The sequence below is a fragment of the Gavia stellata genome, chromosome 13, assembly GCF_030936135.1.
Source record: "Gavia stellata isolate bGavSte3 chromosome 13, bGavSte3.hap2, whole genome shotgun sequence".
Classification (NCBI taxonomy): Eukaryota; Metazoa; Chordata; class Aves; order Gaviiformes; family Gaviidae; genus Gavia; species Gavia stellata.
The window spans coordinates 2,901,303-2,967,547 of NC_082606.1; the positions used below are offsets into that span (position 1 = coordinate 2,901,303).

The 66,245-nt window shown below is 60.4% G+C and overlaps 8 protein-coding genes across 15 annotated transcripts in view; 4 read left to right on the forward strand and 4 right to left on the reverse strand.

Moving 5' to 3' along the window:
- LOXL1 (lysyl oxidase like 1) overlaps window positions 1-8,749 on the forward strand; it is a 10,535-nt gene extending 1,786 nt beyond the window's left edge. Inside the window, exons 2-6 of the mRNA XM_059823728.1 lie at window positions 6,337-6,445; window positions 7,577-7,714; window positions 8,035-8,191; window positions 8,304-8,399; window positions 8,630-8,749. Coding sequence (XP_059679711.1) covers window positions 6,337-6,445; window positions 7,577-7,714; window positions 8,035-8,191; window positions 8,304-8,399; window positions 8,630-8,749 — 620 coding nt within the window. The remainder of the gene's footprint in view (window positions 1-6,336; window positions 6,446-7,576; window positions 7,715-8,034; window positions 8,192-8,303; window positions 8,400-8,629) is intronic.
- A 5,737-nt stretch (window positions 8,750-14,486) lies between these two features.
- LOC132318000 (zona pellucida sperm-binding protein 3-like) lies at window positions 14,487-17,075 on the reverse strand. Its single transcript, XM_059823906.1, has 9 exons — window positions 16,707-17,075; window positions 16,123-16,241; window positions 15,930-16,033; window positions 15,542-15,719; window positions 15,333-15,453; window positions 15,147-15,238; window positions 14,848-14,989; window positions 14,686-14,767; window positions 14,487-14,611 (listed from the first exon to the last, which is right to left on the reverse strand). The coding sequence occupies exons 1-9, from the start codon at window positions 17,073-17,075 to the stop codon at window positions 14,487-14,489; spliced, it is 1,332 nt and encodes a 443-aa protein (XP_059679889.1).
- A 3,871-nt stretch (window positions 17,076-20,946) lies between these two features.
- On the reverse strand, window positions 20,947-24,240 carry LOC104256792 (zona pellucida sperm-binding protein 3). The gene is made up of 9 exons (XM_059823960.1): window positions 23,839-24,240; window positions 23,008-23,126; window positions 22,827-22,930; window positions 22,423-22,600; window positions 22,215-22,335; window positions 21,732-21,823; window positions 21,406-21,548; window positions 21,149-21,238; window positions 20,947-21,062 (listed from the first exon to the last, which is right to left on the reverse strand). The coding sequence occupies exons 1-9, from the start codon at window positions 24,238-24,240 to the stop codon at window positions 20,947-20,949; spliced, it is 1,365 nt and encodes a 454-aa protein (XP_059679943.1).
- Window positions 24,241-26,661: 2,421 nt separating this feature from the next.
- Window positions 26,662-34,676, reverse strand: LOC104257426 (PML nuclear body scaffold). The gene is given in 7 exon segments (XM_059824105.1): window positions 26,662-27,338; window positions 27,341-27,397; window positions 28,107-28,242; window positions 29,345-29,382; window positions 31,974-32,551; window positions 33,535-34,013; window positions 34,650-34,676. Coding segments are annotated over 7 exon segments (1,986 nt in total). The 5' UTR covers window positions 34,671-34,676.
- Window positions 34,677-36,187: 1,511 nt separating this feature from the next.
- On the reverse strand, window positions 36,188-41,717 carry STOML1 (stomatin like 1). Of its 7 annotated transcripts, none has more exons than XM_059823886.1 (7): window positions 41,395-41,717; window positions 41,088-41,194; window positions 40,793-40,942; window positions 40,098-40,301; window positions 39,023-39,251; window positions 38,161-38,376; window positions 36,188-37,099 (listed from the first exon to the last, which is right to left on the reverse strand). In XM_059823886.1, the coding sequence occupies exons 1-7, from the start codon at window positions 41,540-41,542 to the stop codon at window positions 36,897-36,899; spliced, it is 1,257 nt and encodes a 418-aa protein (XP_059679869.1). In that variant the 5' UTR covers window positions 41,543-41,717; the 3' UTR covers window positions 36,188-36,896. The 7 variants fall into 7 exon arrangements, with proteins under 7 accessions (XP_059679869.1, XP_059679870.1, XP_059679864.1 ...); XM_059823887.1 differs by having other exon boundaries at window positions 38,161-38,379; XM_059823881.1 differs by having other exon boundaries at window positions 41,088-41,241; window positions 41,424-41,570.
- A 2,139-nt stretch (window positions 41,718-43,856) lies between these two features.
- LOC132318022 (protein PML-like) lies at window positions 43,857-50,948 on the forward strand. The gene is made up of 8 exons (XM_059824106.1): window positions 43,857-44,405; window positions 44,812-45,389; window positions 45,743-45,882; window positions 46,297-46,377; window positions 46,468-46,684; window positions 47,357-47,409; window positions 50,100-50,256; window positions 50,359-50,948. Exons 1-8 carry the CDS (start codon window positions 43,861-43,863, stop codon window positions 50,931-50,933), a joined length of 2,346 nt encoding a protein of 781 aa, XP_059680089.1. The 5' UTR covers window positions 43,857-43,860; the 3' UTR covers window positions 50,934-50,948.
- Window positions 50,949-57,416: 6,468 nt separating this feature from the next.
- Window positions 57,417-59,517, forward strand: ISLR2 (immunoglobulin superfamily containing leucine rich repeat 2). The gene is given in 2 exon segments (XM_009821248.2): window positions 57,417-57,686; window positions 57,688-59,517. Coding segments are annotated over 2 exon segments (2,100 nt in total).
- Window positions 59,518-65,075: 5,558 nt separating this feature from the next.
- ISLR (immunoglobulin superfamily containing leucine rich repeat) overlaps window positions 65,076-66,245 on the forward strand; it is a 4,117-nt gene continuing 2,947 nt past the window's right edge. Inside the window, exon 1 of one of the 2 annotated variants that reach the window (XM_059824011.1) lies at window positions 65,076-65,133. The gene's annotated coding sequence lies outside the window, so the exon portion shown is untranslated. Of the gene's footprint in view, window positions 65,134-65,325; window positions 65,352-66,245 lie in introns of those variants that run through there. The other variant, XM_059824012.1, reaches the window with a different exon arrangement.

Genomic DNA, 66,245 nt, shown 5'->3' on the forward strand with positions numbered 1-66,245 from the left:
CCGCGCTCATGGGGTGGCTCTGTGCCGTGTCCCAGGTCATCATCCATGCTCGTGGGGTGGGTCTGTACCATGTCCCAGATCATCCCATGCTCGTGGAGTGGCTCTGTGCCATGTCCCAGGTCATCCCATGCTTGTGGAGCAGCTCTGTGCCGTGTCCCAGGTCATCCCATGCTCGTGGAGTGGGTCTGTGCCGTGTCCCAGGTCATTCCGCGCTCGTGGGGTGGCTCTGTGCCGTGTCCCAGGTCATCCATGCTCGTGGAGTGGGTCTGTGCCGTGTCCCAGGTCATTCCGCGCTCGTGGGGTGGCTCTGTGCCATGTCCCAGGTCATCCCGTGCTCGTGGAGCAGCTCTGTGCCGTGTCCCAGGTCATCCCGTGCTCGTGGGGTGGCTCTGTGCTGGGAGATGGGGGGATGCTGTGCTTGAGGCAGGGGTTACGTGCCGTGTTCCAGGTCATCCCGCATTTGTGGGGTGGCTCTGTGCCATATCCCAGGTTGTCCTCCATCCGTGGGGTGGCTGCGTGGCGCGGGTTGGGGGCACGCCATGCTCCTGGGGTAGGACAGTGTCACGTCCCGGGTCACGCTGGCCACGTGCCCTGTGCCGGGACAGACTCGATTCACGGGTGGATCTGTCCTGCCTCGCCCGGGGCCCATCGTGTCCGTCCCCCCCCACCGTGCCGGCCGCATCGGGGTACCACGGTGGCAGCAGGGACGTCGTCGCTTCACGTCCTGCTGACCCCCATCCTGACGAAATCCTGCGGCTTTTGGCTGAGGCTTGCCGAGAGTGTTTTTGCTCGGTGGTGAAATTGGAAGCAAGGCTGGAGGGCGTGAGGAGCGGCAGCCTGGGGGATCTGTTCCCTGCCTGTCCTTTGGGAAATCCATCTCAGCTGGAGCCTCTGACCCGTCTGACCCCATAACCCATCCAGCCCCATCCCAGCTTTCTGAGAAAAAACCCATCCCGGAGGGTTCGTACTGGGGGAAGTGTTCATCCCAGCCCTGCCCCGTTGCGTGCGAGCGAGAGCAGCCTGGCTGGGTCAGCCTGAGGTCCGGCCGGCCCCGCCGAAGATGTGTGGGAAAGAGCTCGGGGACAGGATTTGTGCGGAGAAGGATCTTCCTCCGCATCTCTGCCCACCTCGCCGGGAGCGGCCGCTCCTCCTGAGCGAGGGATGCGGGGGGCGAGGGATGCGGGGGGCGAGGGATGCGGGGGGCGAGGGATGCGGGGGGCGAGGGATGCGGGGGGCGAGGGATGCAGGAGCGAGGGATGCAGGGATGAGGGATGCAGGAGCGAGGGATGCAGGGATGAGGGATGCTGGCAGTCCCGTGTCTCTAGGGAGGGATGCTTGGGGACGGCTGCCCTGCAGATGACCTGAGGTGACGGAGGGAAATGGGAAGATGCCCGCCAAGCTTATCTTCTCCCGGTTGGCAAAGGCGGTGGCCTTCAAGGATCCCTGGAAGCTGGGGCAGGAGGTGACGGTCCCATGGCTCTGCCAGGGGGATCGGGGTGCTTGGACAACCCTCCTTGGCCAATGAGCCCGTCAACGGGATGCCCACCTCTCAGTGCAGGAGCCCCCAGCCTCCTCCTTTGCGTTTTTCCTTAATAAATCCAAAGAAGGGGAAGAAAGATCATCCGACCAGCCCAGGGAAGGTGGCTCTCTGGGGCCACTCCGCTGCCTGGCCTCTCCTCCGGGTCACCTGCTGCTCTTTCCAGCCAAGCTTTGTTGGGGGAAAGCTGTCACCTCCCTGGGGGTCACCAAAAAAACCTCCGAGGCTGTCACCTTCCCGGCCACCCTTCGGGCAGGTTTCTTAATTGCTCCAAACACTTTTTATAAAGCCGAATCAGATGTTAATTACGCGCCTGAGCTCTTTAAGAACCTCCTAATCCCACTCGGCTCCCGGCTCCCGCCAGGAATGTGTGGCATTCCCGGCCCCTCGCTGGGGCACCTGGGGGGTTAATTAAGCAATTAGATCCCACCGGCTTTTATGAGGGGGTTTATTGGGGCTTGCAGTGAGCGTCGCGGGTTGTCCGCCTCCGGTGTGGGTCGTCCGCCTCCCTCCATCCGAACCAGGTGATGAAGACGCCTTGGAAGATGAGAGTTGGAACAGTTTCCAACCCTAAATCTATAGGTGACCAGGCCATGGTGAAGGTGGGAGAGGAGCATCTCACGCGGCTTGGTCAAGGGAGGGGGATAAATGCGGCGGACCAGGCTTCGGCAAGGAGAGACACCAAAAGTCTTCATGCCTCCTGCTCACGACCGCTGCAGAGGACCCAAGTGTCACCCAAGTCTCGCTCAGGGGCTGAACATCTCGTGCAAAGGAGGACCTGGCTGATGAAAGCCGAGCCCACGTGGCACCTAAGCCGTGGGGGCAGATAGCCCACCCCTCCTCGCGGGGTTCAACCGAGGTGCCGGTTCTTACCGGGTGCTCCCCACTCTTGACCGACCCCCAGGAGGCATCTCCGGGGGCTTCCTCGCCCTGACCCCTACCCGGCCCCCTCCCCTTGGCGTTCCTCCATCTCAGCCGGGTTTTTCGCCTCGCCCTCGTGCGAACAGGTCGCCCGGGGTTGGTTTTTGAATAGGAGCGGGTTTGGGAAATCCCATGGGGCGGTGGGGATTTTGGTACCCGGTAAAGCTGGAGAGGCGGTGGCTGCGGTGCCACCTGAGGATGTGGTCGCCCGTGGATGGGGCACCGGGGCCGGGAGGTGACAATCTCGCTGGGAGAGTGTCCCCTTCGTGGGCTCGGGGATGGGTTTGAGTTGATTTTGTTGCTATCCTCAGGGATTTAACGACCAACGGGGGAGCCCGGGAAGATTCGGTGGGGCTGGGGTGGGATGGAGGGGTGCGCCAGGAGGTGCTGGAGGAGGGGTGCGGATGGGATGGGATGGGATGGGATGGGATGGGATGGGATGGGATGGAGGGGTGCGCCAGGAGGTGCTGGAGGAGGGATGCTGCAGGGATGGGATGGGATGGGATGGGATGGGATGGGATGGGATGGGATGGGATGGGATGGGATGGGATGGGATGATATGAAAGGGTGTGCTGGGATGTGCTGGAGGAGGGATGGGATGGGATGGGATGGGATGGGATGGGATGGGATGGGATGGGATGGGATGGGATGGGATGGGATGGGATGGGATGAAAGGGTGTGCCGGGATGTGCTGGAGGAGGGATGCTGCAGGTATGGGATGGGATGGGATGAAGGGGTGCACCAGGAGGTGCTGGAGGAGGGATGGGATGCGATGGGATGCGATGGGATGCGATGGGATGGGGGGGTGTGCCAGGAGGTGCTGGAGGAGGCATGCTGCAGGGATGGGCTGCGATGGGGTGGGATGAAGGGGTGCGCCAGGAGGTGCTGGAGGAGGGATGCTGCAGGGATGGGATGGGATGGGATGGGATGGGATGGGATGGGATGGGATGGGATGGGATGAAGGTGTGTGCCAGGAGGTGCTGGAGAAGAGATGCTGCAGGGATGGGCTGGGATGGGGGGATGAAGGGGTACATCTCAGTCACTTGGGGGATGTCTCCCTGTCCCCACTGCTCACAGCCACCCCCTTCCATGGTCCCTGTTGCCCTGGGTCTGGGACCCAGCACTGCCGAGCACGGGGAGGCGAAGCAACCGCCCCATCGGAAAACTGCTGGAGCCGGGGATTTTTCGGCTAAGCCCGGCACACCTGCACAAACAGCGCAGCAGGGAGCAGGCCTGCCTTTTTTTTTATTATTCTAATTTTCACGGTGAATAAGAAGGAAATCTTCTCTGGCAGCTCCCCGGGGCAGGCTGAGGGGCGGAGGAGGAAAAACAAACATTTTCTTGCTGTGGTTGTCCCTTTTCGGAGGCAATAGCGGGGGGCTGCCAGGCCCCCTGACTTGCAGGAGGTGGAAAAGTGCTGGCTCAGCAAAAAAAGGATCAGGATTTGGCCAGCCCGGGATGGGGACAGTTGGGTGCCCTGCTGTGATAAGGGGACATTTGGAGGGTGGTGAGGCCGGATCCTGCCCATCCTATTAACCCCAGCGGTGCCGGCGCTTGCGCTTCGACTCTTCGCTGCCAGGACTGAAGCAAAACTCAGGCGTGAGACCCTACAATAACAACGGGGCCGTCCAGGGCGAGCTCCGTCGTGGGGGGAAAATAAAACTCCCCGTTGGTAAAGGAGTCGGGTTTCTCTCTGGAGCGTCCAAGAATTTATTATAAACAACAGCGGGGAGGAAAAGCTGGTTTATAAATGATGAGAAACGTTGCTCTCGCAAGCGGGACAGGGCCCTGGAGTCTTTCTCCGTTGTTTTTTTTTATTATTAATTTTTTTTAAGGGGGGGGGGGGGGAAGTCTTCCCAAGCTCTCCCGATTTTCCCCCTGGCGTGCACGGCCCCCCCTGGGTATTACATCAGCAGCGATGACCAAGCAGCGGGGCAGGAAACGAGCTCCAATGGAGTGACGTGATTCCCTCGAGGGAAGGCAGGCCAAGAAACAAGAAGGCATTGTTCTTTTTGCCGGTGGAAAAAAGGGAAAATAGGGATAAAAAAAATAGGAGGGGGGGAAGGAAACGTGGTGGAAAGCGTCTGGGTGCAATGGGAGGAGCTGGGGGGGCTGGAGCCCCCTGGTCCCTGGATGGGGATGGGGATGGAGGACGGGGAAAGGGACAAGGATGGGGATGGGGATGGGGATGGGGATGGGGATGGGGATGGGGATGGGGATGGGGATGGGGATGGGGATGGGGATGACGATGGGAATGCAGACAAGAACAGGGACCAGGGTGGGGACGGGGATGGGGATGGGGATGAAGATGGAGATGACGATGGGAATGCAACAAGGACAGGGACCAGGATGGGGACGAGGACGGGGATGGGGAAGAGGATGAGGATGGGGAAGGGAATGAGGATGGGAATGAGGATGGGGATGGGGATGAGGATGGGGATGGGGATGAAGACGGGAATGCAGACAAGGACAGGGACCAGGATGGAGACGGGGATGGGGAGGGGGGTGCGGAAGAGGATGAGGATGGGGAAGGGGATGAGGATGGGGGTGGGGATGAAGATGAGGATGACGATGGGAATGTAGACAAGGACAGGGACCAGGGTGGGGACAAGGACGGGATGGGGAGGGGAGTGGGAAAGAGGATGAGGATGGGGAGAGGGATGGGGATGAGGACAGGGATGGGGAGGGGGTGGGGATGAGGATGAGGGGTAAGGATGGGGATGAAGATGGGGATGGGAATGAGGATGGGTCTGGGAACAGGGATGCGGACAGGGATGGGGGACGAGGACAGGGATGAGGATGAGAGTGGGGATGGGAATGAGGATGAGGACGGGGATGGGGATGAAGACGGGGACAAGGATGGAGAGGGGGATGGAGATGAGGATGGGGCTGGGGATAGTGATGACGATGGGAATGTGGATGAGGACAGGGATGGGGTATGGGGACAAGGATGGAGACGAGGTTGGGGATGGGAATGAGGATGGGGATGAAGCTGGGGATGAACTTGGGGATGAAGATGGCGATGACGATGGGGATGGGGACAGGCTGGCGAGCTCACAGGAAGGAGAGGTGCTAAGCAGAGGTTGTTGCGGAGCAGGGCTTGGCTTTGCTGAGGGCTGCGAGAAGGGAAACTGAGGCACGGAGCACCTGGGGAGCATCCTTCTGCCATCCTGGTCCTTCTTGAGGGGCAGATGTAAGGATGCTTTCCAGGCCGGTGGTCCCGGAGGAGCCTTTGGGAGGTGTGAAAGGGCGTTGCTGGTGTGTGGGGGGAAGCACCGGCTCCAGCTGGGCTCCATAATGCTTTTGGAAAGCGAGGCAGCCGCCGCCCGTCCCTGCGGCTGTCTGTCTGTCTGTCCATCCGTCCGTCTGCAGCTCACTTCGGCTTGGCCCCAAGCGCAGGGTGACGTCGGGAATTAAAGGAGAGAAGGGATAACGGCACGGCGGGGTTAGCAGAGCCCCCACTTTCACCCCTGGTTTGGGGTGAAAAAGAGGAAACAGGGCAGGAAATAGGGACACCCCCCCCTTTTTGGGGGGTCGTGTCACCCCCCTGTCCCTGGCTGCCGCAGGGGTGGGAGCCGGGGGGGCTTGGGGGAACCCCTCGGCAGCCGTCCAGGGCTGGGTGGAATCGCTTCCAGGAGGACGGGCTGAGCAATCCCGCTGGAGGAAAATGGAGGATTGGGATTTGCCAGCAGGAGCAGGGGGGCGAGAAGGGGAGTGGAAGGGAGGATTTTCCGTCTGTGGCTTAAAATTAAAAAACGTGGCGGTGACCAAAGCAAAACTTCCCCACGAGGTCAGGGCTGGCTGCTTCGAGCCCTGTCCCCAAACCTTGTCCCCAAGCCCTGTCCCCGTCCTCAGGGCTGTCCCCATCCTCCTGGCAGGTCTCCCCGACTTGGTGCCGGACCCCAACTATGTGCAAGCATCCACCTACGTGCAGCGAGCTCACCTGTACTCGCTGCGCTGCGCCGCCGAGGAGAAGTGCCTGGCCAGGTGGGTCAGCCCTGGGGTGTGGGCTGCGTCCTGGGGCGAGGGGGACACGGGGACATGGGGGGAGAGAGGGGGGTCCTGGGGCGAGGGGACATGGGGACACGGGGGAGAGAGGGGGGTCCTGGGGCGAGGGGTGATGATGGGGACACGGGGAGAGAGGGGGGTCCTGGGGCGAGGGGGAGATGGGGACACGGGGGAGAGAGGGGGGTCCTGGGGCGAGGGGTGATGATGGGGACACGGGGGAGAGAGGGGGGTCCTGGGGCGAGGGGGAGATGGGGACATGGGGGAGAGAGGGGGGTCCTGGGGCGAGGGGAGATGGGGACATGGGGGGAGAGAGGGGGGTCCTGGGGCAAGGGGTGATGATGGGGACACGGGGGAGAGAGGGGGGTCCTGGGGCGAGGGGGAGATGGGGACATGGGGGGAGAGAGGGGGGTCCTGGGGCGAGGGGGAGATGGGGAACGGGCAGGCAGGAGGGTATGGGGGGGGGAATGGGGGATGTGCTGGTGGGGGCAGGAGGAGGATAGAGGAGGAGAGAAGGGAAGGGAAGGATAGGGAAGAGGGGAGGGGAAGGGAAAGGGGAAGGAGGAGAAGGATGGAGGAGAGAAAGGAAGGGGAGCGGGAAGAGAAGAGGAAAGGGGAAAGGGAAGAGGGAAGGGAAGGGAAGGGAAGGAGGAGAGGGATGAAGGAGAGGAGACGGCAAGGGGAAAGGAAAAGAAAGAGGAAAGTGGAAAGGGAAGAAGAAAGGGGAAGGAAGGGGAAGAAGGATGGAGGAGAGGAGAAGGAAAGAGGGAAGGGGAAGGAAAGGAAAGGACAAAGGGAAAGGGAAGGGAAAGGGAGGGGAAGGAAAGGGAAGGGAAAGGGAGGGGAAGGAAAGGGAAGGGAAAGGGAAGGAAAGGGAAGGGAAGGGAAAGGAAAGGGAAGGGAAAGGGAAGGGAAAGGAAAGGGAAGGGAAAGGAAAGGGAAAGGGAAAGGGAAAGGGAAAGGGAAAGGGAAAGGGAAAGGGAAAGGGAAAGGGAAAGGGAAAGGAAAGGGGAGGGGAAGGGAAAGGGACAGTGTCTGGTGGGTTCTGGGTTCCTGTCCCCTGGGGCCGAGGGCAGGGGGAACATTGGCATTGACCCTCCCCGATGTCCCCAGCACCGCCTACACCGCCGAAGCCACCGACTACGACGTGCGGGTGCTCCTGCGGTTTCCCCAGCGGGTGAAGAACCAGGGCACGGCCGACTTTCTGCCCAGCCGGCCCCGGCACAGCTGGGAGTGGCACAGCTGCCACCAGTGAGTGTGACCCCCCCGTCCCTCCATCAGCCCTCCTGGTCACCGCGCTTTTAAAGCGTCTTGAATGGCTTTTTTAATGGCATTTCCTCCTTTTTGGGGCTTTGAGATCTTTGGGCGGGTGTCACCTTGCTTCTATCTCCCTAAAGCCACCAAGCTCCTGCAATTAATGTCCCCAAGGAGGGAACTGGCAGGCTGGCGTGGCCCCAGGGTTGATGTGGAGCCCCCAAAATCACATCTGGGGAGAAGGGATGGTGCCATTTGGGGGTGGGGGGGGTGTCACCCTGACTCTGTCCCCCCCTACCCACCCACCCCGTCCCCAGGCACTACCACAGCATGGACGAGTTCAGCCACTACGACCTGCTGGATGCCACCACGGGGAGGAAGGTGGCCGAGGGCCACAAAGCCAGCTTCTGCCTGGAGGACACCACCTGCGATTTTGGCAACCTGAAGCGTTACGCCTGCACGGCCCACACCCAGGTGGGTTTTGGGGGGGGGGGACAGATGACGACACCATGCTCGAAGGGCTTCTCGGGGTTCACCACCCCCCCTCCCGCCCCAGCACACCCTGAACCCCCTTTTCTCCCCGCAGGGCTTGAGCCCGGGCTGCTACGACACCTACAACGCCGACATCGACTGCCAGTGGATCGATATCACGGACGTGCAGCCAGGGAATTACGTCTTAAAGGTGGCCACGGTCGTTGGGGGACATTTTTTGGGGGGCAAACATTACTGATATGGGGTCAGCTTGGGATCTTCCCAACCATCGGGTTGGGGACCACACACCTTTTTTGGGTGCCTCCTTGCTGCCATATCCCCTTCAACGTGGGTTTAAGCGCTTCCCATCCCTGCCTGGTCTTCGTCCCCTCTCTTACTAATTTTTGGGGGTGTTTTTCCTTCCCTTTCCCCCGTTTTTAGGTTCAAGTGAACCCCAAATACATCGTCCTGGAGTCAGACTTCACCAACAACGTGGTGAGATGCAACATCCATTACACCGGGCGCTACGTCGCCACGACAAACTGCAAGATTTCCCAGTAAGGAAATGTCCGGCTGTCCTTCTCTGTCCTTCCCTTGGCAAAAAAAAAAAACAGATGGGGGTTGGACCCGAGGGGTTTCATTCCTTTTTTCCTCCCTTTCATCCGGGTTTTCTTTGTAAGCATCCAAAAAAAAGCTGGATTTGGCCCAGGGTGGAGCTGGGGGTTGGCATCTCATTCCCTTTTAGGGTGGTTATATTGAATTTCCTTGTTATTCCGGGGAAGAACGAAGCTGAGTTTCAAAAGAATTCCCACCTCTGCCTTTGCCATCATGGTTTTAAATGTCTTCCTAAGCACATTCCCCAAATCCTGGGATATTTTTTTTCTTTTGGTCTTCTTTCAGATCTTGATGGGAGCAGGGCCAGGGGGACATCACCTGCCCCAGCCTCTGTCCCCATCTCGAGAAAGCGCCTGAGCTGGCTCCTCTGTCCCACCGGAGACCCCGGAGCCCATCAGCAACTCCTCCAGACCACCCCCCTCAAAAAAAAAAAAAAAAGACTCAACCAACCCCGTTTCTTCACGTTAAAAGGAGAGGAAGCGAGAATGACTCTTTGAAATATTTTTTTATACTTAACTTTTCTTTAACCTTCATTTGTTTTTCCATTTCCTAAGGGAAATGGATGCTAAGTTTCAGCTGGAATAAAGGCAGGGGCCCGTAAATGCTGTATAGATGATGTAAATCGCATATTAGCCATAGAGAACTCTGTAGTCTTTAACCCCTTCAGCATTTTTTTTTTTTGGGGGGTGGGTGTCTCTGGCAATGCTGCCTCCCCAGGGGGAAGGCAGCCCGAATTTGGAGGTGCTGCCCTGGCAGGGATGCTCAACCCCTCTTCTCGAGGCGGAGCTGCTGCACCCGGGATGATCCGGTTATTTTGGGACCGAAGGTGCTGGAAATGCCGTCACCTTAACGGGGGGGCTCGCTCCATCTGTTCGGCTTTTAAAAAGAGGGAGGGAGTCCTTGAGATGACTGGAAGTCTTGGTTTATTATTAATATTATTATTATTTTCACAAGCTTTAAAACCAGAACTCATTAAAACACGTTGCTTTTGAAGGTTTGGTGTTTAACTGAGGCCACCATGCCGCCACGACAGGCAGCGTGCCACCGCAACAGCCCAACCCAGGGATGTCCCAGGATGTCCTCGGGCCACGAATGGGATGGGGATCTCTCCCGAGAGGTGACCTAGGGGAAAGCCATCGGCTCTTCCACGTTGTCCTTTAATCCTGGATGCTGGGGAGCAAAAGATACAACTTATAGGGGGGTGTGGAAAGGATGCACTCCCCAAGATACCCCAAGTGCCCCTCACTGCCTGCCCTGGCTGGGGAGGGGATGTGGGACATAGCCACCCTCTTGGGGACATCCTTTGTGCTTTGGGAGCCCCCCAACCCTCATCCCCCCAATTCTCCTGTCCCCGCTGGTTCCTCCTCACTGTCGTGGCGGTTCCCAGTGCTGCCCCAGCTCCTCCCGGAGCAGCAACCTCAGCTCCCTCCGCTCCGGTCCTTCCCTGTCCCCCGGTCGCCTCCGGGCTTGCCCGGTGCCACCATCCCACTCGGCTCCCGGGGCTGAACACCGCAGGTAAGAGATGCTCCAGGCGATGGCCGAGCTTGCTCGCTCCCTCTCTTTCTGGTGTAAAAGTCAGCTCTTCACTGGCTGGAGTGGGAGCCGAGGCTGCTCAGCAGGGAATTACCAAAGGGATTTCTTCTCTTATTTCAGCAGTGCCCCAACCTGATGCCCCGGGGGGACCCCGATACAGAAGAAAGTAGATTTATTTATGTAAATACAGTTGCGTAGACCGATGAAATAACCCCTGTTAAGGGCTGGGCTTTACGCTGGGTTCTGGTTGGTCTCGGCTCTGGCTCTGGTTATGTGCCCGGTGTCCCCGAAGGTTAAATCGTCCCTGGTGGTGTGGTTGGGTGGGGTGTTCTCAGCCGGCGCGAGCTGCCGTAGGTTGGGTCTGTGGGTCACATCACCCCCGAGGGAAAAGCTCTGAGCCTCGGGCAGTGTTTGTTCTGCTGAGGGGGTTGTGTGGCAGTTACCACCTCCAGTTACTCGTTGCAGCTCCAGCTCATACACGCTCCGGCTTGTTACTGCTCCAGCCGACGGACATCCCACCTCCTTTCAGCTCCAGCCCCTGCAGATGCCGGGTAAGAGATTCTCCTGCTCCTTACAGCGCTGGGGGCTTTTGTCCAGCTCCGACCCATGGGCACTCCGGCCCTACGGCGTTTCGGGGACAGCTGAGCTCCAGGATGCTCTGGGTAAAAGATGCTCCTGCTTCTTCCAGCTCCGGCCGACAGACACTCGTCTTGTTCCCTCTCCTGCCGACGGATGCCCCAGCTCCGCGTCATCTCGGCTCCTGATGCTTCTTACCTCTCCTGCTAACGGTCTCTCAGGCTCGTTAAGCTCTGACTGAGCGGTGCAGTAGCTCACAGATGCTCCCGCTTGTTCCCAGCACTGGGGGCGTTTGAAAAGGTCATCAATCAATCACTGTCATCAATCAAATATCAATATGAGCTGTCACGACTGTCCCGATGTTGCCTCGATCGGTGTGTCTGAGCACAGAATAAAGCGTTGCCGCCCCCCAAGTCCCATCTCGTGCATTGAGTTTGGGCTGGCGCATGCCAGCACCCCACTTTTGGGGGCAAATACAACCGGACCCCCACCTCCAGTGAGGGTCCCAGGGCCCTGCCCCACACCCAGCCCATCCCAAGGCCCCTCTGTTCTCACCCCCACCCACCCACTGACCCCCCAAGCTGGCATTTGGGGGGCTGGGAACAGCCGCTCGGCCTGGGTTCCCTGTCCCAAAAGGTGGCACTTGGGCTGATTCTGAGCCCCCGAAACCCAGCCCTGAGCCCCCAACCCCCCCCCAGCTCATTTTCAGGCCCAGACACGCAGCACTCCGGGTTTTGCACCCCCAAACCAGCCCCTGGGCTTGTGCTCTGACACACAGCACTTAGGCCCCACTTGGGGGGCTGGAACCCCCCCCCCCCAGGGCTGCTGCTGCTGCAGCCCCCGGTGTGATGGGGGAGTGGGGAGGGCACCCACCGGCAGCCCCGGGCAGGGGGTGCTTGGGAACCGGGGGGGGGGCACCTCCTGCGGGGAGGTGGGTCCTGGGGGCAGCACCCACCCTTCCCGCTCCCCCCACCCCCGCCCCGCCCCGGCACGGCACACCGCCCGCCCCGGCCTCAGGCCCGGCCTCAGGCCCGGCCGCCTCCCGCGGCGCCCGGCACCGGAGCGGAGCGCCCGCCCGCCCGCCCGCGGGCTCCGGCCAGGCCAGACGCGGGCGCCCCGCGCTCAGCCAGCGCTGCCCGGCCCGGCTCACCGGCGCTCCTCGGCCCGCGGAGCCGCGGCACCGCCCGTCCCTCACGGCCGCCCGCCGCGCCGGCGCTCTACAGCCGCCGGCCCCGCCCCGCCCCGCCCATCTTCGCTTGCCCCGCCAATCCCGACCCGCCCCGCCCCAGCCCCGCCCCCGCCATCTTCCGCTAGGCCCAATCCGGCCCAAGCGGCCCGCACCATCTCGTCTCCGCTCTGCCCAATCACGGCCCGTTCATTATTCCGGTCCCGCCCCCGCGCGGCTCCGCTGCGCCCAATCCCGGCCCTCCCTTTCAATCCGGCCCCGCCCCCGCCCGCAGGCCGCGATCCCGTCGCCGCCGCCCCGGGAGGCGCGGCCCGGCCAGAGGCGCGGGGAGCCCCATCCGCCCCGTCCCCCCGCTCCGCCGGGGCCGCACTCCCGGAGAGCTCCCGGTCCGGGCGGTCCCGGCGGCGCGGGGTCGCCGCGAGCTCAGGCCCTTCCCGGCTCTGGGGGCTTGAACGGGAACCGGGAGCGGCCTCGCTGCCAGAGCCCCCGGGACCCAGAACCCGCTGCCGGGGCTGTGGCAGTGGGGCCGCGGCCCCTGTGGCTCCGCGGAGCGACGGCGACGAATCGGCGCCGCCGGGGAAGGGGGGGTGGAGGGGCCGGGTTGAAGGGACGGGCCGGGATTGGGCAGAGCGGAGACGTGAGGGGCGGGGCCGGATTGAAGAGACGGGCTGTGATTGGACAGAGGGAGACATGAGGGGCGGGGCCGGATTGAAGGGACGGGACGGGATTGGGCAGAGCAGAGACGTGAGGGGCGGGACCGTCTTGAAGGGACGGGTCGTGATCGGGCCGAGCAGAGACTTGGAAGGCAGGTGCGGATTGAAGGGACGAGCAGGGATTGGGTAGGGCGGAGAAGGGTGGGGCGGAGCCAGCGTGAAGGAACGGGCCGGGATTAGGCAGCGCGGAGACGGGCGGGGCCGGATTGAAGGGACGAGCCGGGATTGGGCAGCGCGGAGAAGGGCGGGGGCGGGACCGGAATGAAGGAACGGGCCGGGATTGGCTGGCCTGATTGGCGGGGCCGGCGGCTATAGAGCGCCAGCGCGGCGGGCGGCCGTGAGGGACGGGCGGTGCCGCGGCTCCGCGGGCCGAGGAGCGCCGGTGAGCCGGGCCGGGCAGTGCTGGCTGAGCGCGGGGCGCCCGCGCCTGGCCTGGCCGGAGCCCGCGGGCGGGCGGGCGGGCGCTCCGCTTCGATGCCGGGCGCCGCGGAGGGAGGCCGGGCCTGAGGCCGGGGCGGGCGGGCGGTGTGCCGTGCCGGGGCGGGGGGAGCGGGGGCCGCGTCCCGCCGTCCGCTCCCCGCTGGGGTCGGGGGAAGGTTGGCGCGGCGCCGAGCGGGTGGCGGGGCCCGTGGGGGCGGTGAGGGGCACCGGCCCGTGCCCGGGGCGGCTGCGGGAGGCGGGCGGGGCGCGGCCGGGCTGCGCTGGGGGGGTGCCGGGCCCGGCTGCAGCGGGAACGGAATTAAAGACAATAATTACGTGTTATTAATTAATTATGCTGCTATAAGCGCCGTGTTTTCAAACCCACCACCCCCCACAATAAGGGCGCTAAAGCTTTCCCCACCCACCGCCGCCACCGAGGTCCTCCAGGCCGGGCCGCGGCGCGGTCGCCCCCGGCCTCTCCGCCGCCCCTTGCCCCTGCCCGGCCCCGCAGCTCCCCGGGACCCCCCGCCCCAGGACCGGGGCCGGTGGCCCCGAGGGAAGCGGGGGTACGGCGGCTCCCCGGGCTGGGGGCGGGCCCGGAGCCCGCCGAGGGGCGGAACGGACGGAGCCAGTGCGACCGCGCACTGCAGCGGCTGCGGGACTGGAATGGCGGTGCTGCGCTGGGCGGTGCTTAAATAGGCGGGGAGAGGGGCGGGGCGAAGAGGGGGCGGGGCATGGCGGGGGCGGGGCGAAGAGGGGGCGGGGCATGGCGGGGCGGGCCCCTCCCGCGGGGCTCCAGCCGAGTGCCGGGGCTGTCGCTTGTTCCCCTCCAGGAGGGTCCCCCCCCCCCTCCCCAAATGCGCCCTCCCGAAGGAGTTGGGGTCCTTCCCTGGCTGAGCCGGAGCCCCCCCGCACCCTGCTCTGCCTCCCCCCCCGCCCAGGACCGGAGGGGACCCAGCTGGGATTCCCCCATGGCAAGGGGGCTGTCCCCAGTGTCCCCATGGCAAGGGGGCTGTCCCCAGTGCCCCATGAGCGGGGCAGCTCCCAAAACTGAGCTGAATCCCGGGTGGAGACGTAGAGGACCCCCCTCCCCGGGAGCTGGGGGGTCCGACACCCCAATGGCCACGTGCAGGGGATGGGTGCCCCCTCCTTGGCAGCGCACCCAGCCCGGGCACGTCCCCAGGGTGCCATCGCAGAGGGAGCAGCACGGACGCGGTTTGTCCTTCCCAGGCTTTATTCGGGTCTCGCTCTGCGCTCACGCCGAGGCACGGGCGCACCTCCTGCGCCCCACGCCGACGGCCAGCACCACCCCGGCCAGTCCCACGCCGGCCGCCACGCAGATCAGCCCCATCCCCACGCCGGGCACCATCGTCACCCCACCTGCGAAAGCGAGGGGGGCTGTTAGCGCTCGTCACCGGGGCCGTGTCACAGGACCACGGGCGGTGGGGACTCACCCTGACCTCCCTCCTGCCGCTCTCCCACAGCGCCCGGGTCCCTCGAGAGAAGCACAGGGCCAATGACCACGTCGGCTTCAGCCTCTTTCCCTGGGGAGGAAGGAGCAATGAGGCGGGCTGACCCCACAATCCCCCGGGTGTCCCCTCTGTCCCCACGGGGACCTTACTGTTGGCATCGTGGCGGCGGAAGCGGCGGCCGGGCCATCGCTCCAGGGGGTTGAGCCTCCGGGAGAGCGCAGGGGACTCGCAGTTGCCCGTCTCGCAGCAGCTGCAGATGTCCCGGGTGCCTTCCACCGGCGCCCAGCTGCAGCGGGGTGGGAGCATCGTCACCGAATCCCACCCCCGGCACCCACGGAGCACTTATGTCCCCTGAATCTGGGTCCGCAACGCAGCCCCGTGCCACGCCGGGGGCTGTGGGATGCCGCCCAGACGTGCCCCGGCCCGGTGCGGTGGCTACTCACGTGTTTCTGGCTTTGTTGAAGGAGCAAGCCTTGTTCAGGGGGTCCGGGGCTTGGTCCGCTGGGGTCACCTTCAGGTGGCAGGTGATGTAGATCTGCGGGGAGGGCAAGGGAGAGCGGTGGGGGGACACTTGTGGGGGACACCGGCTTGGTTTGGGGCTGGTGGGATGGGGACACACGCAGCCTTACCAGGTTCCTGGCGTCCCCCGCGAACCTGAACACGTCGATCCTGAAGCGCAGCACGTCTTCCCGGGGCCGGGGGGTGATGAAAGCAGAGCTGGTGTCGTCCAACCTCCCATCAACCAGGCACCTGGGGTGGGACGGGGTGGGGGGCGGTCAGCATCCTGGCAGGTCCCCCCCCACTCCAGCTCCGCCGCCGGCGGGTCCCCAGGGCTCACCCGTTGAAGTCGATGATGGCGTAATGGGGTGAGGAGTCGGTGCCGGGGCTCAGGGCGGCCACGCAGCTGTCCACGAACAACCGCAGCGGCACGTGGCTCTCGGTGCCCACCTCCGCTTGGATGTTGAGGACGTCGCCCAGTTGGAAACCGGTGAAGGGTCTCTCGGCGCTCCAGTCCTCTGTAAGGCATCACCGGGGTGATGAAGAGGGGAGGGGGCTCCAGCTGTCCCCCAGCTCCCGTGGCAAGGCTCAGCCCAAAAGCAGGAGCGCTGATGGTTGCCATGGGGTGGGTTGGCTTCTCCAGTGGGGTGCTGGGTCCCCGAGCTCCTCCACACTGGGAGAAGGGTGGAAAAATCCCCGTTCGCAGGTCGGGATGGCTTCCCACCTACCGTTCATGAGGCGCAGGGAGAACACCAGCCTCTCCTCCGCCGACAGCGTGGAGCTGAAGGGAGCCCAGGTGGGCCGGATGGCGTTGCTGCTCACGTTCTCCCTCCTGCGCAAGGACCACCGAGCATCGGGACACGACCCCGTGCCGGTCCCCGGGGAGCGGGGTGGGGGGTACTGAGGACGGGGAGGCCTTACCTGGGGTAGTGGCACTCGATGGGGATGACGGCTGGGTTGCTGCGGATGATGACGGGGTTGCTGGCGGGGCTGGGGTCGTAGTTGAGGAGCGTGCGGTAGATGAGGGAGTCCGGTGTGATCTGGGCAGAAAAGCATTGAGAAGCCGGCGGAGAGGTCACCCCCCCACCACTGAGCTGCGTCTCCGTCCTTTCCCAACTGGGAAATGCTGGGGAAATCCAAGGAAAGGGAGAAAAAGCCAGGGAAAAGGGGATGGAGAAGGAGTCCCGTTCTGTTCTCAATGAGTTAAACTTCCTAATGGGCCAAAACCCGAGCGAAATGGGTCTGATGCTTTGCACCATCGGCGTGTCTCTGGCTGAAAGGGCAAAGCAGCTTTGGGAAAAAACCGCTCTGGTTTGGGGGAAATACCCACTCGCCCTTCCCTTAGGGTGTTCTTCGACGGTGCTCTGCGTCCGGCACCCAGAGCTCCTCCGGCATCACGGGGGATGCCCACTGCACGGTCCTGCAGCCTGGAGCTGCTCCGGGGTGGGGGGACGCCAGGCAGGATCCCGGGACTGGGGGAAGCACCGAGGAGGAGAAGGTCTTACCTGCACGATGCTGCCGCACTCGTGGAGGCCGGCGGCGAAGGTGACGGTGTTGTGGGCAGGGTTCAGCGAGGAATGCTTGCACGCCGCTGGTCCCAGCGTCAGGTCGGCTGCGTTGACCAGGCGGCCGGTGCCGAAGAGGTCCCTGTGCACCGTCACCACCAGCTGAGCCTCCTGGCACTGCACTGTCACCGGCTGCTGGCTGGAGATGGCTCGAGATTGGGGGTCCTCCACCCAGGACCCGGCGTAGGGGTCTGTCCGCGCTCCCCGGCTCGCCGGGTCACCCCAGGAGAAATCCCAGGGTGGGTAGGCAGCCACCTCGCCCGCCGCCCAGCAGAGAAGAGCGAGGACCAAGCCGCTTTCGGGTCCCATCCCTCCTTCTTCCAGCAAACCCCGGCACAGAGAGCCGGGGCTGCTCCTCCAGCCTTTATATCCCCCACCCAGAGAGCGGGAACCGTCCGCCCCTGGGCTCCCTTTTGGGGACCAATGGCACCCAAAGGCCAGCCCTCATGGGTGCGGGGAGAGGGGAGGCACGACCAAGTCATTTCCGGGGTGCTGGGACCCCCCATTCCCGGGCTGCCCAAGGCGAGAGAAAACATCCTCGTCAGCCTCTTTGGGGAAGTTGTTTATAAAACTCTGCAGAAGCCGGAGACGGGGAGACTGGTACAAAGTGGCTTGTTTAGGTTATAAGGTGATAAGGGGCTTTTCAAGGCTGCTGGGGAGGTGACAGGAGCGGGGAGAGCAGGGTCCACGATCCCCATCCGGGTGCTTCCCGGCCCCTCCGCGGGGACCATCCCTCCCCGGCGCCGCAGGCCCCCCTGGGACTTCGGTTTTCCGCTCGGATGCTGATGTGCTGGAGGGGCCGGGAGCCCACGTGCTCACAGCTCCAGCCCAAACAGGGGCTTTCAACATCCCAGCGGGGCCGGGACTGGGACGTTCGGTCAGCAGTAGCTGATGGAGAGCCCTCACCACTGACACGAGCGCAGCCGTTCTCAGCCAGGGCTGAACAACCCCCGTTTCAGCCTCGGCAGTGAGGTCATTAGCTGTGGAGCCGCAACCTTTCTTTTTTATCTCTGCTGCCCTTCCCCAGCTCTTTGGGTTGTGTTTGTTTTGTTGCCTTCAAGGAAACGGGCTCTGGGCAGAAGAAGCCGGAGGCGAAGCGCTCCACCCATCGCTCCCTTCCCTGCGCCGCAGCACCCCGGTTTGTATCCCACCCCCCTGGCGCGAGCAGGGCTGGGCATTGCCTGGCTCCTCACAGCTGGAGAACAGCCAAGCCTCATTATTGGCGTTTCTATCCCTTTTTTGGGAGTCTCTAACTCTTTTTCCCTGCCAGGTCTCTGCAAGCATCCTGTTGGTTCCGTATGAGGGATGTGCAGTTTCCTACCCCAAATCCCTGTCCGTCTCTAGGGATGGCCCTGGCACGCCTTAGGGACAGTGGAAAACTTCCGATTTGGATGTTCGAGCTGGAGCAGCTGAGCTGTTTCTGGGAAAATGGAAAGAAAGAGAAAGTTTCGGGGGCTGATGTTGGCCAGCCCATTCCTAGCAGAAATCCTAGAAAGAATTACGGACCGGAGTAAAACTTTCTGCCGTTCCCACCGGCTCCTTTCCCCGGGGAGCCGATACCCCGTCCCTACTGCTGTCAGCGGGTCCAGGACTTTGCCTTCGTGTTTAAAATACCTTGAGACTGGCACTGGTGTAGAAATGCCAGGGATTCCAGCAGGCTGAGCCCCGTGCGTCAGGGAGATAACGGCAGCGGGCAATGCTGAATCAGTAAATAAGCGGCTGCCCCCCAACCCCGGGGGAGAGCATCTCGGTCTGGTCCTTGGCTGCAAGGACCGCAGGAGATGCCTGGTTTTGCCCCATCGCATCCCAGAGAGCAGCAGCTCAGGAGCCAGCTCTGGGGTTAGGTCGGGGGTCTCTGGGTACCGGGGCTTGATCCCAGCGGGAGAATAAATCCCTCTGATGGGTCATCTTGTGTTGACATGGCTCAAATTCGCAGAGGTGAATCCCAGGTGGAGAAACATGCCCAGCCTCAGGGCAGGGGGGGTGTTTCTCTATGAAAAAGGGGATTTCTGCTCCCAGGTTAGCCCTTGCCAGGATCAGCTATCCTGTCTTTATTCCAAGCACAACACGACATTGGCCATGGACCAGCACGGTTGGGAAAGAGCGTGAGCTCATTTTTTTGGAGGAGGCAGAGACCAGAAAGTCCCAGGGCACTGGGCAAACACAAACCCAGTGGTTTTCCCCCCATTGCATAAAGGAGACTTTAAAGCTCATTTTTCCTTATAATGTAAAGTTTTAAGTCAAAAAACCTCTGATCACACGCTGAGGTCAGTGCTGCTGTTGAGCATCGCCAGGGCTGGGGATGCTGCCCAGGAAGGAGGAAAGCCGGAGAGCGTTTCCCCATCCCCAATTTCTTTGTAGACCAGATTTGGGCAATATTTGTCTCCCTGGAGCCTGCTGAGGTATTTTGGTTGAACGGCTGCATGGCAGCTGTGCCGAGCAGTAGAGAGAGGGGTTTTCATTTAAAACTCTCCTCCGTGTGCCTTGGCAAACAAGAGAGCTCACAACATGTGTGCCAATGGGTGGTTGGGGCACCAAACACATGGAGATGATGCTGATCAACAAGGAATCGGTTACATGATGATTTAACACATCAGCAGCCACAACTTGTGGTGGGGGAGGTTCAGGTGAGGAAATATTCCTTCTCCGGGAGGGTTGTGCAGCCCCAGGCTGGGCACATAGAAGTGGGGGATCTCCATCCATGGACATTGCCAGCCTCAGCCAGGCCAACGCAGGGCTGATACATCTGGTGTTGGACTGGAGACCTTCTGAGATCCCTTCCACTCATGTTTCCACACCCTCCTCCTCTCCCTTCTGCCCCAAAAGCAGACAGCTCCCATGGGATGGTGAAGACTTCTCCCCCTAAAAACTCCTACCTCACTGCAAGACGAGGACCAAACCCCCCCAGCAAGGTTCAGATTACATGGATGAGGAGAGAAGCCAACCCCAACCCAAAGTCAGCACCGCTCCCCGATCCAACCCAGAACTAATCTTTGAATTTTGAGGGAGGCCTAATTTGCTTTTAGAACCACGAGCAGCCAAACCAATAGCAAGGGAAGGGATGGAACAGGGCTTCGGTGACCCAAAGTCTCAAGTCCAGCTTGGCACCTTGTACCAAATTGATCCCGCTGCAAGGTGACCTCTATCAAAGGACACCTGGGTGAGGTCTCTAGGGTGCTGGATGACATCCAAAGACACACTATACCACTTGCCTCTGTCCTCCACAACCAAGAGAGCTGCCCAAGCTCCCCCAGAGCAAGCTAAGAGGTTGCAGAAGTCCTCCTGCCCCCTGCAAAACCAGCTCAAGAGGTGACCACGCTGCAAACAGGTCTGACAACAAGACAACAACCGCTGCATCCCAAGATGTTCACTGCTGCCTAAAGTGGGAACCTCTCCCAGCTAGTGGGGAGCAAGAGGGCTTCCGTTGGGGGCAGGAACATCTTTATGTACAGCCGCTCTGGTAACAGAAGAGCCCAAACTTCACAGCAGTAGGAGGAAGACGCAAATGTGACTCAGACATGTCAGAAAGCCCCTTTCTAGAGGTGGGGGGGGAAGTGGGGGCAGAAATTCCAGTCCCTGCCCCAAGGACTGTTTACACATAGTTGTATGTAACAAGCCTTGGCTGAAATGTATAAACAGTCCTTGGGGCAGGGACTGGAATTCCTGCCTCCGTCTGCCCCAGGAAGAGCCCAACCTACCGACCCTCCGGTTGTGCTCCCTTCCTCATCCAGCAAAGCTTGATTTCTCTCCCAGAAACCACTTCAGGCAGGAGGAGGGTGGTCCAAGTTTTACTAAACCCTTAGCTCCCCTTGGCTTATTGAGTAAGGAGTTACCAGTATGGAGCAGACCCAAGGAGCTCCACAGAAAGGTAAAAAGGTATGAGGCTAAACACAAGTCCACGCTTCTAGAAACAAGATGACAACCTCTGGCTGGTGTTTTTTTTGCATCAGTTCCCAGTTAGGTGCTCTGGGAGATGTTCATGGGGGTGTACAAAGCTCTGCTGAGGACAGGGCTTCAGGAGAGCGAGACCCAAATTGGGTGCAAAGCAGTACAGTTAAAGTTAGTGGGAAGATTTGGTTAGCTCAGTATCTCCAGGAAGACTTCTCCACTCCCCCCACCAAACCTCTCTCAGTCCTTCTTTTTTTTTATTGGAGAGACTATAAAAGTTGAAACTAGCAACTTAAACGGGGTTGCTGGGCTTTCGGCAGACAGTCAGAGCTCCTAGAACAGCAAGGATCAGGATGACCACACCAGCAACTGCGGCCAGCCCCAATACCATCCACAAGTGACTTGCATCTAGAAGGGAGAGGTAAGGAGGTGGTTACAGTCAGACCCAGGACCTGCCACACAAGCCACCCCCCCCTTCCCTGGGTTTGCCCTACCTTGTGAAGGCATCCTCCTCACTGGGTGATCCTGCCAGCTGTGGATGAAGAGAGGTCCAACAACAACATCTGCTTCTTTCACCAAGGGATCTGAGAGGGAGGACCTTTGAGCACTCACAGGCTTGTTCGAACATCTACCTCTCCCAAGCCTTGCATTAGCACTGAGGAGCCAACAGGTTGTGAGGCAGCTCCAGCCACCCAGCTCTGAGCAAGTTGCCACGACGGTGACAAAGCCCAAGAGGTATACAGAGACCTACCAAGCTGGGAGGGCAGTTCTCTCCGGACACGTCCTCCTTGCCATGGGGAGGGAGGATGGAGCCACCTGGAGTGCTCGGCCAAGCCACAGCTCCTCATCTCACAGCAGGAGCAGACATCCCGGGTGCCTTCCACAGGATTCCAGCTGGAAGAGAGCCTGGTGAGTAGCCCACCCTATGGTAGGAATCCCTCACATGCTTTGGGGTCTCCTAGGAGAGACCAAAACCCTCCCACCCAGACAGCCAACCCCACCTTCCTGGAAGGTGACACACCAGACAAGAAGCCCAAGCTCTTCACCTTTGGGCAAGCTGCTGTTCCAGCTACTCACAGGTTGCTGGCTTTGTTGAAGGAGCAAGCCTTGTTCAGAGGGTCAGGAGCTTGGTCAGCCAGCGAGACCTTCAGGTGGCAGGTGATGTAGATCTGGGGAGGTCAGGCAGAGCAGAGGGGTTAGGCTGTCATTTGCCTTTTTGGCTTTCCCATGCACCGTGAAGTCAGTCTCCGCTGGGGCCACCATCTCCCCAGGGCAGCTCAACCCCACCCTGCTGCCTTCAAGCCACTTAAGGGTTCAGCTATTGAAGCCCATCAGAAGGGCTTGTCTTGACCACTGTCGGAACTGGTCTCCAAGGAAGATCCTTGCCTCAGAGGGTCGTGATCCAGAAGCAGTAATACAGAGTGACCTCAATCATACATTGCTATGAGGCAGTTGCCTTGGGAATGTAGTTCTAGACAAAACCACATTAAACTTTCTTGACGGAGTGAGACTATAGCCCCGTGCAGGCAAGGGAGCTCGCTTGCTTTAGGAAGGACTTACCAGATTGCCGGAGTCTCCTGCAAACTTGAATGCATCTACTGCAAACTGAAGCACATCTTGCCTGGGTCTTGGGGATATAAAAGTCGAGGTGGCATCGTCCAGTTGCCCATCCACCAGGCACCTAGACACAAAAGCAAGGATCCCGCTACCAGAGATACCCGTAACCTACAGAAAGGTGTCTCTAAATAAGGGAACAACCAGCTCTTACCCGCTAAAGTCAATGAAAGCATACTGGGGAGAAGAGCTCCTGTCTGGGGTTGGGGTGGCCACACAATTGTCCACAAAGAGCCTCAGAGGTGCGTGGTTCTCTGTGTTGACACCAGCTTGGAAGTGGAGGACCTCTCCCAGTTGAAATATGGTGGAGGATCTCTCGCCACTCCAGTCATCTGGAAGGCGAGAGGTCACCAGGCACTCATGAATGGGAAGCCAGCTTGTGCTTTGCCGCTTCCACCCAAGGAATCCCCAACAGGCCCAAGGCCCTGGCTGCTCACCAGAACTGTACCAAACCCCACCTGCTCCAGGAGCACCAGGGCAATACCAGCACCAGCTGTGCCATCCAGGGGAAGCACAGCCACCTCCCTGCACCAGAGGAGACCCTCACCCAAAACCTACCATTCATGAGGCGCAGGGAGAAGGGTAGCTTCTCCTCGGAGGACAGGGTGGAGCGGAAAGGCGCCCACGTGGGCTTGACACCATTGCTGCTCACGTTGTCCCTCCTGGGGAGGAGATGCCCATAGTTAAAGGCTCCGTAGCAGCAGACAGGCTTGCTTGGTACTCACCCACGCTGGCTCACCTCGGGTAGTGGCACTCAATAGGAACCACGGCGGGGCTGGTGCGCATGACAACAGGGTTGCCAGCAGGAGCTGGCTTGTAATTTAAACTCATGATGTAGACTAGAGCATCAGGGGTCACCTGGGGAAAGACAAGACACATTATCCAGTCATTAAGAGCCCCATTCCTTGGCCACACACACAGAGCAGCGCATTTAAGCCTGAAGACTCAGTGCTGAAATGTTTCTTCTGGTCATCAGCCAGTATGCATTTGTGCCGGAGGCAGGCGAGTGGGACTCATCCTGCTGCAGGGATGCTCTGGGCTGGGAAGCTGCTCCAGCCCATCCCAGGACAGCCTCCGGTCAGCAGCAGAGCTGCTGCTCAAGCTGAGTCTTATTTTTTTTCTTCTCATTTCCATGCTCCAGAACAGACAGGAAGGTCTGTCCCCCAAGATATCAGAGGGTAACTTCTGCTCAGAAGGATTCAATTAAGAGTATGGGGGGAGGTACCTGCTCACCCTGGTGAGCCCAAGCCTCTCCAAGGGGAGAGGGACCACTTCAAATTTAAGTTTTCTGTCAAGTAGCTTCACGCTACACTCAAGCAGCACCCAGATGCCTCCTAAGGTAGACATCCACTGCTGGCTTGCTACAGTGGCTCCCAGCACCAGCTCATCTGGGCTCCACCCTGGAGGTGGCAGCAACAGAATAAGTAGTCCCGGGAGATTTAAGATATCTCACATTCATCAGGAAAAACCCAATTTCTCTGCCTCTTGCACACACTTCCCTGCTCATGCAACACCAGAGCTAGCCCCCGGACCAGACCCCCACCCCAGGGCTCCAGCCACCCCACCTTACCCTGAGGGTGCTGCCACACTCATGCAGTCCAGCCACGAAGGTCACCGTGGTCTCAGCAGCGCTCCAGACCACCGGCGGGCAGGCGGCCGAGCCCAGGGTCAGCTCTGCAGCCCTGACCAGGCGTCCCGTGCCAAAGAGGTCCCTGTGCACCGTGACCACCACCTGCGCCTCCTGGCACCGCACGGCCACGGGGTGCAGCGGGGCAGCAGCCTGCAGCTGGGAGACATCCACCCATGCCCAAGGGGAGGGCTGGGAGAAGGCACGGGGCTGCCCCGAGGAAAGATCCCCTCCGTACCTCCATAGCTCTGCCTCCCCTCTAAGGAAGCCCCAGGGGTTGCGAGCAACCACCTCCCCAAAAACCCAGCAGAAAAGAGCAAACCCCAGGCTGCTTCCAGGCCTCATCCTGCCTACCAGGGTCTAGCACAAGGAGCAACTGCTGCCTGGGGACCTTTTATAGCCCACACCTCCCACAGCTGCTCCCACCTCAGGTGATGCTCAGCACACCTCCCATAAGGGCAACTGGCAACAGCTGAGAGCACCCAATTCCCTGGGGAACCCATCCTGGTGGGCTCTAATGAGCTAACGAGGTGCTGGATTGGGTCCCTCACCCACAGGAGAGATGTGGAGTTTGCTGTGCAGCCAACTGCAGTTTTTTCCCGTTTTTCGGTAACAACCAGCTCTGTAAGATCCACAGAGATGTGTCCCACCTCCAAATCATGAGGCCCTTCTGCAGTGGGGTCGCCGGTGGATGGCGTGGGGTGGGTGACACGTTCCCAAGACAAACCCACTCTCTGGGTGCCCAAACTTGTCCCTGTCCCCAGCTCCTTCAAGGCAGTGATGATCCTCATGGAGCCGCTCACGTCAAGGACAATTGGGGATTTCCTGGATGTGAGGGACTCATGGCTGGCTCTTCTCTACTGAGCAAAGGTTGATTTTTTGGAGGAAGAAGAGGAAATTTCAACTTGAATTAGGTGGAAGAATAAAAGGAAAAAGGGGGGATCATGGAGGAGATACCCATCTGTTGCCCTGAACTGCATCCCTGTTTCTGCAGGACCAGACTCCACAGGATGGAGTCCACGCCTGCACTGCCACCCATATTTCCTTGTGTTCTCTTGTGTTTCCCGGGATTTTAGCAAAAGGGAGGAAAATGCTTGTGCACACGTGGCTGTTGAACTGTTTCCTGAACAGACTTGACCCCCGGAGCCACCGGCTTCCTGGGCAGGACTGGGATTGAAATGAGTGGTAGTAAAATAATGAATAGAATAATCCCTGTCAGGAATAATATTAGAGCTATCAGGTATTAGAAATAATAATTATTTCTAATAATGATTAGAATTCTTAGACCTGGGACAAAATGGTCCCCATGGTGTCTGGGCAGTCCATCCCGTCCTGGGATGATTCAGCAGCAGGTTGTCCTCTCCGTGGTCCCCAGAGGGAGGGGACCGGGGCAGGTTGACCCAGCTGAAGCATCCTGCAAGCTTCCTCGTGCCTGGTTAGAGGCTATAAATCAGGAGGAAAAGCAGTCTGTGTATTGAAGTGACGCCGGGGAGGAGCCCGGCTTTTGACAGGAGTCCTTGTATGGGGTTTTAGGGACAGCACAAGGACGTTCGCTTTGCCCCTGCCTCTGGATGAACGTTGGCATATTCGTTGCTTTGCTCGCACACGCAGGTGAGGAGCAGGTGAGATGCCCACAAGTTTCGGGCAATAGCCGTGGCTGAATCAGGCTGTTTTGGCATGATCCAAACCGGATAGCTGCCAGCGGGCAGGACAGCTATGCACCATCCGAAGGGAAATGACTTGGTTGTTCCCATGGGGAGCAGGCTGACGGGCTTTCTCGGCACCTCCCTGAGCAAAGAGGACCTCTTGGTGCTCTCTTGCTTGTCTTCAAGCCAATGGCTATCTTGGGGATAGCCGCACGTCTCACGTACCTGGGTCACCCCATGCTCATCATAGCTGCATTGTGGGCTCAAGGGGCCATCACGCTGCAAAGCACCCATCACCGCAGCACCCACCACCCTGCACATCTGCCTTTTTGAGCGGGTGGGTATTGTGGGAACGGGGAGAAAAAGGAAATCATTTGCAACGCACAACAAATTGGGAAAATTATTTATTTCTTCTGCATTTGTAGGCAGGCACGGGAGCCAAAGAGCAATGAGGTGCATCCCCTGACCAAGCAATTTCCTGGCTGTCTTTGAGCTTGGAAAGCAGGGGGAGAGGTAAGAAAACCATATCCCTGTGTGCCCACTTAGGAGGTTCATATCCGCGGCTAAAGGGGTCAGATCCTGCTGACCGAAGGAGGATTTTCAGTTCTTCCCACAGCCGTGTTCCACACAGGAGCTCACGGGAACAGAGCGGCTCTGCCCAACCTCCTTCCTAGCAATGACCACCATCCTTGGTCCTTCCCAACCAGTTTCCCCACCTGCTGTTTCTCCAGCTGGCTTCAGATCCCAGTGACCCCCCCCTCTAAACCCCAGACCAGAAATGGTTCGAAAGATTTCTCCCAAGAGTTGGCTTGATCCTTCCAGGGGGGAAACAAAGGCACAGCGTGACTGCAGGGTGTCGGATCTGAGCCAGGACATCTCCCAGCCCAAGCTGGTGTCCTCACCTCTTCACCTTAGCACAAGTTCAGATGAGAGAGGACAGCAAGAGACTGTCACACCCCAAAGACCCAGACTCATCACCCCAGGCAGGAAATATTGAAGGCAAAACTACTGATGTGAGCCAGGATTTGGTTCTAGGACTCATTCCCCGTGGGTGAAAGGGGAATGAGTACTGGAGAGGCACCAGCATCTTTCAACACTTTTCCACGCTCTTTATGGCTCTTCAGAAATCTTTGGCTGCCGGTGTCTTCTGGATTTCAGCTGACTGCTCCTCACGCTGGAAGACCATGACCTTGCTCAGGTTTCGGTCTTTCTTTTCGGAGCTGTGCCGACGAGCATTGATGAGACGGCACGCTTTCTGGAGCCCCTTCTTGGGGTTGTGCTGGTAGCAGTACCGGAGCTCAGAGAGGCCAATGTTGTGGGTGGCCAATGTTTGGGCTGATGGCTTGGTGAGGAGCTTCTTGGCCAGCAAGGGCTGGAGGGAGATGAAGGAGTCCAGGCTGGCTTGACTGAGGATCAGCCTGGCTTTCTTCGCCAGGCCGACGTCCAGGACCTCACACAGGTACTTCACGAAGCTGGCGTTCTCCATGGTGCCACAGTCACCAAAGTGCCACCGGAGGCAAGCACTGGCCAAGTTCTTCAGCTTCTAGTTATCCCTCTTGGGGACCTTCTCCTTAATCAGGGGCAAAATGTCCAGGAAACCACACACGACAGAGCTGAACTCCTCTTTCTCGTTCATGACCGTCAACGCTTTCAAGAGGGTGGGAAAGGGAAGTGACCAGAGACCAAAGCCACCCAGGATGGGCCTGTGGACAGTGTTGAGGTGGCACAGCAGATTCCTCAGACTGATGTCGTAGACACTATTTTTGGCCATCAAGCTGAACAAATATTTCACTGGATAATCAGGACTGGGAATATTTTCTTTCCATCTACCACCATCATCTGAATGCTTTCATTCTCTAGAGAAGAGGAGGGGGAAGAGAAAGAGGATTGGAGAGGGCGGAAAGGCAGAATTAGTCTTTTATTCACAAGGAAGATAAAACATGAATTGAGTTGCTCAGCCTCTAACAGCCCTCACCATCGATAGCGGCTGGGGGACTGATCCATCATTTCACCTATCTCCACCATTCAGTCACACCCTCAACTTCCAGCATCTCCAACGTCCTTCAGGAGTGTCCTTCCCATCAACACTAACGCCTCCTGCCGTGGGATCATTCCCCCCCAAAGGAACATGAGGGCTTTTACAGCTTTTTGAGGGTGGACTATGGAGAGGGGCTTGAAAAATAAAATCCACCTCGCCCAAGAGAGATTGGCCCATGGGAAGGTGAAGCAGGGGAGCCCATGTTGACATAATGGCGCAAGGGCTGGTTAACTGCCTGAGCAATCTCAGAGGAATCTCCCATGGCCCTACGGGCTCCACATTCCTCCAGATGTCCTGAAACTCAAAGGCAAGGCCTCTTGGGAGCTCAGGATATTGTTCTCTCCCTTACACAGCCAAGGCCATGGTGGACATGCCTGAACTGGGACATAACTATCCTTCTGGGAGATCTACGGAGATGCTGCAAACTGCCCTGCCTCGATGCCTACACCCCGTAAAGTCTAGCCGTGGCTTCACTGCTCTGGACACCGCTTACCTGAGTCATGCAGCCCACAGTTGCCATCAGGCACGTTCTTCCAGCAGGCTGTCCTCCTTGGCGAGAGTCATGGGGGACACCAAACAGTCGGTCCCAGGCTGATCCGAGCAGCTTGGCTGCTGTGGCACTCTCTGGTTCCACCCATCGTCATTGTCTTCAACCTTCATCACCTTCACCGGTGACGTCAGGACACTCACATTTTGGACCTTTTTTCCTCTTTGCAGGGGTGGAGGTAGAGAGCTAAGTGTACAAAGAGGAGCCCAGTGAGAGCGGCCTTGCGTGGTCAAGGATGGAGATGTCCTTTGCCACCGGAACACAGCTGAACAAGCTTGACCATATGGGCTTGTCCCTGCCCAAAGCAAATGCTCTGCTTGCCCAGATGGTCTCTGCACCTCTGGGGTCACCCAGCACCACGTCCTCATTTCTGGCATGAAGCCCCTGGCTCTCCTGGGCTGTGGCCACTCCAACCGCCTTGGTCAAGGTCCCCTCTCTGCCTGATAAGGGTCAGGAAAACTTTCTGCTTTGCTTAACGGCTGCAAAGGAGAAGATGGGACCCTCCCCTTCCTGAGCTGGGGGAATAAATCATTTTTATCTTCTTGCCTCACCCCTGAGGCTCCCAGGCTCCGCAGGGCTTGCAGGCAGGGCTAAGCCCTTCTGATGCCAGGCTGGGGCGGCTGGGGACGTGCTCTGCAGAGGGGCAGCCTGGGGGTCCCCAGCCCCGGTCCTGGGATGGCTTTTTCCCAGGCAAAGGCAGACAGGTCTGATGCTAGACAAGTCCTTCATGCACTATGGGACTGGAAACCAGAAGAGAGCTTGCCTCAGCATCTTAGAAGGCCACTTCTGCTTAAGTGGGGCTCTGCCTTTCTTGTGGGAGATGTGTTTGGGGGTCCCAAATCCATCACGACCAGTTGCAGTGTCTCTCCCTGGCCAGCCCTGGATGTGGGCAGGGCAGGGCAGGGTGCAGTCAGGAAAGACTCGCAAGCCACCGTGCCTATGAGAGCTCTTTACAGTGTGTGCAGCGGCACGTCGCACGCTGAGATGTTTGCACCTTAGCCAGAAAGGTGCCTTCAAGGGAGAAATTCTGCCCTGGCTCTGCAGCCCTCTGCCCAGTTGGCTTGGCTGAGCTCCTCTTGCAAAAGAGAACTCGGAAAGCAGCAACCAAATGCCAGAGCTCAGGCAACCTTGCAAGGGCTGAGGGGGAGCCCCAGATTCCTGCTGGGTAACCCCACGAGGCAAAAATCCCAGAGCAATGGAAGCAGAACCAAGTCTCACCTAGTGGGAGTTTTCTGTGGCTGGAGCTGGGGTGGCTTCTGAAAGAAGAAAAACAAAAGCAAGCTGAGAGGAGGGCGAGCAACGCTGGGGACGTCTGAGAGCAGCAAGAAAAGACTCTGCAGAAGGTGCAGGTGGCTCTGGGGACACCTCCTTGGAGGATCACCTCTTGGAGATGCTACTGAGGCCGAAATCCAGCAGGGAGCTTGCAGGCTGGGCTGGAGAGGTGCCCGTTCTGCCCAGCCGCCCGCCAGCTCGTTCACCCGTCCTTGCACTAAAGCCTTTCCTCCAGCTCCCCCATACGGGTTTGCTGCCCTCCCACCCATCCCAGACCCTTAAGCCACGTGCTGGGAAGGAAAGAAAAAAGCAAATTAGTAGAATCATGCTGTTCCTGAGCAAGTTATTGCCATGCAGCAGCGAGGGCTCATTCGCGGAGGAGATGCTGCCTTCTCAAACCCAGAAAAAGACCAATGCACCGTTCATCCCAGGAGAATTTATTGGAATAGCAAGGTGAGATGGAGAGCCTGGTCTCCACAGGGACCTTTAAAGGGTTTTCCAAGCAGCCGCAGTCCATGGCAAACGTTCTGGTTTGCAGAGCCTCACTTCTTCCTCCGCTTCCGAAGTCTGGTGGCGGGCTTCCCGCCACGCTTGCCCCTGGTGAGGTGCCTTGATTTGGGGCATTCCCCCTCGGAGGCTGGGCTGGAGGACTCCGAATGCGCTGGGCTGGCAGGGGGGGTGGCAGGAGGGGGTCTGCTGGGGGAAGGGGCTGTGGCAGCCGCTGGGACCAGCGGTTCATGATTCTGCGAGGTGCTGGGAGGGAATAAATCCAGCAGGTTGGAGGGCAGCGATGGCCAGTCCATGTCTGCGGTGTGGAGGTCCCGTGGGCTGGCCACGGGCTGGAGCAAGGGACTTACAGCAGAGGCAATGGTGGCCAGGGAGCGGGACATGGCACAGATCTCCTGGGTCACGGACACCAGGTGCCTGTTTGCCATGTGCTGAGCTTGCAGGAGGCGATCGCCGATCTTCAGGAGCTCATCTGCCTGCTGCATGTTGGACGTGGCCCAGCCACCAAAATCTTCCTGCAGGGAGGCCAGAGAGTCCTGGATGCTCCTGGGAAGGGGCACAGTGTCCCCACGGGCTGACGCCAAGTCTTCCTCTTCTTGTTCATCCCCCTGCATCAGAACGGCTGGAGGTGTGGGTTGGGTGGGGGACATAGCCCCTCCCTGGTCTGGACACACGTGTCCTCTGCCGCCGGAGGGGTCTGACACAGGGGCACAGGGCTGGTGGTGAGCAGGCAGCCCCGCGGGGAGACCTCCATGGGGTTGGCAATGCTCCCCGGGAGGCTCAAGGTCGAGGATCAGGGTGGTCTCGTCTTCGGACGGGGAGTCGTGCTGGGGAGCGGAGGTACCTGTCGCAGGGAGTGGGTCTGAAGGGAGCAGGAGGGAAGAATCAGGGCTCAGAGGGTCCTCCCAGCCTACTTCATTGGGGTGGAGAGGGGAGACGGAGGCACGATGCCTACCATGTGATGGAGACACAAGGAGTGGGGTGGGAGGCAGCTTGTCCCCAGGATCCCCCAAGCTCCGTCTGGGACGTCACCCCTGGGCTCTTCTATGGACCATCCATAGCCCATGAGCTCGCCCTGGGGAGCTCAGTGGTGGACACCCACAGAGGGCCAAGGAGGACACTGGTCATAGCCCAGGTCTGAAGACAGCAACAGGGGGATGGAGCAGAAGACCTCACAAAGTGTCTTTCTCCCATTGCTATTTTTCTCCCCATTTTCTGGAAGGATGCTACCACCTTCTGACCAAACCTGGATCCTCCAGCACACCTTCCCTGCACACACCACAGATGCCAAGGCTTTCACCGTTCCCAAACCACCAGCATCTCCACCACAGCGCTGCTGCCGAAGAGCAGGGGAAAGACCTGGGCAAACCCAGCAACGGTCATGGACCTCTTGCCATCCCTGTCAGGGAGTGCTCCCGGGGAACATTTCACCTTCCCGGTTGAATACGCCATCCCAAGGCGGTAATCAATGACCCAAAAGGGGAATTGCCCCAGACAGTTGTGGACGAAGGTTGAGCAAAGGTTGAGCAAAGACAAACTGGCTGGAGATCTGAGGAGCAGAAGTGGTCAGTGGGCGGCAGGACCCTAAGGCCTGGAGGATGGTTATGACCCCTGAGGGACCTGCACATGTCACCAGCACAAACATTTCTCAGGGACGATGCAGAGTTGATCCAGCCCTTCCACCTGCTTCCTCCATGCCAACACCAGCCTCTCCACACGCCCCATCTCCAGGTGCCACTCATCTCCCTCGTCCTTCAACCCACGGCATGGCTCCATCCCAAGGGATTCACCATGTTCCCTCCCATTACAACTGCATTTGGGGGACCACCGTAAGGGCAAGAGACAAGCATTGCTTTGGAAGTGATGGATGCAACAACGGCATCCCGTCCTTGGGGGAGGCTGGAGTGTGCCCACCGCATGAGCAAAGGCTGAAGGCACAGGTCCATCAAGTCACCACGTGGAAGGAGACTTGAAACCCACGGAGAATATGGTCTAACAAGGGACTATAACCTTCAACTCTGCTTTCAGTGCCCCCCTCCCCAGCCCACCTGGCCAAGTGCCTCCTCACCTGGGCGCCCCGTGACGCGCTCCACCAGCGCCTGCAGCCTGGCTCGGCACTCGGCCAAGTCCCCGGGCTGCGCTCGGTCCCCGGCCACCACCGGCTGCAGCCGCTGCAGCTTCTCCAGCGAGTCCTTGATGAAGGGCTGCATGTCCATCACCTCCTGCTCCGTGGCGTAGAGGCTCATCTTCTCCACCAGCCGCTCGCCCGCCTCCATCCGCCGCAGCACTCCCTCCACGCGCTGCAGCTCCCTCGCCAGCTCCCGCCGGCCCTGCTCCTGCCGCTCCTCCACCAGCCCCAGCAGCTCCTCTTCCTCCCGCCGGATCAGCCGCACCAGCTGCTCCACGCGCTGCCGGATCAGCTCCCGCATCTCCCGCTGCGCCCGCTCCAGCCGGGCGGCCTCCTCCTGCAGCGCCGCGTAGGTGGCCTCGAAGCCGCTTCTCTTCTCCTTCAGCTCCTGGCTCATGGTGCCCAGCTCCTCCTGCCTGCGCTGCGCCTCGCTGCGGATGTCGCAGAAGGGGGCATGCTGGCTGTCCAGCAGCGCGCACGAGCAGCAGAGCGGCTTCTGGCACTTCTTGCAGTAGATGCTATGAGGCCAAGCACAAGCAGAGCCATAATTCAGACCGTGCCCTTTGCAATTCATTCATTTATCAAATTGCAAATTCATTCATTCATTGAATTTAAGTTACCACCAAGTTTGGGCCTAGCATTTGGTTTTATACTCTCCCAACTGCAAAAAAATATGTTGGTTCACTATCTCCGCAGGGTTTCTGCTCTTCTGCTGGCCTGGCTGAAATCACTGCAGTGACTGTGCAAGCGTTATGGTAGACGTCCATCCACGCACTACAAGGGCAGTGAAGAAATGAGCTCTCTGCCCTTCCGTGAGCGCTTATTTGGGTTATATATAAAAATATAAGACCAAAGAGTGTCTCGTCTCCATAAGATGCCTAAGGCAAGAATATAAGAAGTGGGGAGTGGAGATCATCATCCATGCCTCATACCATGCCTGGTAGCCTTGGCAAGTGGTGGGCTAGGGACATGCTGAGGCAGGGGCTGCATCTGGGCCATCGTGGCTAGCATCAGTGCTGGCCTCCACGGATGCTCCGGCCCCTTCCCCTCTCGCTTGGACTTTCCCTGGAGGGCATTTAAACCTTCTCCTACATTGCACCCATGCTGTTCCCCAAATCCTCTCCAAGCTGGTCTAGCACCATCAGCAAAACACACCCTTCTCTGCTGTCCATCATGGCAGCTGAAGCAACAGGCCTTCTTCTTGCTGAGCTCCATCCAACCTCACCCTCCTTGCCCTAGCAAGGAGCACCCCACACGCTCCCCTCCCTCGGTCCACCCTGTCCCCACTTTCCCAGCATCAGCTCGAACTCGGCTTCATCCAAACCCTCCCTCCATGCCCTAGAGCCCACCGGTCACTACTTCCCACCCATCTTCTCCATGACATGGTGGCAATCAGGGCAGCAGAGGGACAGGGACACGCTGCTCAGTCCCGTCATGGACTAGCCCAAAGAGATTTGTGACAAGAAACCACCCAGGTGGGGACAGACCTCCTTAGACCTACCTTACAGTCTGGCTTTTGTGGGTCGGGTTGGAGCAGGACAAGTTACTGGTCCTCCTGGTGCTCTTGAGGAATTCCTTAGCAGACCCTGCCCTGATGTCCATCACCCTCTTGGCTTGGTGGCTCTCCCTCTTCAGGTAGTGCTGGTGGGCCTCGAAGCACTTGGTGCAGAGGAACTCCTCGCAGTCGGAGCACCAGAACTCACCGGTTTTCTCACAGTTGTTGCAGAACAAGTCAACTCCATCAACGATCTTCTTGTAGAACTTGAGCCTGGCCTGCAGGTTGGTGAAGAGCAGGTTGTCCATGTCGGAGATGCCGCTGGCCTGTGGGATGGCCGTCTGGCACACGGGGCACTGCCCAATGGGCTTGTCCTCGCTCAAGCAATCGAGGCACAAGGTGTGGAGGCAGGTGAGGAGCTTGAGGTTGGGCGATTCCTGCCGGCAGCCCTCGCAGAGGACGAACTGGAAGTCATCTTCTAGGAGCTTGGGGAGGTAGGGAGAGAGGAAGAGGAATGAGCACTGGGGTGTGTTTTTAAGAGCTTCTGAAACCACATCTCGGGGGGGAGGTGACCTGCAAACCCTGCTTGGAGCAACCAGTGAGGAACCACTTCCCACCAGCGCTGCCCAGGCCCTGTAAGCAGTCTGGAGACGGCCGTGCGCCGCGGTAAGGTTGGATGGCCAGTGCTCTGCTGAGCACTTCCTCTCCCTCTAGAAAAGAGAAAACGTCGCGGTCCCTCCGGCTGTGGGGCTAGGGGGGAGCTGCAGAGGGGCAGCGCAAAGGACGGGGCAGGGAAGAAGCACCTAAAGACCCCCAAATGACACCCTGGCAGGGTGGGCCCCCCCCCGCCTCGCTCAGCCCATCCCTCTGGCCTCCTGCCTCCCTCCCTCCCGCATCTGTACTTCCACAGGGCTGGGGGGCTGGATTGGGGACCCCCCCAGTCACCCACCAAAGCAGGGAGGGGGGAAACACCCCAAAACTCTTCTCCCCAAGGTCCCGCCTTGGGGCTGGGGACTCGCTGGTGGCCTGGACACACATACACACCCCCTAACCCCCCTGCCCCACCGGAGCCCACCGCCCGCATCCCCCCAACGGCTCTCCCCGCAGCAGCCAGTGCTCACCCGGCTGCCAGAGCCGGCCATGGCGGGGCGGGCAGGGCCGGGACCCCCCCGGGACCCCCCCGCCTGCCTGCGCTGCCTGCGCTGCCTCCACTTTCGGTTTCTTCTGCGCTGCAAATAACTCCTCCTTCGTGGCTGGGGGGGGGCATGCACAGAGCCAGCTCCCAGCCCCGGTTACAGACACAGCCCCCCCCGAAAAGAACCAGCTCAGCCCTTCCCGGCCGGCCAGGAGGGAAGAAAGCCGGAGGGGACCCCAAACACCCCCCCCCCAAAAAAAAAAAAAAGGAGCAGCATCCCCCCAGGAATGTATTGCGGGTCCCCACCGCTCTGCCCCACTCCGGGGGGGGGCAGTGCCAAAGGGGTCTTGGCTTCTGCGACCACCCTGTCCCTCTGCACCCTGCGGCTGTGAAGGGGGTCAGGGACTGTCCCCCCCCGGCCTTGGAGGGCATTTCCACATCCCTTTTTGTCCTGGGGGGCTGGCTGTGTCCTGGCTCTCCTTTGTCCTTCCAGCAGGACATCAGTACCCCCCAGCTGTCTGCACCGTGGGGACCACCAAAAAATGAGGGACCACCATGAAATTGGGGACCACCACGAAACAGGGGACCACCAAAAAATGGGGGACCACCATGAAATTGGGGACCACCACGAAACAGGGGACCACCATGAAATGAGGGACCACCATGAAATTGGGGACCACCACGAAATGGGGGACCACCAAAAAATGAGGGACCGCCATGAAATTGGGGACCACCACGAAATGGGGGACCACCACGAAATGGGGGACCACCAGGAGCACTTGGGGTTCACCCAGCTTTGGCAACCCCAAAGGGAGAGGGCATGGTGGGGCACTACTGTCACCTCCCCTCGGGGCTTTCGATGCCTGTAGGATCTCCAAAGCTTGGCCCAGGCTGGTGCCGCCCAGTCCCAGGCCTTGAAGAAGACGTTTAGAAGGTGGTTTGGCCTGAATGCAGCCGTGAAACATTTAAATTCAAAACATTTCAATTCTGGAAACATTTCAATATTGGAAACATTTCAATTCTGGAAACATTTCAATTCTCCTTGCCCCCCACCCTGGCAAGCAGCGCCTTTCATGGCCAGCAAGACCAGTCAGGCTTATCCCACTGGTCCAGCAAAACATCCCGGGGAGGGGCTGGTAGAGCTGCCTAGAACTCCAAGAGATTTTAACCCATGGGGTGCTGGGTGCTGTAGGGGAGCCGAGCATTCCCGGAGAGGCCGTGGCCGCATCCTGACAACTCTTCCTCGCCGTGGCAGGACTTCACGTGTTCATCACGACCATATGGTGAGATGGAGTCACACAACGCAGCCTCCTTAACTGACAGCAGCTCCCATGGCCTGGCCAGCACCTGGCCTCTTTACGCAGCACCCTGGGGTCCCTTGGGGAAACTGAGGCACCGAGGGGTGCAGCCCCGTCTGCCCGCAGAAGTCATCAGCCCATCGCTGCCCAAGCACAAGGCTGCAGACCAGGTTTATTGTCCATGGAGAGTTGATAGAAAGGAAGCTTACAAAATAAATAGATATCTATATACGCCTATATACAGTCCACACGCCCCCCACGGACAGACCTCACAGCACGCATGCAAAAGCACTCTGAAGCACAATTAGCGCAATGACTTATTACAAACCGCTGTGTCGGGAAGGCTCAGGTACCTCAAGGAAAGTCGTTCTCCAAATCACCACCTCTGCTCCTTCCCCAGAAATGCCAGCATCCCGGCAGCGGTACCACGCTGGACCCCAACCCCAGCCCACTGGTGGCATCCCAGCCTGGTCCAGCCAGCCCCTGTGCCCCGCTTCGGCTGCCCACCCCACTCCGTGACCACTGTCCTTGGCCACAATGTCCCCAGGCTCTTCCTCCAATCTGCTCAGCACATGCCCCTTCCAGTCGGAGATGCCTGGCCACGCAGCCCGTTGTGGGAGCAGCAGGACATCCGTCTGTGCCTTGGTGGCATATTGGCCAAGGGACCTGGAAGCAAACTGGCACATGCTGGGGTGCCAAGTGGTTCCCATCCCGTAACGTTGTAGGCAAAGGATGGGCAGGGGAGGTAAATCCAAGGACAAGGGCAGGCAATGGAGCTCAGCCTCAGTTTCCCTGCTCTGATCTTCACCCAACTCCTGCAGCCTCCGCGGGGAGGACAGCAGGGCAAGGCCCCCACCACACAGCACCCCTATATGACCCCGCTTTCGCACACCTACAAAGACACATGCACACAGACGCGCACCCACATGCATGCTCTATCTACGTTGCTTCATCGCCTTGACGAGCTCCTCCAGCTTCAGGGCAAGGTGCAGGTCGCCTTTCACCTGCAGCCTCCCGCTCATGTAGGCACTCAAGGGGCGCAGGTCGCCCAAGAAGAGGTCCTGCAGGTCTTTCTCCGCCACCTCCAGAATGACGTCGGGGCTGCCCTCGGGCACGCCGTGGCCAGTCCGCCCGCTGCCTGTAGGACACGATGGGTGGGAGAGGGAGAAACAGCAGATTTCAGGATCCAGCCTTGCCTGGTGGCATTTCCCCACACCGTTCCGTAAGGATTGAGTTGGGCCAGATGGCAGACAAGTGCCTAGCAGGGGGATTTTGGAGGCAGGAGTCCTTACTCCTGATGGAGATAGATTTCTCTTGTGTTGCTCCACCAATGTCCTGTTATGGTGGTCCACCTCCAAAGCCCTGTCCTGCTTTTGCCATGGTGCACTGGTTTTGGCTGGGATAGAGTTAATTTTCTCCATAGCAGCTAGTATGGGGCCAGCAGTCCAAACATCCCCCCTTCCTCCTTCTTCCTCCAGCTTTTTATTGCTGAGCATGACGTCATATGGTCTGGAATGTCCCTTTGGTCAGCTTCGTCCCCTCCCAACTTCTTGTGCACCCCCAGCCTACTCGCTGGTGGGGTGGGGTGAGAAGCAGAGAAGGCCTTGACTCTGTGTAAGCGCTGCTCAGCAGCAACTAAAACATTCCTGTGTTATCAATGGTTTCCAGCACAAATCCCAAACACAGCCCCGTACCAGCTACTGTGAAGAAAATTAACTCTATCCCAGCCAAAACCAGCACATGTGGCCACCAGGATAACCGTCAGCACCCATGGGGGAATGGATTAAGGTGCTGGGAGGACATCTTCCAGCATATCTGTTGCCTAAGGTGCTGCCCGTGCATGTCCCTCCATCACTACCCCCTTAGGCTGGTGGCACAGAAGAGCCAACAAACCCTGAAGTCTCTGAGCCATTCCACGAGGCTGCCAATTTTCTATCAACGCTCTCTTGCTGAAGGAAAATTCATGGGTTTAACCCAAAACAAATTATGCTGCGGACTTCCAGGGAGCATGGACTCAAGGCCACGGTCACCAAACTGCAGTGCTCAGCTGATGGACCCTGGGGTGCCTTTCACGGAGCTACCAAACGGGGTTGGTTTGGGACCCCCTACCAAGCTCGGTGGGGTTCACAGCATGCAAAGGGAGCATGGGGCGTGAAACACCCTCCCGCCTCCAACACAACAACCCCGAAGAACGGTGACCTGAGGAGAGGTCTATGAAGTAGGTGCTCCGGGCGCCGCTGGGCAGGGCAATGTTGACCTGGTAGGAAGCTCCCACCTGCCCAACCAGGGCCTCGGAGAGGACAGGCTCCACTGCCGAGAGCAGTTCGTCTGCGCTGGGCTTTCTCCGGGCGCTGCCGGCAGCAGGGAGGAGGGGTGCGGTGGGAGGTTCCACCTCGTTCACCGTCTCCATGCTGTCTGCTGGGGACAAAGGGACAGAAGTGCGTTGAGAGGGAGACCTTTGAGTGGTGAACTTTGCTGGTCTGCATGGGTCCACCAGCAAAGGTCTCCGGAGCAGGGAAACCCACTTATCCAGCAAGTTTCCATCTAAGCAAGAAGAGGACAACATGGTTTTGCCAGTTCCTAATGCCTGTTCCTCTGTCTGCCATGGGTTGCTCTTGCCCTGCTACCAGGAGGTGGAAAATTATCCCTGAAAGAAATAGCGGGGCACAAATTGGTGCAATGTTTCTGGGGGAAAAAAAAAAAATCCACGTTGCCCTCAGATGTGACTCTCTTGGCAAGCTCAGGCCCTTTGCTATGTTCACCTGATGGAAATGCTGAGGTCTGAGTTGGTCTTGAGCCCAGGCTCCCGCAGATCTGCTCCCGCCCTCCCCTGTCCCATCTCCAATGTCTTGTTAGCAAGGTTGTGTTGTGCCACGTGCTGTATGGAGCTATGCCCGAAGCGTCCCTGTCTCCTTTCCCCCACCAGCCTATTTGTGCTGTGCTCGTAAGAGCGTGATATCTCCCAGACTTTGACTCCTCTGTCAAACAGCCGATGGACACAAAGGTCATCGGGCAGGAGGGACATCTCCCAGCAGAGAAGCGGTGGCCCTGGGTTGATTACCTGCCTCCGGAGCGCTGGTCCCACTGCCTGCCAGAGCCAGGGTGTTGCTGAAGAAATGGGCAGCCAGCTGCTGAATGGTGCCATCCAGCCCCTCCAGCCCAGGGACAGGTGGCACGGTGGCCAAAGGGCCCACCAGGTTCTCCCGGGGTGGCTGCAGCACAGACTCCATGCTCAGCTCCACCCGGTCCACCTCCAGGCCCCAGGACTTGGTCATGTCGTTAATCTCCAGCTGCAGAGCCGGGAAGAAAGGGAGAGGTGTTGGCAGCCCAGGGCAGAGCTGGGATGGCCATGGAGACCATCATAGCACCCCCAACCATGGGCATCCCATAGCTTATACTTCTGCTATCCACCAGCTTTAGATGTAGGGTGTCGGACCAGACTCAATAGTCCACCTCCTCCAAGCTGCCCACGCTCATGTTCCACCCTCCTCCCCCAGTTGCTCTCCCGGCTTGGAGGAGATCGGGACAGGGAGGACAGCTCTGTCTTGTTCCCCTTTCCGTGTCTCCCTCCCAGGCTGGCCCATTTCCTCACTCTCCCCTGGGCACCATGTCCTGGCATGGTGCTCCACCAGGCAGCATCTCTGGCCTCCAAACCACCCCGGACACCCCAGAGATACCAGTATATCCCCTGTCAGCGTCCTTTCATATCCACATTCAGATCCACAAGCTCTTGGCCCGGCCCAGCCCGGCCCAGCCCGGCTGCGGGCACTACTCATTGCCCCTCTGCCACCGTCCTGCCCTGCTTCTCTCCCCAAAAGCCCTTTCCAGTTTGCAGCCCCCTCCAGACATTTTCCTGGTGGAGATATGGAGGTTGAATTTAAGCCCGCCAACAACACGTGGGCTTCTCTGTGTGGCCAAAGCCCTTAGAGATAAGCCACAGAGCTCCAGAGATCCACAGGCTGAAGGTATCTGCTCTCCACTAATCACCACGTCTTCCCAGCTCCCCTCCTTGGCCAAGTCCATGGTGAGATGGACCTCCAGCAGCTACAGCTCCCCCTTACTGTTACTTCTACACCAAGAACCTAAGGGTTTGGGGGACCTGGGGGGGCTCTGTGCAGGGCTGGGGCAGTCCTCACCAGCAGCTGCTCCCCGATCCTCAGCTTCTCCACCTGGATCTCACGGAGGCTCTTCTTCACCAAGGTCTTGGTCATGGCGTTCTGCGCCGTCATCCGGGTGGCGGCGATGAGGTCCTTCACCATCATGACGGACAACACGGGGTCCCACACCCGGAATTGGATGTCAGCACCCACAGAGATGACCGCCCCGTCCTTGGAGGTCAGCTGAGGCAGAGGCGAGTCAGGATCTCTCCCCCTCTCCACCCCATGGCCCAACCCTTGTGCGTAGAGCCTGGGAGCAAAGGCATTCACTTCTTTCCCAGCTGGCAACCAGCTCTGGATCTCTTTATTAAGAGGGTTGTTAGAAACAAAACCAACCCAAATGATGAATTTTGGCCTAGTCTGAATGGTGAGGACAGTTTCCAGCACGGGGCTGCTGTTGAGAGACATCTGGGAAGGATAGGGATTGATGTTTTTGAGATGTCTCCAGCCGGGAACGTGCATTGAACAAGGTGTGCAAAGTCAAGAGGAGCTTTTCAGCCGCAGGCAAGTGAGGACTCTGGGTTCACGGCACCAGCTACAACCCCCCTGTCCTCGCCGTGAGGACGAAGGAACTGAAAGTTGCGTCCATGCATGGCACCAAGGGTCAGACCATCCCAAAATTTGCCTGCTCTGGGTATTTTGGAGATGTCTCTCCATCCTGCAAGGCAGCTCACCTTGCAGGGGGGCACGTTGAAGGCTCTTGTCCTCAGATCCACTCTCTGCCAGTGATCGATGAAGGGCAGCAGCAGGACCACGCCGGGTCCCTGCGGCGCCCGGATGCGGCCCAGGCGGAAGATGATCACTCGCTCGTAGGTGGGCACAATCTGGAATGGGAAAGTTTAGACCGGGGCAGAAGCAAAACCCTGGGTCCTGCGGTGCCAGGAGCAACGGGATCAGGGGCAGCCGGGAATGGTCCCCCCCATGAAGGATGGGTTGTCATCCCACTCCTTGCCGGCTCTACTCCCTTACCTTCAAGGCAAACCATCCTGAGATGGGGAAGGTGACAACCATCAGCAAGAAGACCAAGGAGGTGATAATCCCATGGCAGATCCAGGACAGCCAACCCTGGGAGGAATCTGCAGGGGGGTGAAAGGGGGATGTACCTGCTCCAGAACCCCCTTCCCTCCCTGTGAACCCCCACCCGAGCCTCCCTCCCCAAGCACCCTGCACCCCAGGGAAGCTGGCAGCGGGGGGGGCACCCAGCCAGCGCGACACCCTACAGCAAAAGCAGCAATAGGGAGAAAGGCAGCGACTCTTCTCTACGGTCGGGACTCACCTGCGGTATTCCCGGCCGGCCCCAGAGGCTCTTGCTTGGATCCGAAGGAGAAGAAGCCCTTCTGGGTACCGTAGAGCCCAATGCTGGACTGTTGGAAGCGGTCAAAGTCTCCCAAGGGAAGGGCCTGGTATCCCGACCGGCTGAACATGGTGCTGGTGCCTTGCACAGGACCCCGCTCCCGGTGCCCGGATCCCTCTAAGCCCTGTGGCCAGCACAGCTTCTGCCTGCCCCCGACCCGATCCGAAGTCCCTGCTCGGCTGCCTGCAAACCTCCCTGCCCTGACATGCGACCGGAGAGACTCCGGAGAAGAGCTGCTCTTATCACGGAGGCTGCTTGCTAGAAGAAATCAAATCCTTCAGGATTTGCCCCCAAGCTGGGGGCTTCCCATCCTCCCAGCGACCCTCTGGGCAAGAGCCGAGCCGGGAGCCAAAAGCCGTGGCCCCGCAGCCGCCTTCCACGTCGCACCCCCTTGGAGCTGGGAGATGACCCCGGGGTGTCCCCGGCCACCAGCCGGGTGGCCGCGGGGACCGAAGGCCGTGGCGTGGGTGCTGCGGCGGGAAGGAGGGAGCCGCTGGCGCTTCCTGATCCGCCCGTCATGTGGCTGCTGACGGCACAGGGACGAAGCGGCTCACGAAGCGGCTCACGGCTCACGCCTCGGTGAGTTTTTCCGGAGAGGCCCTACCCGGGAAATGCTCCTCCAGCCATGGGAAGGACAGGGTTCTCCATCGCACCCACACCTTGGGGGGCTCCAGAGGGTACCCCAGCCCCACGGGGAACTGGGAGAGGTATTTTTCCCAGCGATTCCTGCTCCGGCATGGCCTTCTCATCATGCCAAAGCCCCCCCACCCCATCTCACCCGCCTGCAAATGGCAGCGGAGACCAAAGAGCAGCCCAGAGGAAGACTGGGGGGTGGCAGTGGGGCGGGTTTAAAGCCCCCCCAGCTGAAGTGGGGGCCTGAGAGACTGCCCCGGACACAGCAGCCCTCACAGCTGAGCCGGCACCCAGAGAAGCACCCCAGCACAGCTCGGGGCGGGGGGGTCCTATCTAGCAGCTGAAGCAGAGCTTTGCCATCTGACACCACCCCGGGTGCCAGCATCCCCCCTGCCCGGTGCCTGCATCCCCCCTGCCCGGTACCTGCATCCCCCCCCCGGTGCCTGCATCCCCCCTGCCCGGTACCTGCATCCCCCCCGGTGCCTGCATCCCCCCTGCCCGGTACCTGCATCCCCCCCCGGTGCCTGCATCCCCCCTGCCCGGTACCTGCATCCCCCCCGGTGCCTGCATCCCCCCTGCCCGGTGCCTGCATCCCCCCCGGTGCCAGCATCCCCCCTGCCCGGTACCTGCATCCCCCCCCGGTGCCTGCATCCCCCCTGCCCGGTACCTGCATCCCCCCTGCCCAGTGCCTGCAACCCCCCTGCCCGGTACCTGCATCCCCCCCCCCCGGTGCCTGCATCCCCCCCCTCCGGTGCCCACCTCCCTCCGGTGCCTGCATCCCCCCCACCCGGGTACCAGCATCCCCCCCCCCGGTGCCTGCATTCCTCCCCCCCCCGCCCCGGCTCCGGCTCGCTCCCTTCCCACCCCTCCGCACCCCTCCCGCCCGGGGCACTCCCCTGCCTTCCCCGCCTTCTTCCCTTCGGCTCCTCCTCCTCTTCCTCCCCCAGGGCAGACCGGAGAAACGAAAGTCCCCGGTGAGCTCTGCTCGGCCCCCTCGCTCGCATGCCCGACACCCCCGACACCCCCCGGCCGCCCGGCCCCGGCCCCCCAGCAGGTAAGGGGGGGTGGGGGGGGCTCCCCACTTTACTGGGGGGGGGGCAAAGTGTGGCCCAGGGCCCCCCCCAAGGGGAGCAGGGGGGATTGCCTGCTTGGGTGGGGGGCGTTATTTTTTAGGGTGCAAAAGCATTGCATGGGGGGGGAAGGTGGTAAGGGGGGGGTCCTGCTTTATTCGGGGGGGTCCTGCCTGTGCTGCCGGGCTGGGGGAGGCCCGGGGGGGGGTGAGGGGGACACCTTTGGGGACAGGGCATCCCGGTGCTGCCCGGGAAGTTTTGCAGGAACCGGGGGGACCGTCGCCAGGGCCCCCCCTTCCCTCCCCGCTCACAGGGCAGAAAGAGGCGGCGGCAGCAAAGCGAAAGAAAAGCACGCTTCAAAATCCCAAATCCCCCAGAGGGAAGAGGTTTGGGGGGTGGGGGAGCGGGGAGGAGAGCCCCCAAGGATCCCACACTGAGGACAGGAGGGAGCACAACCCTTTGCAGCCAGCAGAGAATCTCCCGGGGAGAGCATGCTTCGCCTTGTCAGGGTGCAGCCACCAACTCGGCAGGAGGGACGGGAGAGGAGCCGCTCGCCCATCTTGCGGCTGCCTTATCCCTTCCCTGCAGCTGGGTCCCCCACGGGTGGGACCGAGCCTCCCGTGTCCCCCCGGCTCACACACTTTCCCCCGCATCCCACCTAGACGGAGACGGCACCGCCACCCCCATGGAGACGGGACCCCAGCCGGGTACACCCCCGTGCTCCCCTCCATCCCACCCGCCCGCGGTGGAGGATGACTTCCAGTTCGTCCTCTGCGAGGGCTGCCGGCAGGAATCGCCCAACCTCAAGCTCCTCACCTGCCTCCACACCTTGTGCCTCGATTGCTTGAGCGAGAACAAGCCCATCGGGCAGTGCCCCGTGTGCCGGACGGCCATCCCGCAGGCCAGCGGCATCTCCGACATGGACAACCTCCTCTTCACCAACCTGCAGGCCAGGCTCAGCATCTACAAGAAGATCAGCAACAGCAGTGGCCCGAGCTGCAGCCGGTGCCGGGGGGAAGCGGCGGCGGTGTGGTGCTCCGAGTGCGAGGAGTTCCTCTGCAGCAAGTGCTTTGAGGATCACCAGTGGTTCTTCAAGAAGAGGAACCACGAGGCCAGGAGGGTGGAGGACCTTTGCGCGGAGTCAGCCCATCGGTTCCTGGAAGACACCAGCAAGTCCTGCAACCTCTTTTGCTCCAGCCCCTGTCACGCCGACAAGAGCCACGTCTCCAGGTGAGAGCGGTGCCTTGGGCCCGGGTCTCATCCTGCACCAAGGGCTTTGGGGCTGCTGCTCCAGGACCAGCTCTGCCAGGAGGGCAGAGCTAAGGGGGTTTCATCGCCGGCCTTTGGACCGCTGCAACCCCAGCGAGACCCCGGGCAGGAGCAGGGTGTGCTATGGGGCTGGCAGGTCCCCGGGAGGAGGGAGGGGAGCAAAGGTGGGTTGAACACCCAGCTTCATGCCCACATCTGCAGCTGGTGATGTGAGGCAAAGCGCTTCCCTGCCCCGTGCCTCAGTTTCCCTTCTTGTTAAACACCTCCTCTGTCCCTTGGGGAGGGGAACTCATGCCCAGCACAGTGGAAACGCTTTTCTCCCTCTGCTCACGTACCGGCTTTGAAGGATGCTCTCTTTTCCTTCCAGCATCTACTGCAAGAAGTGCCAGAAGCCGCTCTGCTGCTCGTGCGCGCTGCTGGACAGCCAGCATGCCCCCTTCTGCGACATCCGCAGCGAGGCGCAGCGCAGGCAGGAGGAGCTGGGCACCATGAGCCAGGAGCTGAAGGAGAAGAGAAGCGGCTTCGAGGCCACCTACGCGGCGCTGCAGGAGGAGGCCGCCCGGCTGGAGCGGGCGCAGCGGGAGATGCGGGAGCTGATCCGGCAGCGCGTGGAGCAGCTGGTGCGGCTGATCCGGCGGGAGGAAGAGGAGCTGCTGGGGCTGGTGGAGGAGCGGCAGGAGCAGGGCCGGCGGGAGCTGGCGAGGGAGCTGCAGCGCGTGGAGGGAGTGCTGCGGCGGATGGAGGCGGGCGAGCGGCTGGTGGAGAAGATGAGCCTCTACGCCACGGAGCAGGAGGTGATGGACATGCAGCCCTTCATCAAGGACTCGCTGGAGAAGCTGCAGCGGCTGCAGCCGGTGGTGGCCGGGGACCGAGCGCAGCCCGGGGACTTGGCCGAGTGCCGAGCCAGGCTGCAGGCGCTGGTGGAGCGCGTCACGGGGCGCCCAGGTGAGAACTTGCCACGGGGACGGACCCAGCCACCCCACAGGCGGCGGTGACTTGGGCCAGCTCAGAAAGCCATCACCCAGCTCTGGGTCCCACAGGCTTCAGAGCCGCCTCCCTGCAGCAAAACGAGCCCAAATTCACTCTTGCAGGGTGCGCATTTCCACTGGGTCTAAGATTTGCTCCTTCACTTACACGTCCAGAGCCCCTTTTTGGTCCCCCACCCATCGGACAGGCTCTGGTGATGCCGATTTCTGGGTCCCCAGAGATTCCTAAACCCCTTGGACCATCCCGAACTGAAAAGCTGGGAAACGGAAGGCGTCTAGAGCTGCCCCTTCCTTGCTGCAGCCGCCGGGCAGGTTTTTCCCGGCTCAGCTGCTGCCGGGGCTGGATGGGAGCTCCGGAGGCTCCGATTTGGGATTGCAGCCCTGCTTTCTCCGTTGCAGGTCCCAATTCCCAAGCTCTCCCCGTGGTGGAAGTGGCCCTGGAGAATGACCTGGTGAGACGGCTGTGTTTCATCCCGGCACGCTGCATCAGCCGAAATGCGGATCCCCCCTTCCTTCCCCCAGGGTCTGCCTTCCCCTCCCCAGCCCTTCACTCCCATTTCTTCATCAACAACAAACCCCCAGGGATGTTTCTGCCTGGGCTTTTTTTTTTTTTTTATCTACCCAGGCACTCTCCTACCCCATCCCGCTTTTCCAAGCCTGCTGCTTCATCCCTCATTTTCAGCAGGGAAAACCATAGCCTCTCCCCTGACCGTCACGCTGCCAAACACAAGCCTTGAGTCAAGCCAGAGGGCTGGGCTGTGCCTCAGTTTCCCCTCTGCTGAGGATATTGCTGCTCCCCCCCAGCCCTGCCGAGGGGTCGGTGGCCTCGAGGTTCACCCTAACGCTGCTCCGTGCTCTCCCTGCAGCAAGAGGAGCCGGTCCAGCCTGAGAGCCAGAGCATCATGCCCACCATCACCATCAGCCTTGAGGAGATGCACACGAGCCCGGTAAGATCCGCCACGGCTGGACAGGAGCCTTTGGGGATGAGGAGATGCCACCCCGGCACCTTACATCCCCCCGTACTCTCCTCTCTCCAGGCTCTCCCCGTCACCGTGTGGCCCAAGCGGAGGTTGCACTGCATGGAAAGGGGCAGCCAGATCTCGCCCAAGCTACCGAAGCTGGAGTGTGACAACAGATCGGACCCCAGTGATCCCAGTTCAAACCAGTGGGATGGCGGAAGGGGGCCCAGCACCTCCGTGTCGAACCAGAACTGCAGCAACATCCCTGCTGCCAGCAGCCACGCTGACGATGCAGGTGGGTACCCCATCTCTTCCCCCTCTTTCTGGGGGTCCCCCATCTTTCCCAGCCTCTGTGCCCCCCCCATGCGCTCAGAGCCTCAGCCAACCTCCCCTGGGTCGGAGAAGCGGAGGGTGGGAGCTGGTTCCCAGGGGGTAAATATGAGAGCAGCGCACAGGGGCGGATGCGGATGCTCCATCCAGCTCCATCTCCTGTCTCCAAGGTAGCCAAACCCAAGCCTAGGGAAGAGCATAGCAGCAGGGCAAGCGTGCAGAGACTCCCCTGCCTCCTGCTCCAGGAGCTCTGGATTTTCCTGGGGCAAAACCCGCTATGATCTTTAGCAAAACTTCTTTTTTCTTCCCTGAGCTCACCCGGCCCCACTCCAGCCAGCTGCAGCGTCCCGCAGCGAGGGGTCCCGGGCTCGGCTCTGCAAACAGGAGGGAGGATGAAATGCATCTTCTGGAGGGGCTGGTACAGTGTCCACGGGGGTGAAGCAGCAGTGCAGAGGCTGCTCCCACTTAGGGTGAATCCGAGAGCACCCAAGGGCTGGGTGGTGCATAGTCCTGGTAGAAGCATTTGCCCTCTGCTGCAAAAAAAATCAGGCGATAAGGTCAGTCCTCCCATGGGAAAACCGGTGTGATCCAAAAATCCCAGTCTTGAAGCTTCAGCACCCTCCTGTTCCTTCTGCAGAAGACACCAGCATCATCATCTGCAGCTCGGAGGACAGCGAGGAAGACACGGCGGTGAGTGTAACGCCAGACCTCCCTCCTTGCTGAGCCACGCTGCAGGCAGAAGAGGCAGCTGCACCCCATCATCTCTGGGGTGCCTTTCCCTTTCCTCAAGCCGTGCTCAGATCCGAGCCTTCTCCCTTCCTAGCATCAGCCAGAGACTTGCTTGCGGCTTTCGCTTCCCCTTCAGTTGCTCCCGAGGGGCCAGGGCATGTGGGCCATCCCAAAGCTAGTTCTCTTGGGCCTTTGCAGGTATCTCCCGGTATCCCGGAGCAGGCAGGGTCCTCCCTCGGAGGCAGCAAACCCCACGTTGATTTGCTCTGAGGTGGGATCTCACACCGGCTGATCCCCTAAGATGACCCTTCCGAGTGGGTCCTTACAGCTTCTTCCTTTCCGCCTCGCCGGGAAGGTTGTTCTCAGCTTAAAAAGAAAAAATAATCAGTTTTCATATAAAAAATCAAGTCTGTGAGTCGAATGTAGCACCCGTGCTTGGAGAGTTCATCACTCCTGTGCCTACACAAGCTGAGAAGCTCCCAGAAGCCACCAGAGCAGGTAGGGACCACCTGAGCATCCCCAAAGTGACATTTCCATCTCCCTGCGGTGGCATTTCACGGCACCGATGCTGCAAACGGGTGCGTTGCAACCGAACGGCCCTGGCCGAGGTGGTTAGACGAACCAAGGGCGCGGGATCCCTGCTGAGATCCCCCATCGCGAGCACGAGCCGGGGATCCCTTTGGAAATGGAGGCGCGTGCGGCTGATTTGGGATTGGGGCGGGGCGGTGGTTTTCCAGCGCTGGCTTAAAGAGGGGTTAACAGCCCCTCTTTTTTCTTTTTTTATATATAAACTAATGCAGAAGCTCTTCTTACTCCTCAATAAAGCTGTTTCCAGACTAAATCCCAGCTTGCTGCTGGCTTCCTTATTCATTTTTTCCTCTGCTGTTTTTCCTTGCTCTCCTGATTCATCTCTAATGGGGGAAAAAAAAAAAAAAAAAAGAGTTATGGGGTTAAAACCCTGTCCCCACTCCCTGCTAGTACCAAAAAAATCTCGAGGCTGGGGCTTTTGGGGGTGTTAACCGCTTGCTGTGAGCAATCCCTGTGTGAATCAGGTGTCCTTTGGAAACGATGTGGATTTAAGGGTGTAGCAAAGGCGCAGGCTGAAAAAAAAAAAAAAAGAGGTCCCAGGGGTATAAACATCTCGCCGATGGTCTGATGCTGGGTGCTAGAAAAGGGCAACCTTGAGAGCTGGGAAAAATTGGTTTAAAGGCTGGAAAAGGGGTGGAAAAATAATAGGAGCTGAGAGAGAAAAAAGGCCGAGCAATGGGATGAGACAGTGGGATGCAGCCCAGGGAAGCTGCAGCCTTCAGGGAGCGGAGGGCAAGGGCTGAGGACCTGCCTAGAGGCTCAGACATCTAAAAGGAGATTTTGGGGCTGGAGAGGAACCTTTGTGGGGTCACCTGGGGACTGTCCCGCTCTGCACACTGAGCTGAAGCCGCAAGAGCATCTCCAGTGCCCGGCTCTGCCCGGATCCATCGCCCACAGCCACTGTGGTGCTACCAGTGTGTGTGATTTTCCTCCCCCAAAATCCTGCCCGTTTTCTCCGCTTAACCCTTCAATGAAACCTTTTTTTGCGTAGAAAATCAGTTCGCTTGTTGCTGGTTTGGGTAACAAGAGCATCTGCGATCCCATTTTGTCGCCGAGCTTGGTTCATCTAACTCCCTTCAAGCCAGCTGGGTCACGCCAGGCACAGCCAGGCGAGGGGGACACGAGGCACTGCCACCACCGCTACCATCCTTCTCCTGTCCCTTCCCAGACAGAGCAATGCCATACACCCTTCAAACACCTAATTTGAACCCAGCGTTTAAGCATCCCACGTCCCCCAAGCTGGGGAGCGCTTGGTTTTGATCATGTGCCTGTGGACATGGGTCCAGCCACGTTTCCACCACTCCTGAGCTGGAGGTGAAGATGTAGAGAGTCGGTGCGGGGGGAGATGGATGCTCCATCGCTGCAGGGTGCAGGATTGGCCCTGGGGGAAAGAGGAAGGCAAACCAAGGTTGGAGCCTCTTGAACGTATCACTGTCCTACTCTTCCCATAGAGAGATATTCACGGTGGACGTCCATCCCCGCTGAGGCTGGGCAGGGGTCGGTTGCTGGGGCTGCTTTTGCTCACCCTCGGGAAGCACCGCTCTAGGCACTGGATCTGCTGAGCCTGGAGAGGCACCAAACCTTCTCCCGTGCCGATTCAGTCCCCTTTTCCTCTAGACACCGACCAGATCTTTAAGTCTAGTGGTATCTCACGTGGTGAGGTTGCTTCAGTCACGTTTATGTCCCTGCATCAGCTGCGTCCACATGAGATGTGCAGAAAGGGACAGCAAGTCCCCAGACCTGCGTGTTGTGTCCCTCTGGCCGCTGCCTGGATCCCACCCCTTGCTTGGGACGAGCTGCGTTCAGGGCTCTGCTCTTGCTCACTCAGCCCAGACCCTTGTTTTGGGGTTTCAATGGGGCTCCCCACGGCCAGCCCACTCCTGAGACACAACACACACCCAACCCATCCCTGGCAGTGCTGGGAGATCAGACCCTGTGGGTTTCATGGCATTGCGCACAACCAGGTCCTTGCCCATGGTGCACCCAAGGGTGTTCCTCATGCCTTCCCAAGCCAGGTCCAAGCAGGGAGACGGGACTTGGCCCCCTTCTCCAATCTCTTGCAGGCTTCCAGCAAGCCGAAGGACAGCAAGAAGCCCTCCAGCCTCATGTGGTCCGGGAGCGGGATCTCACCCCACTGCAGGACCAGCCCCGCCAGCCCCTCGGATGACGGGTCGGAGCTGAGCACCTTTGTGTTCCTCAGCTTGAAGGTTGATCGGAGAAGTGAGCATTGCCTTTCCTGGGCACAGGGAGCTGGGGGGGGGCGGGGGGCAGAGAGGGACACCCCCAAATGCTTACTCCAGCCCCATCCTTTCCCCTCCGCAGCCCAGCACATCACGGAGGTGGCAGCGGCCAACGGAGGGCACACCTTCAAGACGCTGATTCAGACACCTGAGTCGGTGCTGGCGCTGCTCTCCCAGGGTGCCCCCATGGAGGTGGGGATGCAGAACCTCCTCTGGTACCTCTCCTTGCTCCCCAGGCCCATCCTCATCGTCTATAACTTCTGGGCACCGGAGCTGCCCGCTCTCTTTAAAGCCTTGGATGCTACGGGCAGGAAAATGGACTTCTGCCACATTGTGGGTGGTTACGTGGATATGTTGTCCTTGATCAAAGAAAAGCTACCCAAGGCCCCTTCCTACAAGCTGAAGAACCTGCTGAGAAAGCACCTGCAGCAGCAGCTCAACGAGGGCAGCGCCTTGGCCGAGGCCAAGGCCTTGCAGGATCTTTGGGGAGCCCTGGAGCTCCCTCCCTACGCCGACACGGGGATGAGGCTCACCCACTGCAACCTGCAGAGCTACATCCTCCTGTGGCCCCTGGTGCAGGAGAAGCTGCTCACCAAGAAAGCAGCCAAGATCCTGGCCCGGCGCAAGCTCATCCTCTGGGAGCTGGAAGAGGTGTGAGCGCAACCGGGGGGTGAGCTGAGCTGGCCAGGTCTCAGACTAACCACGCCAGGGATGAAGGGGTGCTCGCAGCGGCATCAAACAGGACTCGCAGACCCGCTCTGCTCCCAGCGTGGGGCTTAAAAGGTTGAGGACCCTGGGTCAGCTCTAGGGGAAAGAAACCACTCAATCAAATTAATCTCTTTATAAAATAAATCACGCAGCGCAGCCCAGCGTCATTTATTGGGGCATCTCCACCCCTCCTTTTCCCAGCCAGGCAGGAGGGGAGATACTCGGAGCACTGGTCGCAGCAGGTTCCTTGTGTGTGTGTCCCCAAAAAAAACCCCACAGTCTGGATGCGGCCCTCGGTGACAAGCAGAAGTTGCCAGCGGTGTCCCCAACCGGGGCTGCTTGTGACAAGGCAGTGAGGGACACAGGCCACCAGGTGTCCTCTTCGTACAGCAGCCGGGGGTGCAGGGGCTGGCTGCTCGCACACCCACTCGTGCACACTCACACCCACTCGTGCACACTCACACGCGTCCCTGGAGCCCAACAGTGGGCCCTCCTGGACCTGGGAGGTACTGCGACCATCACCGGGGCGTCCGGTCTGGTGTATTGGGTACAGGGGTGGGGGGCAAACAGGTCCTCTGGGTGGCTGGAGGTGGGTGAAGATGGGCAGGAAAGGGATGTGGTGAAGGTCTCCGTGCTGAGAGGGTGCGGTGGGAGCTGTCAGGCTTGGAAAACTGGGGGGAAATGGGGAGGAAACATGATGCCCCCCCCATTTTCTGGGACCCCATCCCAGGGAACAAGGGGTGGCCCGGACACAGCCATGGACTGTTGGAGCTGGGTGGTGGCCAGCGAGGCAGGGGTAGGCAAGGGGCTGCCTTCCCCAGGTATGGAAAACCTGCTGCCATCCAGCACCCTACAGTGGTTTCTAGGGAGCAATCCCAAAGGAGCTCCCATGCTGGCACGCAGGAGCTTGTCACCACGTTCAGACGATGCTATCTCACCCTAGGGATTCTCTGGTGTCTGATACGGGGTTGTGCACAGGGAGCAGCCTCTACAAGGGGCACAGCCGGAGGAGAACGAACTCCATCTGTCCACTGTCACCAGCCTCATCAAAGTCTTGTAAAACAATAGCAAAGTCAACGGGCTGCGGGAGCCGGATTAGCCATTTCTTTGCCCTGAGCTGCCATAAAGCTCACTCATCCTGCTAGAAAAGGGTTTGTCACAGCGGGGTGAGCGGAGCAGCACACCACAAGCCCCAGCCCTGGAGGAAAGGGGTACCCCTGCGGGGTGAGGGCTCCCCAAAGACCCCACCAAGCTTCCAACAGGCAGCTTCTACAGGCTCGCAGGCTGATACAGCCCCCCTTGCACTTCCCTTCCACCCACAGCCACCCCCCTCAAAGCCAGAGGTATAAGGAAGAATCAGAGCCTCTCTGGTTTGTTGTTTTTTTTTTTTTTTTAGAGCAATAAATAACTTTAGAGAATTAAGCGAATCTCCTGAAATGATATAGAATATGCTGCTTGCTTGATTGGCTGTTATTAATAATGCATCCCTCAATCTAAACCATTCATAAAACAACTCCCCGCTAGCCCCAAGCAAAGTGCTTTGGGACTCAGGAGGGGAAAAAAAAAAGGGCAAGGAGCAGCATAAATCCTTTCTGTTTATGAAAATGGATTTCTTCCCCCAGCAATCATGCAAAACTAATTAGAGCCAAAGGGCCGGTTCCTCCACATTTGATTATGCTCTGCGAGATCGCTCAGGTTGGCTGGCCAAGGCGGGTGAAAGTCCAAGGCAGAGGAGGATTCACCCCAATGAGCCAGAGAAAGGTTATCTGGATTATATTTCTAATAAAAACATCAGCCTGCTAATGTCCAAACAGGTTTGCAACCCATGGAACATCAAGAACAAGGATGGGGCGGTCAGGACTCCTAAATATTTGGAGAAGCAGTGAGGCAAAGCTGAGGGAAGCCTTACCTAGGTGGAAGAAGAAGCCACGTCGCCTCCGGCCAGCCAGGTCCTGCAGCCGGGATGCTCCCAGGGTGGCGGCTTGATGCACCCACCTGAATTTGGAGGAGCCAACTTGGGGCTAGAAGCTCAAGAAGCCAGGAGAGCCCAAACTGGGGGCTTGGCCTTCTCCTCCTTAAATAGGCAATGCCCCTGACCAGCGTGGTGAGGAGGGCTCCTCCCTCAGACACCAGCTGGAGATTAACGGTGTAAATCAGCAAACCCTCATTGACCACAGTGGTGATCCCAGTGATTCCTCCAGCTGGGAGGCTGCCCTCATTTATACCAGTGGGAGACGTGTCCCCAGAGCTGCGATGGTCACCACCAGCTGTGGACCTGGCGCCCAGCCCAGCTTTTGCTTGTCAAATGTTTAGGAGCATGCTGAAACTTAGGGTGCCTAGGGCTGAGGTGTGGTGTGAGGAGAGGTGGGCATCCCCGGAGCCTGCTCTTCCATCCATCCATCCATCCATCCACCCACCCACCCACCCATCCATCCACCCATCTATCCATCCACCCATCCATCCATGCATCTGTCCATCCATTTTTCCATTCATCCATCCATCCATCCATGCATCTGTCCATCCGTTTTTCCACCCATCCATCCAACCATCCATGCATCTGTCCATCCATTTTTCCATCCATCCACCCATCCATCCATGCATCTATCCATCCATTTTTCCATCCATCCATCCATCCATTCACCCACCCATCCATCTATCCACCCATCTATCCATCCACCCATCCATCCATGCATCTATCCACCCATTTTTCCATCCATCCATGCATCTATCCATCCATTATTCCATCCATCCATCCATCCATCCATCCATTCACCCACCCATCCATCCATCCATTCATCCATCCATTCATCCACACCTCCATCCTCCACTGTCCTCTCTTGGAGCTCTCATCTGAGGGGATTGAAAAGCCACCACCGAGCGCTGCCGTTATTCCCTGCACTCAGCCCATGGGAAACTGAGGTGACACGAACCCCACGCATCGTGTCCGCTGGGGAGGCGTGAATGGGGAGGTGGACGGATGGTGTAACCCACCCCATGCAGCTTCATGCCGCGGTGACCTCCAGAGTGTGTAGGTTAGGGTCTGGCCCTCAGGAGCAGGAGGAGGGATGCGTTCTCCATCCCGTTGCACGTGCCTCAACCCCTGACCCATTTCTAGTGCAACACGCTGCTTCCGATGCTCCTGAAACGCTGCCACCGTATCTAGGACACTTGGGTTTCTCCCTCTTGCATGATGAATGAAGGCATCTTGGGAAGAGCTCAGCGTAGCGCGGTGGAGAGCCGCCAAGCCGGAAAGCAAGCGTCTTCTCCGTGTTGGCCACGTCCTTGTGGTGGTTTAACCTACTTCCATGCTCCTCAAAGCAAGTTTGCAGTCCCTGTGTCTCCCACCTGAGCTCTGCAGCCCAAGTCCCAGCTACGGATCAACACCAGCAAGGGCTGACCCCGTGGTCCCGCAGCCCCACGGCAGCGTGGGGTGCAATAACCTGCCACGCGGCAGCGAGGGGTGAGGAGCAGTGTGGGTATGTATCTGGCCTGCTTGGAGATGCTGAAGCCCCAAGGTTCTGCCCCGTTGACCACAGGACTTTCTGCTGTGGGACTTGGGAGAGGCCGAGAGCCCACGGGCATTCAGAGAGTGAGCAAAATGGGGGGGAAAAAAAACCCAAACGCCTGTAAACTACAACTCCAAGTGTCTGATGCCGTAATTCCCTGAGCTGCAAATTGCTAGTGCTTGGGAGAGCGTCACGGGAAGGGTGAGGGCATGCTTGGGCGACCAGCCAGCGGCGGGGATGGGAAGGGAGTGAGTCACAGCTCAGCCCCAAAGATGCTGAGAGCACCACGGGCGGTTCAAACTCCGCTCTGGCAGGAAGGGAGATGTGGAAGCACTGCCCTGTAGACGTCTGAGCTAGATTTGAAGCAATGCCTCCCTCCCGCTTGACCCCTGTCACTCCCCAAAGCGAGGTGGCCTTGTCCATCCGCTCAGGACAGTCCCCTGGACCATGACCAGGGCTTTTCTGGGGGGTGCCAATTGGGTTGGGCCAAATCTGGGCTGGGGAGCGTGGTGACAGCCGCAGTGTAGGTGGCCACGGTGCAACATGCGGACAGTGGTGGTTCGCTTGCGTGGAAACAAGGCGGTTTTGGTGGCTGCGCACCGCCCAAACGCCTCGCCCACCCCATGGGTGTCAGCCACCCACCAGCCCTCAGATCGCAGGGCTGAAGGGAAACTGAGGCCGGTCCGAGGCTGACCGCTTTGGCCGAGGTGGTGGCCGGGCACCAGGGCTTTGAACAGGGAGAGCGGAGGTGCCTGGATCCGGCATCAAGAATCAGAGCTGGCATTTTGCTGTCAAGTGCTTTCCCCTCTCTGCCCCTCCCGCCATCACCCCCCACTCCGCCCCGCTCCTCGTCCTTGGGAAGAACACGCCCATCGCCGTGGCCTCGGGGCGGGGATGCGGAGCCGCGCTCCCCCCCGCGAGGGAGAGGTGACCGGGCTTTTACTCAGCCTGCGAGCAAGGAGAGAGGCGGCGAGACACCCCCCCAGACCCCCCGGGGCCCCCCAACCCAGGAGCCCCCCGGACGTGCCCAGCCCCCGGGGGGGGTGGGCAGCCGCAGGGCCGGGCCGCAGCTCTAGGCGGGGCCGCTGGCTGTCGCGACAGAGCCGGGTCGGGGACACCGGGAGGACCGGGCTGAGCCATCCGAGCCCATGCGGAGCCCCCCCCCCCCCCCCCTTCCCCGACAGAGCTCCCGCGGGAAAGCTCCCGGTGGGGCGGAGAGGGAGGGATGGGGAAGGGGGGGGGATGGCGGGAGGCAGGAATCGATCCCGCTCACAAAATCAATGATTTCTCGGGTTTCTCATGGCGGGGGGAGAGGCGAGGGGCAGGGCCGGGGGGTGGGGGGGGGACAACAGACCCCCACGTCGAGGCGAAACTGCGGAGGGGAGAGGGGGGGCTCCCCATTCCCGCGCCTTTCCAAGGGCTTGAAACCTTCAGGAGGAAGATGAGGGAGACCAGTCCCGTCCCGGGAACTCCCGGCAGCCCCCCCCACGGTGTGTCCGTCACCCCCCCCCCCGCATCTCCATTCCCCCCCCCCCCCCCTCAAATGCTTAAAAGCTCTTTGCTTTCCCTTAGCGCTCTGCGGGAGGGAACGAGCCGCGACGGGACGCGCTGGGGGCGGCCCACGCCCCGCACCGCCCGCAGAAATACCGCATTGCCCGGGCGGGGCGGGGGGGGGGGACCGACAGTACCGAGGGCGAGGGCGACCGGGAGGGCTGGGCTGGGTCCTGAGCCCCCGTTCCCCCTCCACAAGCGCTTCCCAAAGGGCTACGCCATGTCCCGGGGGGACGGGGGTAGCCGTGTCCCGCATCTGCCCCGACGGCATCCCGGGGAGGGGCGGGGGGGAAAGGGGGGAAAACGGGGAACGGGGGGGCTGAATTCCTGGCTGCTGCCAGGTGAGTTGGACTCGTTGCTCTACGGGGAGGGCGATTATTAGGGGGATTTTTTTTTTTTTTTTGGGGGGGGGGGGGGGGTTGCGGTGCCCGCCCCGGGAAGCAGCCGGCTCCGTCCCCGCCGGAGGCTGACGAGCGGCGGCGGTGGGTGGGTGGTGGGATGGGAAAGGGGTGGCGAGGAGGGAGGGGGCAGCCGTGCGGAGGGGGAGGCTGGCAGAAATGCTAATTCCTCCCTTCGCTCTCGCCTCGGCAGCCCAGTGCCCGTACGGCCCCGCTCCGGCTCGCAGCTCAGCCCGGCGAGGTGCGGGAGGCGGCGGGGGGGGGGGACACACGGGTGGGGTCCCCCACCTCTTCACCGCGTCCCTCACCCTGGTGTCTGGGCTGGCGGAGGTTCCTCCGTGCCACGGGGACGGGGATCGTGAGGAGGATGCGGAGGACCGGTAACGGCGAGGAGAAGGGCTGCGTGTTGTTTAACGGCACTTAGGAGCGGGTAAGGTGCGGGGGGTCACCGCCGGTGCGGGGAGTCGGGGGGGGGGGGACGGGGGACAGAGGGGCGAAGAGGGGGTCAGGGGAGAGGGGAAAATAGGGAAGGAGAAAACTAGGGAGAGACGGGGAAGGGAGGGAGAAAAGTGGGGGAGAGGAAGAGAGAAAAGGCTGGAAGGAGAAAGAAAGAAAAAAGAAAAGCCGAAGAAATAATAGAAAAAGGAGAAATTAAAGCAGAGAAGAAAGAAAACGACGTTTAATTTTTTTTTTTTGGGGGGGGGTGGGAAGCGCGATCAAGAGAAGAAAAAGAGAGTGAGAAGGTTGGGAAGAGCCGGAGGGGAAGAGGAGGAAAACGGGGGAGAGGAAGGGAAGGGGGAAGAGGGGATGAGAAGGAGCGGGGGGCGAGGGGGGCGGCTGCCGGGGGGAGCCGGGCACAGACAATGGGGCGCGGCCCCGCCGCCGCCTCTCTCCGGGCGGGGGACCGGGGCCGGGAGTGGGGCGGGGAGAGGGGGGCGGGAGCCCTGAGAGCCCCCTGTGTCCCCTGGCAGGGGGAGATGGCCCCGCTGCTGCCCCTGGGGCTGGTGGCCCTGCTCGGCCTGGCCCGGGCGTGCCCCGAGCCCTGCGCCTGCGTGGATAAGTACGCCCACCAGTTCGCCGACTGCGCCTACAAGGATCTTCAGGTGGTGCCCACCGGGTTGCCCTCCAACGTGACCACCCTCAGCCTCTCGGCCAACAAGATCACCTCGCTGCAGCGGCGTTCCTTCGTGGAGGTGACCCAGGTCACCTCCCTCTGGTTGGCACACAACGAGATCCGCTCCATCGAAACCCAGTACCTTCGCCATCCTGGTGCAGCTGAAAAACCTCGACGTCAGCCACAACCAGATCGTGGACTTCCCCTGGCAGGACCTCTACAACCTCAGTGCTCTCCAGCTGCTCAAGATGAACAATAACCACATGGCTCTGGTGCCTCAGGGGGCTTTCCACACCCTGAAGGACCTCCGGTCCTTACGCATCAACAACAACAAGTTCACCACCCTCGCAGAGGGTATCTTCGACTCGCTTAGTTCCCTCTCCCACCTGCAGATCTACAACAACCCCTTCGAGTGCTCCTGCAAGCTCCAGTGGTTGAAGAAGTGGATGGACAGCACGCTCATCTCCATCCCTGAGAAGGACTCCATCACTTGTGCCCTCCCGGAGCAGCTCCGAGGAGTGCCGGTGGGGAAGATCCCGGACGTGCAGTGCACCTCGCCCACCGTGCAGCTCACCTATTACCCCAACCTGGACACCACGGAGCTCTTTGACGGCTTCACCCTGACGCTGCACTGTGCCGTGACGGGCACCCCGCTGCCCGAAGTGAGCTGGAAGATCCGCACCTCCAGCCAAACCCTGGAGCTCAACGGGAACCCGAAGGAGAGCGCTGGGAAGGACCTCCCCAAACAGGACCCCGAGCGCTTCTTGGTCTTCAAGAACGGCACGTTGGTGATTCCCCACCTGAGCAAGCGGGAAGAAGGCACCTACACCTGCCTGGCCACTAACGAAATGGGGAGCAACCAGACCTCGGTCAACGTGGCTGTGGCGGGCACCCAGAAATACCCGCTGCAGCCAGGGAGGGACCCGCTGGGGGGTAAAGCACAGCCAGGTGACAAGAAGCCTGGGGCCAAGGGAGCAAAGAACAGTGTTCTCATGCCAGATGAGAGGAACAAACCCCTCGGTCCTACCCGGCAGAGCCAACCATCCTCGGCAGCTGGGACGGAGTCCACGGGAGATGGGCAAGTCCCTTTCCAGCTTCCACCCTTTGAGAAGAAGTGTGGCTCCATGCAAACCAGCAAGTACATTTCCAACCACGCCTTCAACCAGAGTGGCGACTTCAAGCAGCACACGTTCGACCTGGGGGTGATCGCCTTAGACGTCTCGGAACGTGATGCCCGGGTGCAGCTCACGCCCACCTACATGCAGCCTGAGAAGGTCCACCTCAGGATGCTCTACCTGTGCCAGGAGAGCAGCCAGGGCCACGCCTTGGTCCAGTGGTCCAAGATCGAGGAAGGGGTGAACTCGTACTGGTTCCAGGGCTTGAACCCTGGCACCAACTACTCCGTGTGTCTCACCTACCTGGGGGAGGATTGTCAGGTCCAAGTGGTCTTCACCACCAAAAAAGAGATCCCCTCGCTCATCATCATCGTGGTCGTGAGCATCTTCTTGCTGGTGCTGGCCACCTTACCCCTGATGGGGGCCACGTGGTGTCACCTCCTCTCCAAGTACCAGGGGAAGACCTACAAGCTCATCATGAAGGCCCAGAACCCGGACCAGATGGAGAAGCACATGGCCGCCGACTTCGACCCCCGCGCCTCCTACCTGGAGTCCGAGAAGAACTACAATCCCAGCGAGGTGGGGGAAGCGGACGTGGAGGAAGAAGACGAGGAGGAGGAGGAGGATGACGAAGGAGGCAGGCGGAGGAGGAGGAGAGAAGCCGAAGGGGTTCCGGAGCTGGAGCGAGAGGAGAGCATGGCGGCCAGTTCTATGGCGGAGTCGCAATCCAAAGCCAACGGCGAGGAGTTCGAGGTCCGCTCCGAGTACAGCGACAAGCTACCGCTGGGCGCCGAGGCCGTCACCATCTCCCAAGAGATCAACGGCAACTACCGGCAGCGCCCTCGCTGAGCCTCCCCGCACCCCCTCCGTCCCCCGCCCCGGTCCCCCCCTCTCCCTGACCCCCCTCTCCACCTCCCGGGGCATCGCCGCTGCTTTTCCTCCGAGGAAAGACCGAAGCATCCTCAGCGACGCCCGCCTGACCTTCCTCCTCCTCCTCTTCCTCCCTCAGGCGGCAGGTCCCCGGGGAAGGGACTTCGCCCCGGGGATGCTCGATGCGGGCGGGACGTTTATCCCACGATTTCGTTTCCCTTTCGGGTACCGGCGGTCCTCGCTCCCGGCTCGGCGACGGCACCACAACGATTCCTGGTCCCCCACCCGCCTCCTCCCTCCGCTCGCCCCGTATTTTCTTTCCCCTTAAAGGAAAAAAACGAAAAAAAGAGAAAAAATGGGTAAAAGAAGAAAGGCCGAGAGCCCAAAACCTTTTTCTTTTTTCTGGAAACGGTTCAGTCCCCGGCGGGTCCCCGCCGCTCCTCGCTCCGTTCCCGCCGCTCCCTCGCTCCCCGGTGAGTCCCCGCCGCTCCCCGGTGAGTCCCCGCCGAGCCCCGCTGCGGTCCCCGCCGCTCCTCGGCGTTATCCTCCCCGCTCCGCTCCCCGGTGGGTCCCCGCCGCGCCTCGGGCCGGTCCCCGCCGCTCCCCGGTGGGTGCCCATAGCGCACCGGTGCATCCCTATTTTCCCCGGTGGGTGCCGGGGCTCCCCGGTCCCTGCTGCTCCCCGGCGGTGCTGACTGATCCCCGGTGGGTTCCAGGGTTCCCCGATGGGTGCCGGGGCTCCCCGGTGCCACCGCCCGCCCCGCCCCCGGTGGGTGCCTGGCTGCGAGCCCTGCTTCTGCCCGGTGGGTACCGGGGCTCGCCGGTGGGTGCTAGGGCTCCCCGGTGCGACCCCCCCCGCCCCCGGTGGCTGCCGGGCTGCGACCCCCGCTTCTGCCCGGTGGGTACCGGGGCTCCCCAGTGCCATCCCCCGTCCCCGGTGGGTGCCGGGCTGCGACCCCCGCTTCTGCCCGGTGGGTACCGGGGCTCCCCAGTGCCATCCCCCGTCCCCGGTGGGTGCCGGGGTGCGAGCCCCGCTTCTGCCCGGTGGGTACCGGGGCTCCCCGGTGCCATCCCCCGTCCCCGGTGGGTGCCGGGGTGCGAGCCCTGCTTCTGCCCGGTGGGTACCGGGGCTCCCCGGTGCCATCCCCCGTCCCCGGTGGGTGCCGGGGTGCGAGCCCCGCTTCTGCCCGGTGGGTACCGGGGCTCCCCGGTGCCATCCCCCGTCCCCGGTGGGTGCCGGGCTGCGACCCCCGCTTCTGCCCGGTGGGTACCGGGGCTCCCCGGTGCCATCCCCCGTCCCCGGTGGGTGCCGGGGTGCGAGCCCTGCTTCTGCCCGGTGGGTACCGGGGCTCCCTGGTGCCACCCCCCCGCCCCCGGTGCGTGCCGGGGTGCGACCCCCGCTTCTGCCCGGTGGGTACCGGGGCTCCCCGGTGCCATCCCCCGTCCCCGGTGGGTGCCGGGCTGCGACCCCCGCTTCTGCCCGGTGGGTACCGGGGCTCCCCGGTGCCATCCCCCGTCCCCGGTGGGTGCCGGGGTGCGAGCCCTGCTTCTGCCCGGTGGGTACCGGGGCTCCCCGGTGCGCTCCCCGCGGCGCCTGTTCAGCACCCGGCGGGGCTGGACAGCTCCGCGCCCCCCGCCCGCTCCCCGGGGTGGCGGGAGCGGCTCGCCCCCCCCCTCCCCGGTCCCATCCCGCCCCCCCGGCCCGGCGGGGCCCCTCGATGTGTGTTGGGTAGAGTAGCCTTGTAGCCAAGTGTCTGTGCCGTAGACGCGCCCGTTGCTGGGGCGGGGGGGGGGGGGCCCGGCCCCGGGAGACGAGGGGTCGCCGCCGCCTCCCCGCACTCCGCTTCCCGGGAGCCCCGGGGCCGGCGAGAGCCGCGGGCGCCTTTCTGCGAGCTTCTGTCTGTGAAAGAGTTCAATAAAAGGGATTGAAAGTGGAGCCGGGTCTGTGCTTGATGCGGGCGAGGGGGAGGTTGTGCCCCGTCCCCTCTCTGGTGCCCCCGGGCTCTGCCCGGTACAGCCCCCGGTACGGCCCCCGGTACAGCCCCCGGTACGGCCCGACCCCGAGGAGGTGGGAGACGGCGAAGAGACACATTGCTGCAGCTACAGGCAAAGCACCCACGCACACACACTATCTATATATGTATTTCTACCCATCCACCATGCAGGCATACAGTATATACGTTATATTTCTGTATTTATGTACACGCATATGATACATAATTCACACACATACTATATATAGAGATACGCACACTATATATACACGTCTATCCTCTACACGCTCATTTTATATATGTACATGCACACTATATGCACAAATAACTGTTATATGCGCACACAGTTTGTATGTGCTCAGTCTATACACGCGATATAAATATACGTAAATACAGCACATGTATAAAAAGATAGTAAACCAAATCTATGATATACTCTGTAAATACACTCTCTAAAAACTCACTATATAGAAAAAAACAAATAATATTTTCCCCAGCGCATACACGCACACTCTTCACACACACATACCAACACCCACACACTATATACATACATATGCAGTAATACATACATATGCAGTAAGAATACATACAATATACACATACAATTTATATAAGCTCCATGTACCTATGCACACACAATATGTATGCCCAATATATGTACAAATACACGCTAAATACCCACACTGCCCATGTACACCCGTGTTCTTTCTCCGTGCACACATACACCCGACGCTTACCTCCTATACCCACCCCGTACGTATATATTGACCGTATGCCCAGCACCCTGCCGCCCACAGAGCCGTGGCGGGGGCAGGATGGGGCTGCCTGGGTAGGAGTGAGTGTCACCCCGGTCCCCAAGTGCTCCCAGCCCCGAGACCGGAGGTGCTGAGAAGGTTCCCGGTGGATTGACGCCCCCCTCCCCGGCCTCGAAGGGGAGTGCTCCCCTCTCCTCCCGCTGATGATTTAAGCCCACAATTACACGGCGAAGATTTAAAGCTGCCTTTGATTGCTTTTCTTATCTGGAGCTATGAAGCCACGTGCCCTCCAAGTGTCCCTGCTTGAGAGGCAGCGTCCCGCCATCACGTAGGGATGGTCACCCACTCGCCAGCACCCACGGGTGACCCCTCAGGTCCCAGCGATGCTCCTCGCCTCCCCCAATGCAGCTTCTGCACCCCAGCAGATCCACACCCCCCAAGCTAACACTCATTTCTCCGCACTCCAGAGGACTGCTTTCTATTTTAAGTCTGGCCTCTGCATCTTTCTCCTGCGGCAAGGAGCGTGGGGGAGACAGACAAAGCATGTCGGCAAGCAAAGAGGTGGTGGGCAGGGGGTTGCCCGCCCCAAATCCCCCAAATCCTGGGAATTTGAGGCTCTGCCGCAGGAGCCCAGGTGTTTGCTCCAGCTTTTAAAACCCCGTGCCAAGCAGAGACTCCCTCTTGTAGACAAATCCCCTTCTGCGGCTACACTTCTAATTGAGTTTCACGCTTAGAAACGTAGAAAGAATAGAAAAAGAACAATCATTTCTGCCTCCATTTAATTAGAGAGTAATAGATTTCCCTGCCTAACATATCTACAGGGAATCTCGTCGTGATGAGCTACCTACCCACGCTGGATTATTCGGAGATTTGCTCCTTTTCAGGAGGCCGCTAATTAGCACCAGCTACCCAAAGGCAGGAGAAGGGGTCAAGGATGGAGCTCTGCGTCCTCCCACCCCCTCCATGGCCTGGGGGGGGTGTGGTTTGGAAAGGGTTCCTCCTGGAAAGGGTTAAAGAATCCCGGTGAGGTGCCTCAGCCACTCGGAAGGCATTAACCCTTCTGCAGAGCCCATCACCAACCCCATAGCGGAGGGGGGGAGTTGAGTGGGACGTGCCCACGCGTGATGGTGACATACTGGCACCCACGCAGCCCGGGCTGTCACACGCTTCTGGTGTCATCTAAACCGCGAGAAGGCGTCTGGCACCCTTTGCCCAAAATAAAGAAGCTTTCGTCCTCCCCCCCATCCCCAAATTATCTCGTATCCCAAAAAATGAGGGGAGAAGAGCGGTGGTACGGTCACCAGCAGCACTACAGCCCCCACCCGCTGAAGGGGCTGTGCCTCGGTGGGGTCACGGATGGAGTCCGGGGTCCCCGTAGAAGTGGTCAGAGCAGCATCTTTCATCTGCTCCGTGGGTGCGAGTGGGCAGAATTAGGCCTGTCCCTCTGCAGCCACCCCTGCTCTGCGTCCTCCACTGGTTCAGAGCCCCCCCCGAACCCAGACGGGCTCCGAAGCTGTTCAAGATCTGCTTCGTGGCATGGGGATGGGGTTGCTGGACCATCTGCCTCCAGCCCCACACCAGCCTGCCCTGCTCCGAGGTGATGGGCACCAGCGATATCAACCCATGGGAGGGGTTCAGAAAGCGACCCCCACGCTGGCCCTGCCGGCGAGAGCATTGCACCCAAGAGCGGCAGCGACAGCCCCCTCAAATGCTTTATAAAGCAGATCCTGGCCCCCACGGAGAAAATCCCCGGCTCACCCGGCATGCCTGCACGTCCCGCAGCAGCCGTGCTGCGAGCCCGCCCGACGATCTGCTCTAGATTCCAAATAATCCCCTTCTCCCTTGCACCGCACTATTTTTAACCCCGATCCCGTTCACAGCCCGGCCTCAGCAACGCCGGCGTCGGCACAAGCGTGAAGATAGCAAGCTGCAGCCGGGATGCACGGAGTTGAAGCTCTCCTGGGGTGGGGGGGTCCAGCTCCCCACCCTCTTCCACCTTCACATTACTCAGGACCTTTTCTGAAGAGGGTCTGCCTTGCTTGGGGTCCTTGCACCTCCGCCGCCTCGGCGCTCCCACGCTGCGGGGATTCGCCTCGCTCCAACGCCAGCCCCGCAGCAGGCGGGTTCCCTATCAGAGACGGCCCAGTTTGGCCAGTGGATGAGTATGGGTGGGCTGGGAGCAAGGAGCGCTCAGCACCCTGGTCCTGGGTGCCCACCTCTGGTCCTGCCGGGCTGGAGGATGATGGCCGCAGGATGAATGCCCCCACGATCTACTTTTAAAGGCTTTTCTGAGGGGTTTATCGCAGGGCAGAGGACATCTGGGTGATGACCACTCGTCCTCTTTGCTCCTGTGACCCTCACCAGCCTCTGGGCACCCTTCTTCCCCCCCCGCCCCGACCCCATGCAGCCCTGCAGCGGGGTGTCCTGCCTCCCCCCAGTCCCCAAAGCCTTTCCCCCCCCCTCTCAGAGGCAACTCCCCAGCCAGCAGCCCCCCCTCCATGTCCCCCAGAAGCCACTCACCCTCCGCCCTGTCCCCCAGATGTCCTCTGCAAGGGCTGGGACGGGATGTGGGGCTGAGGTTTGGGGGGGGGGGGCAGAGGTTTAGGGGGCAGAGGGGGGGTCGGGCACGGCTGGGCTGCGGGGGGAGGCGGAGGAAGGGCCCCCGCAGCCCGTTTGCCGACAGCGGGAGTGGGTCGGTGCCATGGAAAACAAAAAGGACCCGGGGGACGGGGAGGGGAGGAGAAGCCCGACGAGGGCCGAGGGAACCGGCCCGTTTTCCCCCCCTTCCTCCGGAGGAGAGAAAGCGATCGGGCTCCGTCCCCGGTGAAGCTGCCGGTGAAGGGGTAGGAGGGGAGCGGGGACCGGCGGGGAGCACCGGGGCCGGCGCGGGGCGGGCGGGGGGGGAGCGGGCTGGCCGGGCCGGGGAGGGAGGGAGGGGGAGAGGGAGGGAGGGCTGGTTATTCACGGCTCTGGTATGCGCTGTGCCGGCCCTGCTCACCCGGCCCCGGGGCTGCCTCGGCCCGGCCCGGCCGCGGGGCAGCGAGAGAGGCGGCGGGGAGAGGTAACAGCCGCCCCCCGGGGGGGGATTGGGATGGGAGGGGGCCGGGGTGGGGAGTTCAAGGGGTGCGGGACCCCCACCCCGCTCATGGGGGACACCCCTCGCCGGTGGTGCCCTGGGGGTGCACCCCCCCAGCCCTGCTCCCCCCGCGGCTTATTCGGGGGGGTGGGGATCCGGCCCTGCAAGGTTGGGCTGGGACAGAGGGGTGACACCCCAAAATTACACCAGCCGGGGGCTTTAAATGCATCAGCCAAGGAGTACCCCCCCCTCCGCCGCCACGGCTGGGTTTCACCCCTCCATCACCCCCAGAGCCCTTGGGGCTCCTTCCCCAGCCCTTGAACCCCAGCCCTGGGGTGGGCTATCCCCGCAGGACAGGACCCTTTCTGTCCCGCCCCCCCCAGTTGTTGTGCAGAGCTTATTCAGCCTCTCCATTGCCAAGAAAATGTCTCCCCCCCCCTGCTCTAAATGACAGGGTTGGGGACTGGAAGGAGCAGCAAAACTTGCCTACACGGCAGAGACAAAGGGGTCTTGCTGCCAGCTCCTCGCAGAGCCGCAGTTAACCTCTTCCCTGGTGGGACACAGCTTCCAGACGCCGGGAATCGAGCGTGCACATCCCTTTGCAAGGCAAGAAGAAGGGGAGTAAGGAGTTAGCTCAGAAATATTTCTCTCTAAAGGCTTCCAGCAACCAGGGACCCCACACTCTCTTACTGAGAAAAAAAGCAGTTGAGAAGCTGGTTTTTTCCATGACATGGAAAAATGTGGAGATGGGGGATTGGTTTGAGGTCTGAAAGCGTGCTGAAAATCCCAACAGCTTGATGGTTTAGGGAAAGAAGGGCCGAGGCTGGTTGTGAAAGAGCTGTGGTTGGAGAAATGAAGTCTGACCCCCCCCAGCTCCCA

What these genes read in the sequence shown, in the direction of transcription:
- LOC132318000 (XM_059823906.1), bottom strand. Translation starts at nt 17,075, where the DNA reads ATGGGACCCGAAAGCGGCTTGGTCCTCGCTCTTCTCTGCTGGGCGGCG. An exon ending in GCCACGATGCCAACAGTAAG is followed by an intron (nt 14,768 to 14,847) that starts GTCCCCGTGGGG and finishes CCAGGGAAAGAG; the next exon opens with GCTGAAGCCGACGTGGTCAT. An exon ending in GCGGCAGGAGGGAGGTCAGG is followed by an intron (nt 14,612 to 14,685) that starts GTGAGTCCCCAC and finishes TCGCTTTCGCAG; the next exon opens with GTGGGGTGACGATGGTGCCC.
- LOC104256792 (XM_059823960.1), bottom strand. Translation starts at nt 24,240, where the DNA reads ATGAGGCCTGGAAGCAGCCTGGGGTTTGCTCTTTTCTGCTGGGTTTTT. An exon ending in GCTTTCATTGACTTTAGCGG is followed by an intron (nt 22,336 to 22,422) that starts GTAAGAGCTGGT and finishes TTTTGTGTCTAG; the next exon opens with GTGCCTGGTGGATGGGCAAC. An exon ending in GAGGAGGATGCCTTCACAAG is followed by an intron (nt 21,063 to 21,148) that starts GTAGGGCAAACC and finishes TCTCCCTTCTAG; the next exon opens with ATGCAAGTCACTTGTGGATG.
- STOML1 (XM_059823882.1), bottom strand. Translation starts at nt 41,542, where the DNA reads ATGTTCAGCCGGTCGGGATACCAGGCCCTTCCCTTGGGAGACTTTGAC. An exon ending in TCAACGTGCCCCCCTGCAAG is followed by an intron (nt 40,302 to 40,792) that starts GTGAGCTGCCTT and finishes CCTCTGCCTCAG; the next exon opens with CTGACCTCCAAGGACGGGGC. An exon ending in GACCAGCGCTCCGGAGGCAG is followed by an intron (nt 38,380 to 39,022) that starts GTAATCAACCCA and finishes CTTTGTCCCCAG; the next exon opens with CAGACAGCATGGAGACGGTG.
- LOC132318022 (XM_059824106.1), top strand. Translation starts at nt 43,861, where the DNA reads ATGGAGACGGGACCCCAGCCGGGTACACCCCCGTGCTCCCCTCCATCC. An exon ending in CAGCCACGCTGACGATGCAG is followed by an intron (nt 46,685 to 47,356) that starts GTGGGTACCCCA and finishes TTCCTTCTGCAG; the next exon opens with AAGACACCAGCATCATCATC. An exon ending in ACAGCGAGGAAGACACGGCG is followed by an intron (nt 47,410 to 50,099) that starts GTGAGTGTAACG and finishes AATCTCTTGCAG; the next exon opens with GCTTCCAGCAAGCCGAAGGA.